Here is a 72,089-nt window from a genome sequence, read left to right as displayed (position 1 = left end):
TTCTTATCCGGAGTACTTCGTTGAGTGGAAACAAACAAAGATGGTCCGGGGGAAGCAATTAAGATTGACATTTTGCTTACACGTAAGTGCGGAATCTAGCTCTCTGTAACGAGGTCACGAAATTCATCGAAGATGTGAAGAGAGTCACGGGGACCCGAGTTGATGACTTAAAAGAAGCAAAACTCAAGGAACAATGAATTGAGCGAACAAATACCGAAGTAACCCAATGCTAGCGGCAAATTTTCGCTCGACATAAGACCCGGATGCGCGCTAATGAGCGTCCGAGGACTGCTTCGCACGGCTTGCTTCACGTTAGTTAAAACTGACGAAGCCTGTGGAGTTGCATTACCTTTATTTTTTTCTTGGTGTTTTACAATGCTCGCTCCGGTAGCATCATTAGTGGAGAGGTTCACAAAACAGATATTCACACAAGATATAACAGCCTAGTTGCTACGGCTCACGCGCTCTAATGACCTGCGCGCTATACATACACAACGATAGGTATGTTGAAAAACTGGTCGTGAAGTGAACGAGGATAGCGTCAGGTAACGGGCTGTGATAGTCGTAACGAGAGCCGCTGATATCGCCAGCATTTCTACCATACCAACAGCGGCGCGCTCGGGTATGCTACTGGCGAAAATCTTGTACAGATGGCGCTCGCATCCTCGGCAGGTCAAATTGGGATTTAGACTGCCTAATGCGTTTTGGACATGCGCGTGCTTCCGGGCAATAGCAAACAAATAATAAAATGATACAAAAAGGTCTTAGGGCCTTCACATTTTAATATCAGACGACTTATATTGTCCCTGGTAAAACGTTCCCAGCAATGCATTTCTGTTTAAATGTGAAGTCGACTTTAAGGGGATCGGTGTAAGCTGGCTTTACCACGTTCTCTGTTGCAGTGAAACCGACTCATAGAAAAATGCGATGTGCAACGGGTTCCGATAATGCTATCGCGTTCAACTCATAAAGACGAAGCTTAAGCGTCCTCCAATTTTTTATTCATCATTGTTTTAGCATGTACTTTGAAGGAAACTAACAAGAAGCACTCGATTAGTTTACACTGACAAAGCATTGCTTTTTTTTTTCGGAGCACCACCGTCACCCATTGCGCGATAAGTTGATAACTAGAAGAAAGCGCGAAGGTAAAACTTGCCATTTCACTAAATTCATGCTGTAACGCCAGCGCCTTTCATTTATTCTGCAACGTGATTTGGCCTACTTGTGCAATTGTTCCTCAATAACGAATTAAAAAGAAAAATAAGTTCAATTTATAGCTGATTTAGAAAGCGATGCAGTCTCCCATTATCCGTAAAACGTTACGTTAGATTCAGGAGATGCCATAAAAAATCCACTACGGCTCGGTGTACTGTTGTGGCTATTCTTCCACTTTTGCGTTTTATATTGCAGTCATGGACGACTTCAATGCAAAAGTGGGGAGGGATGCAGGATATATAGGGTACAATCAATAGGCATCTACGGCATCGATTTGAGGAATATTACAGAGAAAATGTTTGTAGAATATGCGGAATTACAGGGAAAATGTTTGTAGAATATGCGGAAAAAATTTACTACGAATAATGAATACCTTTTCAGCAAGCGCAGCAACAGTAAGTGGACCTGGAAACGCAATAATAAAGAAACAAGAAACGAAATAGATTTGATACCCTCCGCCGATCTCAGCATAGTCCAGGATGTAGAAGTAATAGAGTCAGCACTTGAATCTCTTTGCAATCTTTCTTGCACTAATGGGGCACTAAAGACCTACAGAAAATTAAATTACTGTAATAATGTACGCCATCAAACTCATAATTTTTACGGTTCACAAGAAAGCTTTATAGCTGGCGACGAAATACAATGGAACATTCCCTCTATCGTACTTCATTGGAAAACCTCAGTATTGGTTTAGATAAAAACGAATGCCTGGAATGCAAGGAGGAACGAGGAATAGACGGAAAGACAGGGAGGTTAGTCAGTTTTCAGACCAGCGGAATGCAAGTTGTTTACTTGCACTAAGGAGCATGCTGTGCCAAAGCGTCCGATCTTTCGCAGTTGAATGTAAAAACTGTCGTGAATTGATACTGACACGTGTACTTGCTTATCTTTCTTATCTTTACCGTCGACGAGTCATGTATAAAAGCCGACGCACCAGACCCGTTGATCAGATTTCCGATGATAGCCGACTGTGTTGGCCGCTATCGTTGTGTTCCGAGTGTCACTTGCTTTTGTGGGCTCAGGTTCGCCCAATAAGAGTAGGTTTCGTGATACGGAGTTTCGCTACATTGTTCTTGGCCGTCACTACAACGTGACAATATTTTTTGACAATACACAATAACCTTTGACGATACACAATACACCAAACAGATGGTGCTAAAATACTGCTCTGGAAACTTAGAGGTGACAGTTTAACGTACGGTTTTTTTCTAGTGCGGCCGCGCCGCGCGGCCCGTCCGGGCCGCTGCATCTTCAAGCCCATCTGCGTCGGGGACACAGTGCGCCATGCGCTGTGTTTTCGCGGCGTAGTTCGCGTTGTTGCGAGACGCAGCACGAAGGTCAATTCGCTCGCTGGTGCCGCCGCGCTTCCTCACTCCAGCGTTCTGACAGCGAATTTCCGCGGTAATCGAGTGAGATGTGATCATGTTTGCCTGTGCACGGGTGACACCATGCTTGTTCATTTAGACAGTATGCCTATGTTTACAAGTTGATACGGGCGAAAAAACTACTAACCTTACTTCGTATAGCTCTCCACTAATTTGATATCGCAATCGATGCTTCACCTTTCGGGCGAAACTGCGAATTTTTTAAGCACTCAGCGCTCTACCGACACTCAGCCAGGGTTAACGTGAACGTATGAGTACTCCAGTAGTGTGATGGACCATGCTTAAAGTAACCTTGCTTTTGGGTTCGTATACGAAAGCAAAGCGACAATATATAAACTTAGATTGATAAAACGCTATTCTAAGGCCCAATTTGTGTATTTTTTGGTAGGGCAGATTGAGCTTGCTACGAAGCGGCTGCGCTGGAAAAGCGATAATAGGATGTCGCATATATCTAAAATACTACCGTATTCACGTCACACTGCCATAGGAAATGCTCCAAAAAAATTGACGTGATTTGTATTTCGTGCACTTTAGAATAATCTTATTCCGATAAGCTATTATACGAAAGCTCCAAGCTTATTTGCGCTGTCGGTGGCGCCACCGCCGTTTTCATACCATCTCGCTGACAGCACCTGCACTGTTACTGCAAGGGAGTTCGAGGGTCTATAAGGAGGCGGAGTGCGCTTGGTGGCGAAAACAGTGAAACCAAGCGTACGAGTGTCAACTCTTCCGTGTTTCCTCTTCTCCTCGGTGGCGCAGTGGACACCCCGATCAATCGCCTTGGTGGGGAAGCAAGGACAACGACAACACGTGTATAATGAAGGGGTTTATCTATAGCTAACTGTGCTACTCTTAGATATGCCACACATGCATTATTAAAGTGAAGCTTTCTATGTCTCACTGATTCGTCCGTGAGCGCCGAAAACGCACTGCAGGAAAGCCAACTTACACAATGGAACTAACTGCGCATCTGCGCACACATTAGGACAACGGAGCACTGGCATGCGTATCGTAGAACACTACAGCTTACATTTGCAGTTGTAGCGATAAGAACAATGGGAACTGCAACGCCACGCTACCCAGACGAACTGTATATATCTGCATTGGTTTACGCGCGTCACGCAATGCATGTCCGGCCGTCACCATGGGCAGGCCGCGGGTGCAGCGCACGGCAGAAGAGGGTGCCGTACGTGAACGTAAGCGCGAGCGCGATCATGCCCGTAAGGCCGATCCCATGTATTGGCAATGGCAGAGCCTCTGACCATCTACCACAGTGATCACAAGGCAATACTGTGCAAGTGTGAGTGTATGCGTGTAATCAACGCATACGTGATCTAAAGTAAAGGTATGAGCCACTTGCGTATGACTAGCGTATGAGCAAAAGTGTTCATAGCCGCGGCACACTGCACGGCTTCATCGGGATCCTGACGTCAGGATGCTGGAAGATGTGGTTAAACGAGCGTCCGTCCCATAGCGAGTCCAAAGGGCAACTGCTGATAACAGCGCTAACACGATCTCTACGTCACGAGACAAAGGGGCACAACGATTGGTGGGGACGTGCTGCCGCCGAGTATCGCGACACTTGTGAAAGAGGCATCGGAGGTGGCGAGGGCTATAACAATGGGCCGTCCATCACCCCTTTCAACACCGGTGCTAAGGCACAACTGGTGGGGAACCACCACGCACATGGAGCCAAAGCAAATACTGATGATGATGGGTTATTTCTACACGCGAACACGATCGTGGGGAACCTAGCCCTTAACAGCTTCGCGGTAAAAAAACGCAGCGTCTAGTCGAGTGGTTACAAAAAATCACCTGACCTCCGAGCGGGCACCTGGCTATATAGGAGGATATAAAAAAATTACTGGAGTGGAAGCCGCCGGCGGCCACCGGGTGGTGGGTAAGGAAACTGGCAGCGTAGCATATCGTGTGCTTTCGCCGCGGTTCGTTTTCCTGCAAATGATCCCCATTACTAAACTGAAATTTGGGGGTGGGTCAACTTCAAATTTGGGGGTCGCTAACTGAAATTTGGGGGTGGCCCAACTTGACAAAAAAATTGGGGGTGGCCAACTAGATATTTGGGGGTGGGCCAAATTATATTTCGGGGTGGGCCAAGAAAAAGTTGCGGGTGGCGAGCATGGTTCATCAAACACGCAGGATTGGACTATGCTCGTTGCAATCAAGCTGCACGCATACGAAGGTACTGGAGGCCTTTGTATAGGAAAGACAACCGCGCACTGCAGTCGCTGCACAGAATCTGGCGGCAGCCCAGCTTTCTACCGTCACAATATGGCGGAGCTGGCTTCACTTGAAGAGGGTCCCTTCCACTCCAGCAATTTTTACTGCGATAGCTCTATTACTCCAGGTACAAACCCAGAAAACGCTTGGTTCCGTAAATCTGACCTTCAAGCTCAGCCAAGGTCAAACTGGGACTTAGCCTGCCACTACCGGTGGCTGCTCTGTACGCAGCGTGGGCGCCCATATCTGGAAAGCGATCTGCGATGTGTACTAAGTGCGCCGAGTGCTGGTAGTTTTGTATGCGATGTACTTTCGACGCTTAGTTCGCGTTGAAGCGAGACGCAGCGTGAAGGTCAATTCGCTCACTGCTGCTGCTGCGCCGAGCAGCGTCTGTGTGTTCTCTTGGGGTGCAATTGTAGATGCGGAAATTGCTGACGGCAGCGAGCAGCGTCTGTGTCCCTTCCCAAAGCAAGGAAAACCATGCTATCGCTCAACCAACTTGGTTTAACCGCGTTCAGCCATGGCAATTTTTTATATCCTCCTAGGCGTCGGGTAAAAATGAGAACGCGCGGCGCGCTCACACAGAAAAAGAATTCAGAGCCCTTCCCCTGTCGAGAAAATTGGGGTAAACGAAGCTTGTGCCAAGACGACGCTGTCTCAGGCGTTGCGCTTCATTTGGCCTAAACTCAGGGTTGGCGGCTCTTCGCTGACGTGTCGCCTGGGCTACGGAAGCCCTGATGCTAGAATTGGCCCGTCGACGACGAGCTCTTTCCCGAGTGAGTTCGCGGCACCGTTGTTCCAACGCAGCCTGCTCCTCGGCGGAACGCACCGTGCGATGGCCTTTCCATGCATCCGGACGCTGAAACTGATCTGAGGCGAGGGAAGCCCACCGGAGGGCATGCCAACCCCCTTTCCGTCCCTTACCCTCCCCGCGATGCACCAAACGGCCCTGACTGGTCGCGCGTAAAGATGGTAAACCACCGGAGCTTAAATGTGCAGCCCCGGTATGAGCCACACTGGATTTCTTTCTTTCTTCCTTTATTTCTTTCCTTTTGTCTTTTCTTCTTGTCCCAGTCTCATACCCACATAACCAATGCGGGTATGCACCACACGTGAATATATTATCGCAAATTGTGACGGAACTAACGAGCACGTGATGTTATTAATGCCATGGCCTATCACTAATGTTACTCATGCATTCGTACCTTTGATGCCAATTTTGGAATATACCAAGTGAACGAGACGCGAGTTGTCGACAGGTTTTCGGTAGGGTTTAGCGTGACACCACCCCCGACACTTCTGAGGCAATACAAGCTTCGCTTGAAAACAGGTGTTGCGTCGCTGAGGTCCCGCGGCGGCGGTTGCGGCGACAGTCGACTGGGAAGCGAGAGAGACGCCGATGGAGAACGCTCGCCCGGAGCCTAGCTGATTGCGCGGTAGGCCTCGGAAGTACGCTACGGCCGAGGATGCGGGAGCAAGGCGTTCAACCGCGTGTGCTGCTTTCCACTGCTGAGAGGATCCAACATAAAAAATCTGACCCCTCAGATAGTATAGCATTACCCAGTGTGCAGCAGGTATTCGCCTTCACGTGTTACAGGAGTGTGAAATGCTGCCGCATGCGGAAGCGTGCTGGGACGCGCGCTATCACGGAGAGCGAACGCACTCAATCTCCCACGCGCAAGCAACGAAGTGGGAAGCCAGCGCCGGAGGGAGCGGGGGGGGGGGGGGGGGGCACTTCTACTGTGCCAACAACCACGCTCGTCGCTCGACCGCATGGTCTCTTATCTCTCCCACGCGCAAGCAAGGAAGCGGCAAGCCAGCGCCGGAGGGAGCGGGGGGAGGGGGGGCGCACTTTTCCTCTGCCAACAACCGCGCTCGTCGCTCGCCGCACCGTCTCTTATCTCCACACGGCTCTGACCTTTATGCACTGTGCGTTCGCCGCTCAGTTTCTGTTGAAGCGATAGACCGCACGTACCTTCGCCCGCTGCTGCGGCGTATATATGCGCTTGCTGCCAGCGTTTTCACAGTCGTTGTCTGCAGTCATTCAGTGTTATCTATTCATGTTTGTTTGTGCGCGCTCACACCACGCTTGTTCATTCAGTTAGGAATAGTCGGGTCACATTTTCCAACGCACGCTATACATGTAATGCTGCCCGGATCGGCAGTGCAGCGCTACAGGTGTGTCCCTTCGCACGCGCGCTGCCCAAGGGAAGCGCTTCTCATCAACACCACCGTTTCACACGCGCCTTCTCGTGGTCATCGAGTCTCTCTTCATGTCGGTCTACTTAGGCCGCAGCACACCTGCTTACTCAATCAGCTCATGTTTACTACAATTCATATTGCTACCAAAGCCGCTCACCTTACTTCGTATGACATTGCTGTGTTGCTATCGCATTCATTGCTTCGCCCCTAGGGCGAAACTGTGACATTTTAACACGAAAGTGTTTTATGCCGGGGTCCACCAAGACTTCACTGACGTATTTCCGTCACAGAAATACGTCATACGGAAATACGGAATGACGTTCTTACAATGCACACGAACATAATACAAAGAAAGAATCCAGAAGAAAAAGTTCCACAAACATGCAAAATTTGGAAATCGAACCCACGACCTCTCGGTCCGCGACGATAGATCGCCGAGCGTTTAACCCATTGCGCCACAAACGCATTTGCAGCGAGCTACACAGACGCGCCTTATATATCTAACACTCCTCCGTGTACCCGCGCTCTTGCTCGGGGCGGTGCCGCCGCCTACGAGCAGAAAAGAGAAGTACTGCATTATGACACTAACGCGCACCGACAGTGAACGCTTCGGTGGTCTCAGCACTACGACGCCTCGATGCCAGCATTCGAAGGGACGCTGGCATCAAGAAGCACTACCAACGCCACCTAGGTGGCGTTCACCGTACTCAGCACAGCGGAGCGTGGCCTCCGCAATTAGCTCTGAAAATGTTTCTGAAGTTGATCGCGGAGGCTGCAATTACGACGCGCTGTACGCGCTGATTTGACTCGGTGACGATTCAGTTACGTGCTTTGTCTTGCGCGTTGTATTAGTGTGTCAGTTACGTGCTTCGTCTTTCGCGTTGCGCTAGCGTGTGCAGCGTAGTGCAGCTTCCATATGCACGACGGTTTTTTATCTCCGACTAAAGTAGCCAGATCCCGGCGATCCTGTAATGAAAATGGATAAATTTTTATTTATAGTTTTTATAGCAAAGGTGGTTAGAAGGTTGTCACGTAGCGTAACACTGGGGTTAGAAGGAAGGGGGAGGGGGCGAGCGTGGGTTGGATTGAGGGCAAGTTGGGCGATGAATACGCAAGTGAATGGAATTCTAGCGGATTTCAAGCAAGCAAACACCTTTGTGGACAATTAGGCTAAACAATATTAAAACATTAGCTTAAAAGGTCCGACGAACGTCTGAAGACATACATGATTACTTGTCTTTGGTACGTCGTTCATAAAGACCAAGAACGTGTTCATAAAGAGAACTTCAGGTTAGCCAGAGAAAGTGCAGAGGAGTATTAGGTTATCCTGCGCTTGCAAGGCGTAAAACTTTGGCTCCATACTGACCCATGCGTATGAAATTTGCACGCAGATGTGTGGCAAAGTTCATGTCAAGCAGACGCAATTTACTATTTTTGTTTGCTTATCTGTTCTGTTTATATGAAGTACTATGTATTGCATGTGTGGTACGTTATGTTATATTGCACTGTATACGTTCATACAACCGTTGTACGCGTGCCTACGGGTAAATAAATTTCCTTGTCAGCATATAGACTATGTTGGCGGTGCCCTTGATGAAACTGCGGCCTGACGAAAAATGGCCGACGCCGCGAAGAGTAAAAACGGTGGCTTTGAAAATAAAATTTGGCCGATTTAGGTGTGGGTGGGAATCGGACCCGGGCCTCCGTGGAGCGAGACGAGCACGCTTCCCTGGAGCCACGGCTGCTTTTCTCGCGATAGTGTTAAGGGCCCCATGTCGCAAGGCATTAGTGAACAAAACTGAATTTCTCAAAGTAAAATCAGTCAGAAAAATCGTAAATCGGAAAGAATTAACCACAACCTACAGACGGGATAGCGTCGGATTGCGGTTTGAATATACACGTAAACATAATTCTCTTACGCCGAAACTCAAACACAAACCCCTTTTCCAGCATTTCTACAATTCATACAACGGCGCGCCGCGGTTTCTTCCTTGCGAAAACACCGTCAAGATGGCGCTCGCATCCTCGGATGCCGCGCGCAGAAGCGAAGTTGGACAAAAACGCTGCAGTTGCCGGGAAGCCTGATAATCAGCCAGGGATATTTGTTCCACTCTCAAAAGGCGAAGCTTAAGCGTCCTACAAATTCTATTGTTTGTTGTTAAGTCAAGGCTGCTCCACGGTCGTGGCTTACTAAAGGTGTGCCTAGTGCGTGCCTGATAGCACACGTCACGTGGTGGCAGAGACGCGCTCGTGCCACTGCTGGCGCGTTCGTCGTCTTTTTCCAATGCTGGCAGGTTTTCGCCTTCACGTTTTACAAACGTGTAACACTTGCTTCATGCTTACATGTTGTTATGTAACTGCCAATGTTGTCTCATTGTACGAAAAAAAAAACGATTCCAGCTTCTGTATAAGTATCAACCTTTTGTAATAAATTCTCTTTTTTTTCAGGGACGTGCTTTGCGCTAGCCAAGGGAAAGCAAAGTGAGGCTCCCCTAAATCGGCTCGGCCGGAGTAACGGCAGCGTTCTCGATTCCATGGGAATTGCACTTTCGACGTGCTCGGGCAGGCTCCTTCACTTCACAGTGAAGCTTTTCTTTGCGACCCTCGCTGGGTTTTGTGACCGTGGGCGCTGCGGCCTGGCTGTTCTCTAACTGAATAGTCCCACCACCCCTAGCGGAGGAAGCGCCGCGCGCGCCGCTGGGATTCTTGCAACACCACCAGATGGCATTCGCCTCCGAGCATCCGCGGCAGCAGCGGCGCCGGCCGTGTGGCGGAAGAAAAAAAATAAACAAAAAAACTCACCTTAGCGCATGCGCGGAAGCGGTGGCATTGCATTAGCCTCTCTACAATGCCTGAATAAAGCCTTCCGTGTCACTTTGCGGGAAAATTCAATAAACACAAGCATGTGTTTCCACTCTTTATACACTCACACAAATCTATATGGGTTTGAACTTGTTGGATCTGCTGAATTTTCTTATACAACGAAGGTCTTAATAGAATTTCTACAATGTTTTTTTTTAATTGGCAGCGGCAACCAGTGGCAGCATCGTGTGGCCGTGTGCCCGGTATCAAATGGAAGCTGGGCAACATGCTGCAACGCAGCCTCTATCACAGCCGTTCGTCAGCGAATGAAGACACGTTGCTGAGTATAGGAACAAGGCTGGAAACTGAAAGGGAAAATGAGACATCCACTCAATCGTAGCAATTGCTACAAAGGAAACCCATACGGGTTCCTCGAAAGAAAAGCCTCGCAGTTGAAGAAAATTTCGTCCTGGTCCGGGACTCGAGCCCTGGACCACCGCCTTCCCGGGGCGGCCGCTCTACCATCTGAGCTAATCAGGCGGCCAGCAGATGGCAGCAGGAAGTCGAATTTATCAACTCGAAGCAAAGACAAGTGTTTGACGTAATAGCTCAGCGGAAAGCAGCTAGGTGTAGAGAAGTAATAAAAGGGAAAATGATACATCCACCCAATCGTAGCAATCGCTACAATGGAAACCCATACGGATTTCTCGAAAGAATTTTTCCCTTTCATTATTTCTCTCCACCTAGCGGGTTTCCACTGAACTATTACGTCAAGGCGGAAACCACAGAAGTAGGAACCTCAGATATAGTTCACAAGGCTGGGAGTGGTTCACTAGACGAGTTGGTATTCCAGGACGTTACCATAACGTTAGTGCAAGTGATAACAAGCGCGCGAATGTACCTCAGTATTCATTCATCCTTCATTACACTCCATTCATTCTGATTTACGCTGGGGTCGAGAAAATGTTGCATATAGCGAATCGTTCGAATAGGCTCCGGTATAACGAAGGAATTTCACTGTGCATCACGAAGGTGTTTGCGCAGCCTCGGGCAGGTTCCGGTCAGTCGGAAAGCACACCCGTGTGACCTCCGAATGGTGTGAGAACTACTCCGGATGGCGTCGCAGTCGACGCCATCCGCAGTTCAAGGATGGCGTTCGAGTTGCTCTTAATTGCGTACATACTCAAAGTACTTAAACACGTCAGCTATTAGAGATGATCTTATTTGTGAATCAATGAGCCGTTAATTCGAAGGATTGCAATAAGAAGTGTGCTGAGGGTCATGCAAGGTATAGTTGAGGACGTGTGGTGAGGGAGATGCGCAGATGTGAGAGAAGGATGCGATATGATAGCAGATGACACGGGAGTGGAACTACGCCTCCAGCTGCAGTGCGCCAGAACGTGCATAAGGAATCGGTTTATATACGAAACTGTGCTACCCCTAGCGCGACGCCGATCAGCGGTTCTGTTCTGTACAGCACAACGCAATGAAACAGTAAACATTACGTATAGAGTAAATGCACGATTTCACATATATAATTATTTTATACAAGTGGAGCTTCCTTTAGCTTCCTATACCTGGGTTTTATTGCGCCTTTTCGGCCAGTTTTTCGTTGACTAATGTAGGCTGATCGCGGGCACACGGCAGTATTATACTGAGCCCATCGCATATATGGAGCTGTGAACACTAAGCCATTACCATTTGAAGGACTTATTCGGGATGCATTAATGGGGGTTGCTACGGGATGAGAGGCAGGATTAGGGGTCAGAGGGGAGCCGAGGTTTAAAAAGGGATGTCGAGATAGTGTTGCGACATGAAGCCGAAATTCAATAGGATTTTAGCTGATGGCATGTATTTCGGCCCCACTAAACCCCGCTCCTCCCTTCCTTCTCCCAGTCGGATCTAAGGAGCTCGGAACTATCCATTATAATTGTACAAGACAACGTCAGCGACTGCGTTTTCTTTCCTGTGGAAATTCATTCCCGACTCGCCAAACGACCATATTTTACAACAAAGGTGTTAGCCTTCAGTTCGTCGGAATTTAACTTGGCGTGCTCACACACATCCGCCCCCCCCCCCCCCGAAAAAAATAAACGGATAAGGGATATGTCTTGGAGTTACCACGTCACAGAATTATGTTTTCTCGTACATTCGAATTTCATTCCGATGATATCACGTCGGTGGGTTGTGTGTAAGTCAGTACTTCACAAATTTTCGGACGCATTTTACGTTTAGAAGTTCAATTACTTCAATAACGCACTTGCGGAAGGCGGAAGACCTACAAGAATGTGGATATATGCTGCGGCAGCGGTACGTCCACCTAGCAGCCGCGGCCACTCAGACAGACCTCAAAGGTCTGTCTGAGTGGCCGGAAAAGGGCTTTGTCTTTCGGTTTCCGCGTAACAAATTTACGTTTTATCATATATTCGAATCAAAATCCGAAGCTACCACGTCTTCAGCTTGTGTGTAAGTCGTACTTAACGCCTTTTTGGTCGCAATTTAATTTTAAACAATAATTTAGTTGAATAAAACACCTGCGCTTGGCGGGCGGCCAAGAAGAATGAGGATGTATGCTACACTTCCGTACACGTGCGTACGCGCGTAACGTACGTCGCTTGTGGTCATGGTGCTTGTGTAGCGTCTTCCAACGTAAAGTTTGGGTGGTGGTACTTGTCTAAAGCCCGCACCAGCTTCACAGTACATCCACTTTCACAGCGTCGAATCAAGGCGGATTTTTTTTAAATTCCAAATTCTTCGTTTCCTAAATGTACACCCATGAGCAAAAGTATACGGACCACAGGGTCGCCGAAAAAAGTGAATTTCTTCGTATTTATTTACCAAGCATAAACTGGAATTGGTGAGTACCCTGAAAAGTTAGCAATGCCAAGTTTGGAGTGCAGTTCTCAATTTCAAGTTGCGTTCATAGGCCGAGGAAAAAAGTCTGCTTTTTCGCGCAACCCATGGTCCGTATACTTTTGCTCACGGGTGTACGTGTTGAGATTGTGACTTGTCTTGTGCTGTACTTCCGTAAACTGCCCGAAACGCATCAGCTTTTCATATACTTCTTTCAGCCTGCCCTGTTATTGGTGGTAGAAAGCTATGATTCTGGACTTTTAATTTTAATATGAACTGCTGATCATCTTAGAATTCGCGGGCTCAGTACACTTTAACCAAGCTAACCACATGCTCGGCTATGCTAGATATAACTTACCAGGATGAGTTCGGTGACATTTCGAAGTTCTCACAACGTTACTTGCGAGGCACGCATTGCTCTCATGCCATAGTAAAACCATCGTTCTCATTGCGTGGTCATCATAGAGTCAGCCTCATGTATTCGATGTCATACCGTCTTCGTGGTCATTCCATTGTCGTCATTCCAATTTAGACATCCCACTCTCATCCTGCGGTCGTCCGTTGTCGTTAGACCATCGTGCTAACTTCATGTACCGTCATCCCATTGCTGTCATACTATACATTCGTCGATCCATGGACATCATTCCTCGCTCGTCATTCACTTATAATCATGCGGTCTTCATTGAGCCGTTGTCATGTCATCGTCGTCATTTCGGTGTCGTCAGATCGACGCGTTCATGCATTCGTTGTCATACAATCGCGGTCGTTCCATCCTCGCCATTACAGCTTCCTCGTCCGGTCATCGTAATTGCTTAGTTGTCGCAACATCGTCGTAATCTCACTGTCATCAAGTTATTGTGGTATCAATGTCATCATTATATCATCACCATCATTTAAAAATCGACATCTTATTGTCGTCATACCGTCGTCATTATACCGCCTTTGTCGTTCCATCGATATCGTTTCTTCGTAATTCCCTGTCTCTGCATCGACATCACACAGTCTCAGTGGTGCCACCGTGCTCATCGGTGACATTAGCAAGGCAGTGCCCTAGCCTAGTCGGATGACATCAGAGTAGGTGGCATTTATCAGAAGGAAAGGAAGTCTGAAAAAGCCGTCTTAATGCTTCGCTGAGCAGAAGCCTGATCCATTGAGCTACTGAGTATTCATCATCATCATCACAATAATAATAATCATTCGCCCATATTTATGTCCACTGCAGGACGAAGGCCTCTCCCTGTGATCTCCAATTACCCCTGTCTTGTGCTAGCTGATTCCAACTTGCGCCTGCAAATTTCCTAACTTCATCATCCTATCTGGTTTTCTGCCGACCGCGACTGCGCTTCCCTTCTCTTGGTATCCATTCTGTAACCCTAATGCTCCATCGGTTATCCATCCTACGTATTACATGGCCTGCCCACCTCAATTTTTTCAGTTTAATGTCAACCAGAATATCGGTTATGCCGTTCGCTCTCTGATCCACACCGCTCTCTTCCTGTCTCTTAACGTTAGGCCTAACATTTTCCGTTCCATCGCTCTTTGTGCGGTCCTTAACTTGTTTTCGAGCTTCTTTGTTAACCTCCCAATTTCTGCGTCATTTGTTAGCACCGGCAGAATGCAATGATTGTACACTTTTCTTTTCAACTTCAGTGGTAAGCTCCCAGTAAGGATTTGGCGATGCCTGTGGTGTGCACCCCAACCCAATTTTATTCTTCTGACAATTTATTTAACATGATCAGCATCCCCTCTGAGTAATTGACCTAGATAAACTTACTGCTTTACAGACTCTAGAGGCTGACTGGAGATCCTCAATTCTTGTTCTCTTGCCGGGCTATTTACCATTCTCTTTGTCTTCTGCATGTTAATCTTCAACCCCACTCTTACACTTTCTCGGTTAAGGCCCTCAATCATTAGTTGTAATTCGTCCCCATTGTTGCTGAATAGGACATTGTCATCTTCAAACCTAAAGTTGCTGATATTTCTTCGTTGATCTTCACTCCTAAGCCTTGCCAGTCTAATAGCTTGAATACTTCTAACCATGCAGTGAATAGCATTGGAGAGATTGTGTCTCCTTGCCTGACCCCTTTCTTGATAGGTATCTTTCTACTTTTCCAAGGTTGCTGTGCAATCCTTGTAGATATTTGCCAAGGTATTCACGTATGCCTCCTGCACTCCTTCATAACGCAATGTCTCTATGACTGCTGGTATCTCTACTGAATCAAATGATTTTCCATAATGTATGAAAGTCGTATAGAGATGTTGATCGTAGTCCACAGATTTCTCTATTAAATGATTCATGACATGGATATGATCTACCGTAGAATACTCCTTCCTGAAGCCAGCCTGTTCTCTTGGTTGGCTGAAGTCAAGCGTTGCCTTGATTCTATTGGAAATTTTCTTGGTGAATATTTTATACAATATTGAAAGCAAGCTAACGGGTCTATGGTTCTTCAATTCTTTAACGTCTCCCTTCTTATGGATGAGCGTAATGTTGGCGATCTTCCACCTTTCTGGTACACTTGAATTCGTGAGGCATTACATATAAAGGGCGGCAAGCTTTTCAAGCATGATATCTCCTCCATCTTTGATTAAATCGACTGTTATTCCATCTTCTCCAACAGCTTTTCCCCTGGTCATGTCTTTCAAGGCCCTTCTAACTTTATCGCTAGTTATAGAAGGAGCCTCTGTATCCTGTTCATCTCAACTTCGAACGAAAGTAGCTTGGCTGCGGAAAATTAGCACATGGTAAATAAACGTGATTTCGGAAATACGGTGTTTCTGAGATGCTAATTACATTACCCTCGATAGTCTATGTGAGATACGTTCTGCCGTAATTTTCTATCCAGCCTCTAACGCCAACGCAGTGGCCCAAGTGGTCAGCCAGCTCTTAATAAATTTTGTATTGCTTAGCAGAATACTTTGCTCGTCTTATGGATTACTCGCACCTTTTGAAGTTTAACGCTTCTAATGTTGAAAAAGCATGAGTATTCACTGTGTCAGTTGATCCTCCGCATGAACGACGCTCGCCTTAACGGAACGGTCGGGTGTGATTGCAAGGGTAGTGAATATTAGTAAAGTGCACTAATGGATTGAAAAAAGCAATGTTGTAAAAGATTGGAAGGGGGCGGGGGGGGTGGGGCAGTTTATGAAACACAGCGCAAAAAAGAGGGCGGATGAAGGAAAGCGTGCGCATATATGCTGACACAAATACTGCATTTTGTTTGTCTTTAAAAAATTTCTTTGCGAATTGCAGTGCCCATTGTCGCGTCTCTCCTGTGTGTTATGTTTGGTTAGATGCAGGATTAAAAGACATGATGTGTCGTGGTATCATTTGACATTCTGGTTAACAGCGAGATTGCATCTTTGTTATATCCGGTCGCAGTATGGTGTGTCACTACATTGTTTAATTGATAATCGCATAAAGTTCTCTTAGAAGGGTTCTGTCAGAATGTTTTGTTTTGCGTGCGTTTGTGTACACCGAATGAACAAAACGCGGGTCGCACAGAGGGTTCTAGCTAGAGCACTGCACGGGCTCGGGCTTACCCGAAAGCCCGGGCCGGGCTCGGGCACGGCGTGTGCTTTTTGACCCGGGCCCGGGCCGGGCTCGGGTTTTCTATGAGTTATTCTCGGGCTTCTCAACTCTGAAAAACATGTATTTTTCGGTCTCGGGCCGGGTTCGGGCCGGTTTCGAGCCGGGCTCGGGCCGGGCTCGGGCTTAAGGTAAAGGGGTGGCGGGTCGGGCCGGGCGGGTAACGTAGATTATTTCCGGGCCCGGGCCGGGCCCGGGTCTCGCCATAAAAGTTTTGATCGGGCTCAGGCGGGCCGCCCAATGTAAAAACGGGCCCGGGCCGGGCCCGGGCCGCAGAAATCGGCCCGTGCAGTGCTCTAGTTCTAGCAACATATGAAGCACAAGTATTTTGCAGAGGCACGCGAGGAAGTTATAAAAAACAGACAAGGAACTTCGATCCAGCAGAGAGTGGCGCCACTGTGATGTCAGCAACGGCTCCGCGTCGTTTACGTTGCCCAGCCTATTATTTTTGCATGTGCTTGTGCATGGCCGGGACAAAAGCACTGCGGCCGGGCGAGTGCCAATAAGTGTTCAAACCCAGTCCGACCACTTCTTCACAAAGAAGAGGAAAAGATAGTTAAGGCACCCACGCGTATGGGCAGGACTCTAACCATTGTGGCCTATCACGGAGGGATAATGGCCGTTTTGTAATGAGAACAGATTGGGATAGTTTTACGTTATAACGCCCATGAACAGCGCAACCAGGAGACCAACTTCTTTCGACACTCGCCACGTGCAAGTATGTCTGCAGTCCTTTATTTACGTTAAATTTGGAACCTGTATTGTAAAGGAAATGACGGAAGACTCAACATTTAAATAATTGCTGACTTATATTATGCTTGGACATAATATCTTGTAAACATTTATCGAAAATCTGCACGTTATTCAAAGCAAGTGCAGAGAGTTTTCAGGATATTGTTTGCCAATTTCACCGGTTTACAGTTACCTTTATAGGCTGGTTTTGTATCAACCGTACAGAGGAGCCTACCAAGCATTGCGAAAAGTTTGAGCCATTACGATTAAGTACCAGGGTGAAGATGCATTCCGTGGGTATTTTCACGAGTATTTACTTAGTGTACAAGAAGGCAACTAGATTTTCTTATCTCACCGTAATAGAAAGAAACCACAGGTGAAGGCTTTAGAGGGTACGAGGTAAACAATGCAATCTGCCGTCTAAAGCAATGCAGTAGTCTCTGGCTGCTTTTGTCGTTTTGTTTCTATGCAAAGTATTCTTCTCCTAGTCACGCCAGGTTTTGTGGTGCATCCCGTGGTGTGTATGTCGCGGTGTGCTTCGCGGGCCGATTCTGGAGATGGTGATTTCTAAAATACGTGCCACCTGGCATGTGCATCCGGATCTACTGGGTGTGTGTTGCGCAAAACAAGATAAAAACGTTGGAGCACAGTATGATCGCGTATCGAGCAAAAAATATGGAAGGCGGTTATGCATCATGCAACTCGATGCAAAGCAAAGGCTATAGGCTTAACTGTAGCAGCAAAAGAATGGAAGTACAGATCAGAGGGCAAATGTTCAGAAAATTGTGCTTAACAGGTGGTTTCCTGATGCACATGGCTCGTCATTAAATACAGCTGATCCAGATAAAAAATATATTTCATGATGAAAGTAGCCGCTACGCGTTCGTACTTTCTTCATGCGCATATGAGCCCGTGTAGCGTCACGCTCCATTCGAAATCGCCAACACCGACCGATAAACCCACATCGCCAACCTCTTGGGACGAAAACGAGGCACTAGTTCTTTTATGAACCTTCAATTACTGCACACAATGACGACAATGACTGGATGGAGTTAGACTGTGGGGTTCCTGCCGGGAACTCATTGTGTATCCCTACTTCAACTTGCAGTCGTTTGTGTCAGAACCATTGTTTTAGGTGCAGCCCATTCTTCTACCGCATCATTAGAAACTTGGTAACAAAGGACCCTTTGTGTACGCGTGCAGCTGCCCGCGCGAACTGGGATCAAAGAGTGATAGTTATTTCCTCCTCTCTGAGATGCCCTCATCGAAAAGTTCTGGCGCCACTCACTTTTATCTGTGTACAAACCAGCACAATCTTGCCTTTCTACTGTTGTTTTGTGAAGTACACGAGAGAGAGAGAAGAAAACTTTTATTCAATAAGATAGTTGTCTTCGCCGCGTCTAAATGGTTTTTGTGCCAGAACTAATGAGGTAAACACTTCTGCTGCCCTTTTCCTTCGCTACCCTCCAGGGAATTGTATAAAGAAAATACACTTCGGCATATTCTTTAATCCTTTCTTTTCCAGTCGCTATCTTCGCAAACTGCACAAAATGTTTTCACATTTATTTACATTGTGAATACGTAGAGGTGGTGATATCGTTAAAATAACAATTGCGTAGGTTTAAGTAGATGGTTGTGGAGAAAGCACTCAAACATCTATATAATTGCTATCTCAAGAGCATGCATATGTGTGGTGAAAAGTTTTTAACAATATAAATGAAAAATAAAAATAATGAAAATGTACACCCATGAGAAAAGGTATACGGACCAGGGGTTGCGCGATAAAGCCGATTTTTTCCTCTGCCTGTGAACGCAACTTGACATTGAGGACTGCAGTCCAAACTTGGCATTGCGAACTTTTCAATGCACTCGTCAATTGCAGTTTATGCTTGTCAATTACGAAGAAATTCGATTTTTTCATCGACCCTGTGGTCCATACACTTTTGCTCACGAGTGTACATGTACACATCGCCTCAAGACCTAGGCATCCACTGAATCCTTTAAGGACACTAAAGAGAAACACTAAATCACTTTAAACCGATAAAACTTGTTGTGACAACAAAATTGTCATTAATTTTGCGACGATAGGCAAATTATTAGAACAGAAAATGAAGGTCAGGTGCCAGTTTCTAAATTTCGTGCCGAATCCACAACGCCGGTACTTCCGTGTGACGTCCAAAATTTAAAAGTTTCTTCTCCTTTCCCTCTCCCCCCCCCGCCTCATTAGGGCCGCTTTAACTAGATAAACGTTCCCACAACTTTCCAGGTTTAGTCTTTGGCTCTTTACCAACCCAATGCACTTAATTTTTAACCTATAAAGAATTCACTAGGCCCTACTAGCCGCCGTCAAAATCTGTGACGTCACGGTGAGCTCATGCGGGAACCTTGAGGCGACGTCGCCACCAGCCCTGCTAGTTGCGCCTTCTTTCTGGCTTACCAAACGTTTTCACACAGTAAGAGTGGTGTTTTAGGCATTATAGGACGGTAATTTACCAACACATATGAACTTACTTTTCCATTTATGGTCCCTTTGAAGTTCATTGCGCCTTACGAAGCGAAACCTTCTTTGCGTATTCTGTCGGGTTTAGCATGGGTGCTACTGCTGCCGCTGGTTTCTGTCTGCTGCCGTGTCGCTCGATATTCAGGCCATCATAATTGTGAATGCATATACGAGGTTTATAAATGCGCCGAAAGACGTTAAGTACCAATGAGCTTAGGTAATCTATGTTCGCAAATCCTCAAAGTAACCATAAAAAACCGCCTATTCTGTTCTACGTAAAACTTAGACATGTATTGTGGGCTCATACATATCGCTTAAAGTACGCCGACTTCATAATAAAATTGCGCCTTATATGCAACGTGTTTTTTTTTTCACTTGATGTTTTTTTTATTAGCGACTCGTCATGTACCACTTGGTTTGTGTTTACTGGCCAATACTCCAGAATGTGTGCCGCGTTGTTGAAATTTGCGCTGTCACAAAGTAAATATATTTGAACTGACATACACCAGAGGTACAAAGTCTTTTGATTTGGCTAGATGTGCGTCGTCCCTCTATGCGCATATTCCAAAAGAACTTCTTCTTGGGCAAGTTGGTGCTGAGATTTTGGTATACTTGAACTGTGGCGCGAAATACATTTTGTGAAAGGGGACAGACAGGGGCTTCACTTGTCTCCTCTTTTCTGTCCCCTTTCACAAAATGTATTTCGCGCCACATTCAAGTGTACCAACATCTCTATGCGCATACTTCTGCCTTCACAATTTATTCCCTCGACAGGCATCATAAACCGCCTTCGTCTTCTTGAGATCGCTGAGCAGGCAGGCCGCTTGCGCATCGCATCGGCCTGACTTGATTACATTTCAAGAGAGCTGTGAATGGTGTGTATCATTACCATAAAATTAGCATAACAATAACTATGTGATCGTCTGATGATAAATACAAAGATCTTATGAAGTTGCACGCCACATAGAATGGAGTGAGAAATGCAGACATGGCCGATCGTTATTTATGGTTTACTACGCACTGCTTGACTAACGCACAGCTTTACATATAGTCGAGCATCTGCGTTAAGTTTGCATAGATTTTTTTCACTTTACCATGGTTTTTATTGAGACTGTCCTTTCTGGCTTCATAAAATGAACGACAATAACGTAATACCCCCTTACCCTTTCAGGCATCAAGAAGAAGACACATATGCCGACAGCAGCATTGAAGCAGGCAGCATTATTGCTACTACATGAGGCCCACAGTGACAGCTTACATGTTTACAGTTCAGCGGCTGCAGTATTTGCCCCAGCAAAATTTACTGCGATAAAATTCAGGACACGGCACTTGATATCCAGGATGCTGCACTTGACACTGCACAAACTCACCGGTTATAATTCCTAAGTTGCTCTATGTGCAGTACAGTAATTATTTATAAAGTTAATTATTGATTTTTAATTATCTGAATATGTGTTTTGATTTCTCGTGCAAGTATGTCCGCCTCCCTGAATAATTAGGCTCCAGAACGAGAGTTATGTATCTGCAATCGGCAACATTTAAATATTCCGTAAATCTTAAAAATTGTCATCCCGTATGTTCCGGAAAGCACCCCTGAAAATCAACTCGCTCATGAAACCATTTTTCTGAAGGTAGAGTATGGACGCGAATGGCGGTAACCTGGACCGGTTTAGTGGTCTTCTCAGGTCCCCATACTCCTGGATGTTGTACTCAGGTGCCAGCACTCCTGGCGTCCATTACTGAGGACGCGAACACTATCGCCTTCTTGGACTGCTTTTTGTTACTTTTCGTACGAAGTGGTCGATTGAAAAGTATCCCTTTACCCAAAATAATTTGATACTTCCTCACCAGATCACAAAAGAGCTGTTCAGCTTTGTCGGCCCCGGTCTCAAGCTGACGCAACCCTAGTCCAACGCATGCAGTTAGAAGCAGACAACAGCAACGCAATGTCGGTTGCCTTGGTAAATACCGCAAACGTAAATGCCATACGCATGGTCATTGGTTATCGCTGCATTAGCACAGTTAAGTTTGAAATTCTTTCTCTACCTGATTTCTTTATCAAGGAACCTGAGTGCTCAAGTACCCAGGTGCCAAAGCATACTGATTTTTTTGCGCCAGTTATCTTTTTCACAGTCCTGCGAAATTGTAGTAGCACCGTGCGATTACAGAAAGTGGGTCGCAGTGACAACAGACGTTTACAGAGGGTCACACAACAGATTTTTATTATGTCGGTAGCTGCGTTTCTATCATGACGTGTTTGGATTATATACAAATAGCGTTCTTCTTTTTCATTTTGCTTCTTGGAAAAGTCTTATCTGGGTGCATCATCATCATAGGCTCATGATGATGATGATCTGGGTGCATGGCTGCAACTTTTACTACAACGGAAGGAATGTGATGCTGCGAATGATACAAGGCAGGTAGTTTGAACGAACGCTCGCTCATTGGTGAAGTACGCAAAGCTCTACTCATTCCAAGTTCTCGGACACCAAAATAAGCAAACGATAATATGCATGGTGCATCAAAAGCCGTTTTATGTGTGAACTATATTTAACAGCAAGAAAACAGTTTGGTTTACAATAGAAATTGTCAAATTGAATGCACAGTTTTTCTATTGTGCCTTCAACGATATCCTTCCTTCTTGAAAAGAAAACCCGATTAACATTCAACGCAACAAAATGTTAACTTGTCCAGGCTGTAGAAAAAAAAATTTTCGTAATTTGCACTAGTGGCGCAAGGCTAAAGAAACAGCGGAGCTGATCACCACCTAGCACTACTAAGTCATCCCCAGCATTTTCTGGAATTGATTGATTATTGATTGACTATTGACTACCTATCGATTGGCTATTCATTGGCTATCGCAAGGTATTGGCCACGTATTTGAGCTAGGCTAAGCACTACCAAATCATCCCCAGCATTTTCAGGAATTTAATGATTGATTGCGATTATTGATTACCTATTGCTGGGCTATCACAAGGTATTGGCCACGTACTTGGTTAGGCTAAGCACTACCAAGTAATTCCCAGCATTTTCCGGAATTTATTGATTATTGATCGATTATCGATTAGCTATAGATTAGCTATCGATTGGCTATCGGAAGGTATTGGCCACGCATTTGGGCTAGGCTTAAACCACTTCGATAGTTCCCAGGGGCTTCGCTAGTTCCCAGGGCCATTGCGCTTGGACCCTTTCTACCCTACCGCCAGGATCGGCCCAGATTTTCTGCTCGCTCTGTACGGACTAACGGTTGGCTTAAACAGTTCCGCTGTTAAAAGAAAAGGGCACGATGAGACCAGCAGGCTAGGCCTATATTGATAGAAATATCTTGACGAGGCCCTCTTGTCAAAACTAAGCTGTAACCACTCCCGAAACAATAGTTTAGTGCTGACGTTCGTTTGCTAACAGACGCCCATACGGCACATCCTGCTATGCTGACATTTTGTAACTGTAATCGAGGCTGACACACGCAGTCTGTCTACTTAACCTCTGGTATTATCCTTGAGTTTAATCCGTTTATGATCCTCCACTGTTTCTTCGTTGGGCAGCCGCCTCAAGGGCAGAAACATTTTCCCCGACCACCCGGCTCACGTGTAATCCGGTGCTTAGTGATCGGATTAGCCCTGCTTCCGGTGATATGGAACACGGGAAAGTACAACGATAATAACGCTCGCCACGCTGTCAACCATGCGGGCCATCTGAAACGGGAGTGGCATAGAAATGACAGCAGACCGTACTATTTTGCAGCTCTGTGTTGTCACGTCATCTTTACTGGCTTATCTGCCCGAGTTATTGTAATCCTCCCGTTTGCTCAAAAGAAGCTATGAAGGGAGCATATCGCGTTTGAGTTGCTATAGCAGGTCGCCTTCCTAATAGGCGATTATTTTTTTTTTTCACTAAAGCCCAAGTCAAGAGCGGCTGCGCTGCTCGCTCAAAGACCCTCAAGATACCGGACACAGACGCAAGAACATCAAGGAACTTACTGGCCTCAAATTTTTGTGAAGTGACGAGATTTCCCTTGTTCGCTGTTTCCTACTTTAAAAGGGTACCAGCGCCTATTTTGTAAGTTGTAGAAACTTCTCGCAAGTGAAAAAGTAACGCTTAGCAAGAGGTTGTGAAACACTTGTAAGATCTATAATATTTATCTCTAAATGGCGGCGTCGACGTTACCGGGATATCATCACAAAGAGTAAATTGTCACGCCATGTGGAACTAAGAGCCGATATGATGACATTGCTCAGAAGAAAAAAACCAAGAGCGCTTCGCAGATTTCTTTTGGCTCAGTTCGCGTATGGAACGTGTTATTGTCTCTAGCTAAGTGTTCAAATCCACGCACGAGCAACAGCTCCCCCTGGGTAACAAAAACGGATCTCGAAGCCTGTACTTTTGCTGGTTGCATCAACCGGAAGCAGTAATAATACCAGGCAATATAACATTTGGCACATTGTGTAGCATGGGCGCATGGACATACGCCAGTTTCCTTTACGCCATAGACGCAGGAAAGAAATGAACGAATGTATTGCATTTCATTACCTGCTGCCCAACAGCTTTGCATAAGAAAGATTATAAAATGTGCGTTAGAGTTGCATATTTTTTTTCTTTCAGGGGTTTAGCAGGTTTGCATATATATATATATATATATATATGTGTGTGTGTGTGTGTGTGTGTGTGTGTGTGTGTGTGTGTGTGTGTGTGTGTGTGGTGTGTGTGTGTGTGTGTGTGTGTGTGTGTGTGTGTGTGTGTGTGTGTGTGTGTGTGTGTGTGTGTGTGTGTGTGTGTGTGTGTGTGTGTGTGTGTGTGTGTGTGTGTGTGTGTGTGTGTGTGTGTGTGTGGTGTGTGTGTGTGTGTGTGTGTGTGTGTGTGTGTGTGTGTGTGTGTGTGTGTGTGTGTGTGTGTGTGTGGTGTGTGTGTGTGTGGTGTGTGTGTGTGTGTGTGTGTGTGTGTGTGTGTGTGTGTGTGTGTGTGTGTGTGTGTGTGTGTGTGTGTGTGTGTGTGTGTGTGTGTGTGTGTGTGTGTGTGTGTGTGTGTGTGTGTGTGTGTGTGTGTGTGTGTGTGTGTGTGTGTGTGTGACGCGAGCGGAAGGTTGCGGACGTAGAACAACATGGTCGTCCGAACACTGCCTTTAATCTTCATCTTCCTCAACTTCCATGCACGGACCATCTGTGCGCCGTCACACGTTCCCCCTCCACCCAAGAGAGCGCGAGCAACAAACATCTGCGGAAGCAAGAGGACGCTGATAAACGAAGACAAAAAATGTGCAGTAAGTCCAATGTCTCAAGATGACTCTGTAAGCCTTGGCAACTTCACAGAAAAGTTTATCTGTCCGGTGACGTCTAGCATAGCTAGGTGGACGAGCCTGACTGTTGCGCTCCGGACGATATACGCATGCCCAAATGAGGAACGGTTTGGACGCATGGCAGCCGTAGGAACTCAGTTGTCGTTGCCACGGTGTCTCCTGATCGAACGTTCGGTGGACTGGGTCGTTGCGGTGATATCTCTGTTGGTCCTGTATGCCAGGAAAGTGCCCGTGTTCGTTACGTCGTTGTGCACAGCGTGGTCGCAGGTATCCTTGAGGTGCGAGCAATCCTGATAGGTGGTGCTGAAGGTGCGCTCGGCGACGTTTCTTGCTTGCAAAAAGTCGTCTTCGTTGAGTGCGCCTTATGTTTAGGTGGCTTGCGCACTGACATTTTCATTTGTTGTTGCAAATTTGCTTTCGGCGACGCTCGCCGTCGTCGTTGGTGTCGAAGTCGTTGTCGAGGTAGCTGAAGTTGACCTTGAAGTGACTGATTCCGATCATTCTGGTGTGGCAGCGACAGCTGATGGTGTAGCATTGCTTCTGTAATAACGCTGGTATCTGGTTGGCATGCTCGTGCCGTCAGTGGCAGGTAAAAGACACACTGCTTGCTTTCGTGTGGCTTGTCTGATGGCGAGGTCCATGTGTGAAGTTCTTCACAAGCCATTTCTAAGGCTGTCATCCATGTGCCATCGTTCTGCGCGGAAACTTCTGCTAGTTGGCAATGTGTGGTATCTGGTGGCCCCGATGCTTCTGCAATGTCAGCGTTTTGTTGAAGATTAGTGTGTGCAAAAGAGCTTGAGATATGCAAATCAGCCTGAACTCCAAGTGGAAGCTGTTCATCCGCTCTTGATGAAGGTAGATGCTCTTTGTCGCCAAATGAGCATATGGTGTTGGTGTTTACATTTTGGTGTTCTAGCGGAAAGTACGTTGGATTAATTTTATAGGTTCCACTGATTGTGTCCATGCAGCCTGCAATCTCAGGTGGTCGATCACTGGACGATGCCGTAGTGAATATGCCTCCACCACGTGCTTGAAGTGATAGGTCTGTCTGTGGAAAATTTGAGGTTTCATTCGTGAACAAAGCGACTGTGTGAAGCACGGGCTGCCGAATGAGCTTCATAGAAGAGTCGCGTGACTTGAAACGAGGCGGCGGGCCACGCGTGCAAGACGCGGTGAATGCAGCCGATGCTTTAGCGATTGCACGAGTACGATAGCGGAATGAAGACGCACATATTGGTGGCTCCTGCACGGAAGTGAAGTCAGGTGGAGTGTTTGGTCTTGTAGGAATGCGACGTGAATATCCCTCAGCGAAAGGAGGCTTTACTTTGTCCATTGTGCGTGCTGATATGCCAGGCGTGCGATTCTGTTTCGTCTTTTCAGGAGGGTTACTACATGACAAACTTGTTGATGATCTAGTCATGCGTGGCTTTGGTTGGCACTGATGATGATTGCTAAGTGGAGAATGCGGGTGATTACGGCGACCCAGTTGTGATTTCTCCAACTGTTGCATAATGAGGGGGTCTGCAATGTATACGTGAAATCTACTGATCATCTCTTCTTTGATTTTGTCCCACGATTCGTCGTTTTCGAAGATATGCGTGAGGTAGAAGCGAAATGGCTCACCAGTGACGTAGTCTTTGAAGTTGGAGACCATATCCCGTTCCGACCATGATGCAGCGGATGCGTGCAGCTCGAAAAGGTGGAACCAATCTTCCACGGGCCCATCATCCACTGATCCGGTGTACTTGGGGACGTCCAAGGCTTCCGATGGTGCAGTCATGATGCTGGTCTGTGTAGGTGGTGGATCTCTGCGCATGGGGTTCACGACGGGGTGTTCAATTCTTGCATGATGATGTGAGCTCGACGGGGTGGCTGCCAGGTCTTTATCCTGTCGACTTGTGTGACGCGAGCAGGAGGTTGCGGACGTAGAACAGCATGGTCGTCCGAACACTGCCTTTAATCTTCATCTTCCTCAACTTCCATGCACGGACCATATGTGCACCATCATATATATATATATATATATATATATATATATATATATATATATCCTAGCAAAATAAGTCGCCATTGTACTACCACTATGTCTCTAAGCCAGGCGGAGTTCATAAATATCCGTCCCAATATTACAACGAGAAGCGAACTAACATATTGTCTCCTGGCCCTCGCGAACATTTGGGGGATATTCATTCTCGACATTTTTTTGATGCCTGACTTCGACAATTTGGCTGTGAGTGGAGCAGAGTAACAGTGGAATCCCTTATCCTCAATAGCTATGTTAATCCTCCAAAAAGTCAAGCACTGATAGCCTTGTCAGACAACAAAGTGTGCTTTCTTAGCAGGTTTTAGTCATCATCCGCGTATTTATGTCCACTGCAGGTTCTAGTAATTATGAATAAATGACCTACGCTGTCTAGGCAATACTTTGGATGTTTAGTTCGATGCGTGTAAATGTTGTTTTCAATTTTTTTTTTACTTTTACAAGCCCAGAAACATATTGTTTATAATATCGGCCAATATTTGTGCAAACTGTATTGCAAAATAGAGACTGAGATGACATAACTGAATTAGAAACATATGTGTATAGTAACTATGGAGACGTGAGGTGCCAAACGCGCATAGCTATCATGCTGTGGTGGTTTCATAAACTCCCAGGGAAATCGAACGGGAACTTTGACGTTCCCGTAAAGAAAAGCCCCACTAAATTTTGTGCACTTAAATGCTGCTTTTGCTCATGGCTCTTTTTTCATGCAATCTTCCACACTACTATCACGTTAGGATGAAATAAAAACTCAATAACTTCGTTCGAGCTAGCAATAGATATATAAATAAATAACAGAAATACGAGGACCGTTTATCACAGGATCTCGTATTTAAATACAAGAGAACGGAGAAATCGCTTTTCTCAGGAACCACTGCACCAATATTGATCAAGTTTGCTGCATTAAAAAATATAACAAAAAAATTACTAATTTCAGGCCGTATAATCTAATTTTATTTGAAAAGTTGCATGAGAAAAATTCTGGAATATTGCAAAATTTCAGGAAAATGGAGTTTGAAGTTTCCATTTCTGTAACTCAGCCATAAAAAAACGATATCACAGTTGTGTCAGCTGCACGTCATAATACACCTAAAGCGAAATAAATGAGTTAAATGTTCAACGGTCTGAAATATGAGACTTTCACGGCATTCGTAAACATTGTAACAATTTCCGGTATGCTGTAAACTCGTAGAAGTTGGTCCGCTTTAGATGCTCTAGCATATGCCATTTGCGTTTTTTTATGTTTATGTTGCAGAGTTACGACTTTGTAAATTTTGTACGTCGTTACCGCGGACCCACTTCCACCCCACGCTCTCCTAGCGCGCTGCTTGCTCACGTGACTTCCAACATTGAGAGCGCATCAAGCCCCCATCCTTCTCAGTTCATCATCGCATGCTTTTCCTCACATTAACAGCATGCGGGACTTTACACGTAACATCACTTCGATGGCAACGCCAAAAATTCGCAACCAGTGCACTAACGACTGCAGCTTTTAGCTATTGACATACGCTTCTTGCTTACACGGCACGGGAATATTTTGCGACAGAATTCGACGAGAAACCCCCAAAAGGAAGGCGTCCTTGGGATTGCTCAGCAACATTTAACGCATATCTTGTTCTCGCCAGCGTATCTACACTTTAAGAAAGTAGCATTTCACTGGCTTCCCACAAAAAATTATATTTTCCATCTTTTTGGAAGAAAAATTTCAGTTCGGCTCACCTTGCTTGCAGACGTGGCTTCCAAATGTAGCTCTCGATACCGTTCTGTGGGTTCTGTGTGGGTCTGCGCATGCTCGGCTATAGCCAAAGCGATCAAGCCGAGTCAATACTACCTAGATAGTACAAGGCCTGTTCACTCCGATCCATGACGTCATGCTACCTGGCCCGACAGCCATATAATCTAATTACGATGCTCCCGAGCAGGCCGCGGTGATTTCGACGTCCCCGCTTTCGTCACGCCAGGCTTAGCAATGAAAATTTCGGGCCACGTAGCATGACGTCATGGACCGGAGTGAACAGGCCTTGCGCTATCTAGGTGGTTTTGGCCGAGTAGCCCGACGTATCTACCGTCTCATCTCTCGACCTTTTTCTTGGGTGTAGTACTTTTGCGCTGTAGCACTCATTTAGCACCCCCCCCCAAAAGTAGCAGATTTGTCGACGCATTCGTATGCTCAAGCTCAGTAATCGCGCTGCGGAACGCAGACTCGTGAAGCGTTGCATGTCTCTCGCAATTTCGCGTCGAATATCTACGGGTTCCCATCACCGGCACGCCGCGTATTCTTGTAGCGATAATTAGATACATGCAAAAATGTTTGCTCTATACGTACACCTGTGATCAAAAAACTCAACCGCTTGTCACAATACTAAAAGCAGTGTAGCAATTCTCCCCAAAATGTATATTGTTGATCACAGGCTTGCCGAAAAAGAAGAATAAACGTATTCGCGATTCAGAAGTGCAAATTGAAATTGACGAGTGCACTGGAAAGCGGACGAGGGCACTGGAAAGCTTGCAATGACATGTTTCGACTCAAATCTTCCATTTCAATTAGAATTGACGAGAAAACGAAATCGGCTTTATCTCGGAAACCTTGGTCCATATATTTTGCTCACGATAGTGCTTATGCCCCACTTCGCAGCATTAAATGCTATTGCGAGTAAAATGAAGTGTGCTCGAAGCTAAGGGTGCAATTCACACAATTTCTATGGTATGATGCAGGACTCATTCTTCCTTAATGAACAGCCAGATAAATTGTACGCGATCACTTACGAGAGAAAACGCACCAAGGGGATGATTCGCCGCCATCATTTCGCCATCATGATAAATTATCAGAAAGTGAAAATAGGTCGTTCCCCACCTGCAACAATTGCTTTTTCATTCATATTCATTTTCCATTAAGTAATTATTCCTTTAATTCCCTTAGTAAGTATACACTTATTTTTCTCCTATGTTTCCTTGGCGTCTTTGTTTGTTGGCTTCTTATGATATGATTAATACAAATCGGATCCCTCGGTTAGTTAGTTCTAGGGTTAGTTCTAGTAGTAAAACATAAATAGTCCAGGAAGTGGATGGGGAAATGACGCCTCGGTAGTTCAATTGGTAAGAGCATCGTACACGTAATGCGAAGACGTGGGATTGTCCTCCGCCTGCGGCAAGTTGTGTTTGCATTCATTTTGATTTTCCATTATATTTATCATTTCTGTAGGTCACTTAGTAAGAACAAGTAATTTACTCCAGTGTTGTCCGTGGCGTCCTTGCTGGCTTCTTATGATTAATAAAAATCGGGCCTCTCGGTACCCTGTCTTCTCGTTTATTGTTGTTCTAAGTTGCTGACATTTTCTCTTCCCCAGCCTGATCTTTCGCGAATGAAAATGTAGAACTTTTTTCAACAGGACTTTCCATTCGGCGCCATTTGGCTGCTGAGCTTTCCATCCCCCTCCCTATCTTTATTTCCTTCATTGCCACAGGAAGTTGTCCGCGAGAATAAAGCAAACATCGAGCCCATTGGTTAGTTTAATAGACCTCTCACGAGCAGCACAACAGACAGCTTTAATGTTATGGTATTGTTGCTACTATAATTGCTATTAGAAAGTAGGTGGCGCGATGATGGAGACTTGAAGGCAACACACGTCATTTGAATAAGGAACGACTCAGCCTGTAGTTCCACGCTACGTGTAATGTTTATTTCTATCGCCCAGGAAAACGGGAAGTCGGAAGCTCGCAGCGCAGGAAAAGCATAATTTAAATATTTTCGCTCTTCAAAGGTCTTTTTGCCACCGACTTATGTTTAATTTTATATTGTTACTGCCGGCTCAGAGCTGCGATCAACCAGGGTCCTTGTAGTTTGATCAACCATTGATCGTTGTACTTTGATTTGGAGTGCGATAAAGAAGTCTCGCGGCAGCGATGATACCAGCAATCAAAGATCTATAAAACAGCATCAAGTACGATAGATGCGTTGAGCTTAAGATGCAGAAACGTATGCTGCGAAATAGTCTTCTCGCCGGTGTCGCTCAAAAGTTGTCACTTCTTAATGTGCATTACTAGTTCTTTCGTAATATCCCAACATCTGACGCATTCTGAAAGATGCCTTCACTCTATGCGGTCACCCGTCGTAGCTCCCTTTGGACTTTCAGTGACGCAAGTCGCATAGGCAGTTACTCGAGGTCGAGGGCTGACAGCGGTTGACACCGTTGCACATCGGGCTCTTTCGACATATGTGCCGCCACTACTGGGCCCGCATTGCATGAACTATAGCTCAAAACACTTCAGCTGAGAACCGATGGCGTGTAGTGCTTACTGACATCTGCCATTATCGATCAGTCACAAAGTGCTGACCCCATAGGCTTTCGACTGACACTGAAAAGCTGACTTGCCTCTCTTGCGCGATCACGCGATCACTGAAGGTTTTGGCGCGTCTGCAAAGCTTTGAGGGAAGTTTTGCTGTGAAGATGTTCATTCATGCTTCTCCGATTGTTGTACGCGTCTGTGGGTACGCACATTTGTGTCACACAATTCTGTAGAGAAAAGCTTTTCTGCGTTTATTTTTATTCAAGGAAGATACAGTAAATTATGATATATTTATATGGCTCGAAAGACTAGCGCTCAAAACGCGTAAAGAGATAAAGAGGTCAAGAAGGAAAGGCAATGTAGCAAGCGTTGGCTGCGTGCACTTGGCTAGCCCACACGTGCGGAGTAAAAAACGGGTGAATAAAGAAGAAAACATGATGATAGAGTCAAGTATGGGCACACCGGTAAAATGTTCACTCGCGTGTAGTCACAAGCGCTCGTATAACTATTGTCTTCAGGAAGCGAACTAACACTCAGGTGGCGGTGCATGTGCTGGAGTTCTTTTTGTTCGAGAGACAGCACTGGGAAGTTACCCAGGCTGGAGCCCGGTTGGGAACTCTCAACTGACGAGTGGTAGAGAAGGAGGGACTATAGGAGAAGTAGACAGTCGAAAGAAATGTACACTGTTGGCATGCACGGACACTCACATTGGCTTTCATTGGTCAGTTGCAAGCTGCTTTATACCCTGGTCCATTTCAAGAAACGCTGCAGCACTTTTCAGAAATCCGTGCATGGGTAAATTTCTGATTTTCGTGTGATGAGCAGCCACTAAAAAATGCTGTAGAGTTAATTCGTTCTCCCATGCCTGACAATTATTTGCTGTATCCTGCATTACCATTACCAATGAATAGGCAATGGTGGAGTCTTGGCCTTGTGGGCTCGAATATTTACAAGTGCTTAGCATAGAAAACTCAGAAACTTGACTTTCTGTGCTAAGAACTAGACAATGAAGATGCATTCTAAAGGAAGTGCATATATGCGTGTGGTATCTATACCAAAGAAGGTATTAATAAGTTATCCACTTTCCACCACTGCATGTGCTTAAGAACTGCCTCCATAAAAGCTCTGCCGTATTCGGCTATGTTTCCGTCAAGCTTTTGGCGCAGTGCCGGCGAAAAATCTATCCAATGCGAGAAATAAAGTTTTTGTTCTTTTATGGTGATGTATCTCTTTGAACGAGTAATTTGCATTTCCTTTTGTTTCTTGTCTAATTAACGACAGGGAGCACTACTCTTTCACTTTTCCGACAAGACAACAAATAGCTTTGGTATCTTATGTGGCTGAAAACATGGCCACATAACTGCATTCCTGCGGAGAGTTTTATGTTTTGTCTAAATTCTGAGCTCAATGCAGTGAGAAAGGGACACTTGTGCTCTGCAGAACCAATATAAACTCGTTTTGTTGAGCCGCATCTCATAATTGAATCTTTACGTTCACACAAGCAACTTGTCAATATCGCCCCTGACAACCAGGCATAACCTCGAACAGATTTTTAAACTTCAGAGCTTTCTCACACTGGTGTGCACTCCCCCAGTACCTTTTTCTTCCTTCGCATGTATACAATTCCAGCAGTGTGTCCTTTCATAGACAACATAGCCCCACGCTGCTTAAATTCTAGAGGCAGAAAGGTGTCTCTTCAACGTTGTAAAACAAAGTACACTATAGTTTAGGCACAATAGACAAAAAACTCAGCCGCTTGCCGCAATTCTAAAAGCAGTGTACCAATTCTCCCCAAAAGACCACATTTACGCAATGTGAACAAATTTAATTTGTTATATTCATGAACTTTGTTACAGATATTAGTCTTGCTTTTCTAGAGATGCCCAACACAAAGCTGTGACTGCTGATGATGTGCTGAACACCTTGCGACAGTGGCTGTGGATCTACGTACATATTTTAATGTGACAACAGTATTTAGTTGAAGAATAGTGTCTGTTCCCTGTTCATCCCCTGTTCATCCCCTGTTCAGAGTCGGCTCTTCCGACTCTGAGACTGGTGGTGTCAGTGGATGTCCATCGGAGGCCACAGCGAGTGCCCCCGTCATAAGTCGTCTACGTCCACTGCAGTGCACGAGCCGATTTTGAGAGGGCATGGTAAGGACAGGGCGCGATATCGAGACGATGATGCCGTGGGACGCGAAAGCCTGCGGTTGTAGCAGCAATAAAGTTTAGAGCTAGATGCATTACTGATCTCTGTTGGTCTTTTTTTTTGCAGCGAAGCTGTTAAGGGCTAGTTCGCCCAGGGTCATGTCCGCGTGTAGAAAAAAAACTATCATCATCAGCATTGGCTCCAGCGTCGTCTTCTTCCACAACTTGCTCGTTGGCGCCCCGTTATCGTTGGCACGCGTGCAGTTGGATGCCGTGCCGAGCACGAGGCATTGTGGAGTTGGATATGGGAGTATGAGCCACCGAGAGCAGGAGCGGTAGAGATCTCACAGAATCCTGACGCTGCGTGCAGTGTGCCGTGGATACAAATGATGTGGCTCTTACGCTAGTCTATGACGATGGGGTGGACTTGGCGCAGCAAACGCACTACTTGGCCATTGCGCCGGGCGAAAACAAGACGCCGGTGTCCTTGCTCTTTGACGAACATGCCGAAGATGCTCAATATAATCAATAATGATAATCTTTATTTTCTGGGCATGAAAAGTGCATTCGTACAAAAAAATGTTCCTAAAGCTAAAGGTTAGACTATATAAATTCACCAATTATTGTTAGTTTTCTTTCACTAAGGTTACAACATCTCACAAAAACTACTATGTACCTTGCGTTAAGTTTTCTATGCTTAAATGCGCATTATGAGGCATCAAACTCGAAGCAATAAAAATGATACATCGGGCTGTCTGGGGTTAACCGCAGAGAGCTTCATTACTCCCATGCAAAACTGGGACTTGTCACGTTTCTGCCAACGCCTGGCGAGCCCTTGACTAGAGAGGTGTGGCGTGAGCACCGAAACTTACCGATAGGCACGCGCGACCTAGTCTCTAATGGCACATAGAATGAGGTCGAGTTCTCGGCTACCCGACAGCTTTCGCTGGAAAAGTTGTTGCCCAGGGTTGTTGAGCGGGTTGGCGAAATTAGCTTGAAATCGATTGAGGGAATCCAGCGGTAATTCTCATTGCGATGCTTTTTCGGGAATGTGCCCACGACACGATTCCTGGAAGATGTTTACTTGGCGACCAGGCGTAATGGATCCGGTGTATCTGGTATTCACTTTCAAATAACCGGGTATCGTCTTGTGTTTATGTCCCTTCTTGCAACTGAGCTCAGTCATCGAGACAATGCAGAAATGCTGCAAGTGCTGTTAACCCCGTTTCAAACGCTTTGTTCTTTGATTTTTTACGTGCGAATCATGACGTGAGCCCAAATTGTGACAACATGGCGACAAGCGGTAAATAATTGACAGAAAGAAAACAATTATACTAGCAAACAAACGTAGGTTTTTGAAGCGTTTCCGCCATCTTTATTAAATGTTGCTGTTCGCCTGAAGCAAAAGTGTTTCTTCTCATTTATCATGGAATGGTAACGAGAGCACCGACTTGCAGTGCGTTTCCTTTGCATTCAGTGTTATTGTACTGAGCAGTTGATTTCCCGCATAATCTTCAAAAAAAGCTAGCGAACTCGACTTTTAAGTGCTCGCTGGTCTCACGTGTAGCTTCATGGTGACCGCGTATCGAGCGCTTCGCGACTGACCATTCGAAAATGTTTTGTTTTAATGTGAAGCATTATACGGCTGCTCAGACCGGGGTCCGGAGGTGCTGTTTCGCTGATCCTCAAAAGGACCGCTTTAGCGTGCCCAGAGTCGCTACTAATAGATAAGAAGTACGTCATGGGCAATGCAATCGGTAACGCACAAGTTGTAAGGCGCTTCGGTTAATTTTCTAGAACGAATTAAAGCTTTCATTACAGCGGAAAAGGGTGTTTGTGAGAGTGTGCGGTCCAGGACTCAAAGGCATGTGACTCAAAGGCATGTTATCAGGGTTCCTAGTGCGCCAAAGTTCATTTAGTGGCAATTAGAGGTCGCAGGATCCACAGGAGAGGGGGGGGGGGGGTGGCTGTGCCCTCTTATCGTCAAGTTTGCACTGGTTCTAAAATGTTCGACAGGCTGAAAGGACAACGACTGTTAACAATATTTATATACATTGCATGATGAACCTATGGCATGTACACAATTATTGAGCACTTGCTCTTGCATGTTCGTACTACGCTTTTAAACATGTGCGCCTATCTTCTTTTTCTTTGTCCAACATTCATCCGCTTTTCCGGTCTTTGTACAGTTCACTTGCGGGGACGAATTTTAGGCTGCTCGAGGTATTGTTTAAATCAGTATCGTTCTGTTGTATGCTATCGTCCTCGCTATCTGGGTAGAGTGTATAATGTAGTGTATGTGTGAATGGCGTCTATTAAAATATAACCGTAAAAATCACCTCATAAAACGACAACTGACTGATGTAAATTAATTATGTCGCATTTAAGAGAGAGCGTTAAACTCTTGCATTCGTAAAAACCGGTTCCTTTTAAAACCTCGGATAATTTACGAAAATTGCCGACACTTCGTAGGTTTAAAAAAAATGAAGCACAATGTTTGCAATTTCATAATTCTGCACCAAAGCCAGAATAGAATCTGTTCGAGCATATAAAGCATTAAAAATGGATGTACAAATTTAGAAGATACGTGACAATGGTAAATTTTTACGAGGATATTGCGTAAGTCCCCCTCACAAATTAATAGTATATGGGACAGCGTTGTATATTACACCAAATTTCTCAGTTTTAGATGTCATAATAGATACTATTTACAGAATTGTGACATCGTAATATCATCATCATCATCATCAGCCTATATTTTATGTCCACTGCAGGACGAAGGCGATCTCCAATTACCCCTGTCTTGCGCTAGCGTATTCCAACCTGCGCCCGCAAAATTCCTAACTTCATCACCCCATCTGGTTTTCTGCCGACGGGGTGGTGAAAATCCTAATATAATGCCTTACAAACCTGAACATTTGGTAAACTGGTGCCACACGTTTTGCTAACTTGCGATATTGAAGACAATATCTTTGTTTGGCGAGATGCCGCTACATTTTTTTATCCGGTATTTCTGTTTATAACGTCCGCTTGTAGCCTAATTAGTCGGCCGATCCCGAAGATTGTGCAGTCTTAAAATATGACGAAGTTGATAATGATGTCTAATGATAATAACGATGATGCCGGTGACAATTATAATATTATTATTATTGTTATTATTGTCACAATTATGATAACTGACAAAAAGTTGGATAGCGACATGACATTTGTTGATGTCGATCAAAAGTCGTTCAAGTGTGTCTGTAGCAATAAATTATGCAGGTAATACACTGTATTCTCGGCCTCAACTCTCCCACGAGTACATTGTTGTTTATCGACTTCACTAGTGAGGTCGAATTGCGTGCAGAATTTTTTTTTAACTCGCTGAGCAAACGCGGTTCCCGGGAAAGAACGAGACGCGTCTGATGTTTCGGGCTTTCCGTGTTCCTGGGCGACCATTTCCCCTCACTTAGCCTTGCTCTCATCTCTTCTTCAGAAATGTATTCAAAAAAAGAGAAATAGGTGGCTTTAGATAAGTTCTTTAAACCAGGACTTAAAATAAACAATCATTGAAATCAGAGAAAGTTCTTAGTCACAGAGTCCACCACCTCATCTAGATGAGGGAGATTTTTATTAACCGTGCCAAAAACAGATAGGACCAACGTGTTATTATTGTCGTCTATTGTTTTGTCGCCGTTACAAATATTGTAGGAAAAAAACGCCCCAAATTGCCTAGAACCACTTTGTATCTATAGCTGAGGCAGTGTGACTGAGTCTAACACAGAGAAGCGTTTACAAATCTGCCGATTGCTGTAAACTAGAGGTAGGCGAATATCCCCTTTTTGCAATATAAATTCAATAGGAATAGTAAGCATGGAACATCGAATATAATATCCAAAACTCAAATACACGCGCATATATATACAGCAGGAATATTCATTTCTACACAACTGGGTTCCACGCCTGCAGAAATTAACGGAAATAAGACAGCTAAATATACGGGAGAAAATATCCAATTTGAGCACAAGATAAAAATACTTCAGGAATAGCTTCTGAACATTGTTAGATTCTAGTTGCAAGCAAGGTTTGCAACAATAAATGGCTGCTGTGGGACTAGCTTTTCAGAAACGCTGACTAAATGGTTGCCGAAAAAACAATCAAAAGTTGCGGCAAAAGAGAAAAGAAGGCTTCTCGTAGACTTGTGTGCTGTAAACACGAGTTAAAGAGGTCATTTGAAGGAAAAGATCTCTGGTTGCAGCGTAAAAGATAAGACTGCTACTTGAATAGTCCGTAAGACGCTAAATGACCAACTATACACGCAAAAATTACAGGGTGAAACGTACGCTTCCTCCGCGAAACTGAAAACGAAGCTTGCATTACCCATCTAGTTCTTGCTTTGATCGAAAACTTTTGTCGCCTGTCTCATTTCTGATAATTAGCGATACTTCGTTTAGCAAACGGAGAACAGTAACGAGACTTTAACAGCCGGGTGTTGCGAAATATATAGTAAGTTTGAATTATCCAGAAACACCGAATAGTTCCTTTTCGAAAACGAATGCCACTTGTTAGGATGTAATATTTGGTTCATTAGCAAAACGTTGAATATACACCCACTCCTAGTGTAAACACAAGTGCTCTTAAACCCTCTTCCTTCATGTATGACACCTATCTCACGATCTCCAAAGTTAGTGTCCTTGTAATTAAATAAACTGAGGAACGTTTTCTCAGACTTTGTATATTTATTTTTCGCATTTAGCCTAATTGCCCAAGCCCGGACGAACTTTTTGCAGCACCAAGCCCACCCACAGAAACATAAGTTTCCTCTGCGGGTTACCCCTTTATTTGAATTTTCTCAATTTTGCAAATTAGTACAACTTTTGTTTAACAAAATGTCGCAGTTTCGCCCGAAAGGTGAAGCATCAATTGCGATAGCAAATTAGTCGAGAGCTATACGGAGCAGGGATAGTAGTTTTATCCGCTGCATAAACTTGGACACATTCGCTTACTAACTAAATGAACAAGCGGGATGTCAGCGCACACAAGCAAACATGAATAGATCACACTCGATGACTGCAGACAACCACTGTCAAGACGCTGGCGTGAACAAGCGCGGCCGCCGCAACGAGCGAAGGTTCGTGCGGTCTATCGCTTCAATGGAAACTTAGCGGCGAAAGCACAGAGCATACAAAAGTCAGAGCCGTCTGGAGATCGCTTTCAAGATACGGTGCGCACGACAGCCCGCGCCGGCGCAAAGTATGTAGTTGTTCGAAGTGTAGAAGTCGCCCCCCCCCCTCCCTCACGCGCTGCCTTCCCGCTTTCCTCCTTTCGCGTGAGAGATTGCGTCACCAGTTCCCCTTGCGCCCGGTTGCGAGATACGCAGTTGGTATCACAGCAGAGTGTCGCCCCCCCTCCCTCCCTCCCATACCCCCACGGCCCTTCGCGCGAGAGATGAAGTCGCGTTTGCTCTCCGCCGTGCGTTCGCTCTCCGTGAACGCCCCCCCCCTCCCGCTTTCACTCGCACATACGGCGAGCGGCGACGATTTTATCGCCCTTGCACTTTATACGGAACCTCACGGTGGCGATGACGACGCCGACGGCAGAAATCTGCTTGAAGAGTCCATATAATTGATATCGCAATAAAATAGGCCACCTTGAAAAATCCGTACAGTCAGTATACTTTACCTTCTTTTAAACGCAACAAGCCTCGTCAAATTTGGTGCAGTGTACGCAGCCGCAAGATTATTTTTTCGTTCACATGATTTAGACGGGAACCCTGACCGGAAGCTTTGCTTTCACGGGATGCTCATCACTTGAAATAATGCATGCTAAGCGTATTGGCCAGGGAATTAAACTTCACCGGCATGCATCGAGAAATGTATCTCTCGCCAGGAAACATGTAGATATCTATTTCAATGCGCGAATGAGAACAGAATTTCTTTATGACATGGGCGAATTCTTTCTGTTGTCTGCAAACCTTCTTCGGGTTTACTTCGCAGCTTTGCATATATGTAAACAAGGTTTTCGAAAATTTCCTCCAACTTAGCGACTTCCGCTCAAATACTTTAATGCTCCGGATCCAGAAACTCTGATGCTAGATTGGCAGAGAAAAATATCATTGGCTCATCTGCCTTTCATTGCTGATTGCAAACACGGTATTTATTAACTTTCCCTGTGCTTTGAACACTTAACACCAAAGGACACCCGATATAAGCACATTACTTTTGACCATGCATTTTCCATGGATAGATATGTGAAGGTATTCTGTTCCATGAACCACTAATGATTGAACCTCTTCGTCACATCCAATTACCATTTTCGTGTAAAATGCATTTCCTGAGCCTTGATATGTGTTTCAGTGTTTCTATTCGCCACCCATAACTTGACGTGTACGTACATGGTTCGAAGTATATTAAAAAAATAACATAAGTAGAAGTTGTGCTCCACTTCAAACTTTTCATTGAGCCTGCTGATAAAGTGTTAATAAATTTGAACGTCAGTCAGTCAGAAGTCAGTCTTGGACAGTTAAAGGAAACATTTGCTAGCACAACTGACGGAAATACACTGTCTTGATGCAAGCATAGTCTCATTTTTTTATGACTTGTTACGAAAACACAACTGCCAGCGCCCATTTTCCTGAAATTGTAAAGAGTAGGCTGGTGCTTAACCAACTAAGTCCTGGGAGACTCACGTCGAAAGTAAAACTCTTTGCGAGATGAAAGACGTTATTTTTTCAAACCGTTCACGTGTGAAGATGGCCTCCATCACATAGCAGAATGTGCGCCATTTTCTCGTCTCCTTAACAATATTGTCTGCAACCATCCTGGTCATCGCGTGTGCCGTTCCGCAGTCAGCGAACCTCATGATAAGTAGACACAATCAAAGGAAATTTGAAATTGCCCTCGGTTAAAGTTGAGCGGTAGAAATGACGCAGTTTAAAAGGTGCTGTGTCGGAGAAAGCAAATAAAGACAATGGTCCAAAGTGGGGCGGCCACATTTCAGACTTAGCTGAGGCAGACCTTCCCTTAGTTTCTCGAAGATCAATAAAGCCGTAACTCACAGCAAGGCTACATAAGTATTTTAGAAGAAAGCACGTATACGTTCAAAGAAATTGTAATACTGCGTTTTACTGGACAGGAATTTTTCAACAGCCTCTAAAGAAACATGAAAACAGCCTTCATCGCTATTGTCCTATTTCTGAAGTGGAGTTATAGGCGTTTTTGTGTTGTTTATGCCCCAGTTTGCCGCTAGCGAAAGTTATATCCTGGATCTATAAAATTACCACTAGATGGAAGTACATGCTTCTTTAGCCAAACAACAGATTTGCGAGTGTTTCTCCCACATATAAAAAAAGAAAACAGTCAAAAATTCTAATACCTGCACAGTACGTCTTTTTTTTTTGCAATTAGCAACTTTTGCTTATGAGACGTATAGGCTTCGGAGAGAAACTAGCTAATACTTCGTGAGTTTATAAAGCCTCTTGCTGTTAGGAAACTCGTCACAAGCAAGGAAGCCCATATTTCGTGTAAGCTTTCCAGTAAAGAGTTCACCGATAAATGTGAGTATAATTTGTATTCGTGAACATCTTGTTGACCATGTCTTGCATTTGCATTGTGTAGTATTTAGATTGTGTTCATTGATTTTCAGCGTCATTTTAATGTTGTGCGACCTCCTGCACAGATAAAAACAATGGCTCGCCAAATATATGACAATCTGTGTAGTCCTACCGCCTCAGGACAGGTCTCTGCGATCGTGTAACCTCAAACTGCGTAGTAAACATATTTATTCTGTTGAGAGAGAAGAGAATTGTACTGAACATTCGTGAAATGATTGAATACACAGTTTGTCTATAAAGCTTGTGAAATTGTCAGAGTAAATTTATTAGCGAATAAAATAGCGTTAATACTTCAATGTACTTTGGTTTTATAGTATGAACACTCTCGCCGACTGTTCTTAAGCGCGAACGAATAGTCGCGCTTTAGTACGCGCCTAATACATAAGTCGTTTAGACGGTGGCGATATGATGTGTCGCTATATTGAATCGACAGTCATCGTGAGATGATTTGTGCCGATATTTTCTTTTCAAATACGAAGAGTAGGTATCGATCACGAATCGAATACTCAGACGCAGACGCATATATTTACAGCAGGTGTATTTAGTTTTCGGTGTTATTAGATACTGCACCTGTACTGAGTAGTGCAAAGAAAGCAGATAACTATCAGTGATAAACGATCAGTTTTAAAGTCCAGATCGCCAATGGTCATTAAAAAAGTGCGTCAATAGCGTCTCAACAACACTACAGCCTATAAACAAACATACTTTCCAAGAACGAATATCTGCTTTATGACTAGCTTTCTAAAAATGCTAAAGAAATGGTTCGAGAAACGAGATAACAAGTTGTGCAAAAAAAAGCAGCAATAAAAGATGAAACTGCTGCATGGGACTGCCAAGACATAACACGACAGACTACAAGAAAAAAAACACAGGTTGTGTTGTAGCCTTCGCCAGCGAAACCTAAAACAATGCTTGCTTCACGCAGTTTGTTTCAGCGTTGCTTCGCAATCTTTTGTTGTCAAACTTCTGACACTTAGCGATGCTTTCTTTAGCAGATGGTGGAGAGAAATCAGCTTAAACAGTTGGTTCCTACAAAACATACGCCAGCTTTTAGTATTTTAAGGTACTGAATAGTTGATTTTGGAATACGAATCGAATACTATGCACTAACCTTTCGTATTCGCATTCAAAACTTCAAATACGAATATGAATTACCAGCTTTATTATTGAGTGAAACCTTATTTGGAAGTTATATGTTTATCTTAATAACTAGGTACGTAGTAGCAAATTCAAAAAGCTTATGTCTGCAATTTTATATAGGTTTTCTCAATTACCTGGACTACAGTACAGAATGAATTACATATTCCCATAGTTCTTTTAACAGAAGTTACCCTACGTGAGAAATTGAAGCAGTGGTACAACATTGAACACAAGTTACCGTGCAGCTTACGGTATCAATAGTGTGTAGGTGTGCCGACTTGATAACATAATTTCTTTTGCTTGCGAAGACAAACTTGCAGGGGTTGTAAAAGAGAACACTAGGCTCGTCCAGTGCTAGACAACCTCCGCATTGTACTTGCGGAACAAAATAGGAAAGCCCAGGAAGCCGAAATTGTAGATTTTTAAGTACACGCAAGCGTTAAACGAGAACTGCTTTTCAGGAAGTTTCAGAACTACCTCAATGTAAAGCTTAGCCACGTGGCCGAGCAATTTATAACTACGAAATACAGAGTCAATGATATTTCAGAAGCTATACGTTTAGAAGAACCTCCTTTTAGAACTTCTTACGCCGTCCATCACTAGCTGTCAATCTGTATATTTATTTTGTAGGTTATGATTCTTATGCAAAAGGCACCAGGGGGGAATCATGCTCTCGAAATTTCGCATTTCGAGTGTTTCTCACTTTAGTCCATACAGCTATTTAGTCCCATACATGAAGAAAGATGCAATAACAAAGGAAACCTCATAGCGTTCTGTAATGCAGTGACCATTACATGCTTGAAAGTTCTTTCTAGGGAAATTTCTGAATACTCATAATGCAAATGAACGTGCACCGCCCAGTTAAAAAAAAAACATCTGCTGAACATCACCCTCATTTGCTGTTCGTAAAATACCCACCCGCATTTGCTCTCTTCCCAGTACGCAGCCTCTGCCACCGAAACTCCTTATGCATTCGAAATGTGTCCAGTCCTTGCTTGTCACAACGGCCAGGTAAAGGCATCGCCCTGATAAAGAAAAAAAGTAGCATTGCGCATTCATACGTTATTCCTTTGTGCGGACCTCTTTTATTGTACGGTGTCGTGCCAATGTTCTGACACTCTCAACTGCGCCTAAAGTGTTCATTTCTTTCTTTTCCTACGTTCATTTACCACAAGTGTCACGGCACAGCTACCAGGTTTCATTATTAGTTTTTCCTTTTCACTGATCGTACACGTGAAGCAAACCACCCCTTACATGGCACTGAATAACATGTTAGACGTGACCTTTTCTGTGAAGCACTGGTGAGAAGACACGCAGTACATAACATTTGGGAGGAGTCGCGTACGCGATTGTCAGTGCATTGGTGCAATTGTGCTAATTGTTTTTTTTTCTTCTTTTTATCTCTAAGCACGTGTTTCGCTCGGAGTCAGGGTATTCATTACTGGTCACACGCGCTCCTCATTTTCATGCATGCAGTCGGATTTGCACAAAGCATACAAAGAAAGAAAGAAAGAAAGAAAGAAAGAAAGAAAGAAAGATGCCCAATGCCCTGATGCACGTGGAGGTCCTTTCCGGGGGCGATAGGACGCTTGGTGTTGACGGTGACATTTCGTTAGGACGGCTAAGACAAAAACGAAAACGTTTAATTCACCAAGCCCTCGGCACTTCAATGTGTGGATGACGCCCTGCTGTGTTGCTACGGCTATTTTTTGCTTGAGTTCAAGGGCAATGCAAAAAAAAAAAGATTTTCTTATTACCAAGAGACAGCCTCAGTGTCATATGGCAATTATTACTGCAATTTACTAGTCGTTATTCAGTTTTCTCGCGATTGAATAAAAAGCATTAATGATATACAACGTATCAAAGATGCAAGTGGACACTGATGGGAGCCCTAGTCGTAGGCTGTAAAATAAAATTGATCGCCTAAGATTTTTTTGACGGGAACCTAAAATAAAGCTACACGGGCAGCGTTTTTCCCATTCCGTCTACATCGCAATTCGGTCGCTGCCGCTGGGAATCGAACCTCCATCCTCGTTCTCCGCAGTACAACGCTGTAGCCAACGAACTACTTTAGCGGGTAATCTCATAAAAGAAATTATTTGAATTCTTGACAGAGCTAATTTCAATGGCAGAACATGGTAAGCTCGTGGTAAAGGAGCGTAAACAAACACACACCGAAACACCGACACAACAAGCGCTTACTGATACTTGTTTACTCGTAAAAGGAATCAATATGCAGGAAAAGGGCAAAGCAGGAAGAGAGGAGGCGAACCAGCACACACACAAAAAAGTGCGAGACGTTTTCTCCCTTCACCTTTTTTTCTGCTTCATTCTTTGCCTGTATATTTATTCCTCGTACTAGTAAACAAGTATCAGTAAGCGCTCGTTGCGTCTAGCTGTTATGTGGTGGCTTGACTGCGCTCATATAGCCTGAATATATGCTAACACGCCCATGCCTTTATTAAATTGCAGTTTATGTTCATATAGCCGATGTTACATGCGTGAAATTACGGGGCTCAATAACGAGACGCGACCGAACATAAAACACATATATTTCGAAAACATACCATTCACCACGGAGGATTTAGTAATAATTAGGACAATCGCTAATCGATGGAATAAACAAGTAAACCTCCATACTTACTTTGTTGATTACAAATATTAGGGGGCGTGATGTAACGAAAATATTAGCCAGGCAGGCCGCAACGTGGACTGCGGAGTACTTGAAAACGGCGTTTAAATAGTTGAAAAGACAATAAAAGAACGGGTGCACTACAGTCCTATTTGTCTTCTTTTAGCCCTGTTCCCAAGTACGTTCGGAATAGGCCAACAAGCTCCGCTTTTTATCCTTCTATATATAGGTAGCAAAGACAGACTAATTGTGTAGGTATCTCGTAGAAGCTATGTCTTCAGAAAAAACACGTGCAAAATTTCTGGAGAAATGCACTTGTGCCGGGCCGTAAGTTGGTGGCGTAATTAAATTAGGAAATATGATGGCACGAGATGGCGTTAGCTGGAACTAAGAAGGGTTCGTCCTCCAGTGGACATAAAAATAGGCGGATAGTGATGATAATTTCGCTGGTGTTTATTAAGTAGATTGCAATTCACCCGAGAGCGACTATCAGCTACAAAGAATACAAAAATTCTAGTGTAATACATGCCAAAACCATATTATGCTTATCAAGCATGCCGTAGAGCGGTGCACCAGAATAATTTCGGCCACCAGGTTTCTTCGGCGTGCACCTAAATCTAAGTACACGACCGTTATTGCATATCGTCTCCATAACCCTAAAAACTCCTACGGGTTCCCTATGAAGTCTCCTAGTGGAAAATCTGTCCTGTTCCGGTGATGAAACCTGGTACCAAAAAAAAAAAACGTTTAGCTTGTACACTTGATTAAGGAAAGCCTTAATGCCGAATATTTAAGAGATAAGCCCCGGGAATTGTGTCCTGTAATTAAGGGTTGTTTCGTTTTCTCGGAAAACCATGTTAAAACAAACATACACTGTTTATGAGCGACCCTGTAAACCGCATATAAACTCTTTGGAACCATTTAAGCAAATGCGGATTTTTCAATCAATAACAGTGTTTATTTTTTCTATGTCTTTCGCGCTAATAATGTTCCGCCAAGACCAGGATAGTTCTGTTGAGAACGTCTGTAAACAATTGCTGGCCAAAACTGCAAATTCTTAGGGTGGTATAGGTCATAAAGATAGGACCTGATAGAAAACGTTCTGTATACTTTCCTGCATCCAGTGCAAATAACGTTTTTTTAGGAAACAAAAGAGAGGTGCTGGAAGCCATTCGACTATTGAAAGACTGACTTCATTAGTTTAACTAAGAAATTATTTATAATAATGAGAACGAAAACTTAACATGTCAGAATGAGAAAAACACATTAGGATGTCCCCGTTTTCGCATCGAGGACGGTTAGTCCATTATGATGGCTGCGTGTGCACAGCCCCGGCTTCAATATTCTGAATACTGCTGCTGTTTCAAAAAAAGAAAATGCATCCAGTGCTGAGGTCCGCAGACAGCGGGCGTCTCTGCTGTAGAGATAACGGCGGCTGCCTTGTTTTACATTTGCCGTTGCGGCACTGCCGAGGTTTCGCAATTTTGGCACAGAACCGCCTTTTTCGTGTCATCTGCTGCAGCAGTATACGATAGCGCATTAGGGGCCGGCTGATGACTGGTTCTGGCACGATGTGGAACGAGTGGGGAGCTGCGGTTGTATATATATATATGTGTTTTTATGCCCTCGGTCATACATACCCCCGCCCCCCTCACACACACACATTTTACAAATACGACTGCACACTCTGCCACACGCCAAACACCCTGTACCACATGGTGTGCAAATGCGACCGTACCTCCGACATCCCCCCTATCCTCCACCCAACAACGGAGCAATGATCGAGGGACCCAATTCTCACCGACTTCAATCCTGATGGCCAGCGTCGGCTGGTGAACAGGCAAGACAGGCAGCCATGTCGCATGGCTTACTTACTAGACCGAGGAGGCGTCCCGGAAGGAAGCCGACCAAACAATTTCGTCTGCTTTCAATGAAGTTCAATCATTATCAGTGGTAGGAAGTATAAATTAAATGGAAGTAACATGGGCTGACAGGGTGCCAAGCATTTAAGCGTCACGCCCTGTCGCATTGTGAAAATGACAAAATAAAAAGATTGGTATAAAAACATGCAGCCGCCATTTCGGGTTACTAATTACGAGAGTAGAGGTCCGTACAATGAAAGTAATTCTTCCGCTGGATTCCATTCCTTTCATATCACCTGTCGTTCATGGCCCGTAAATCCCAGCTTTCTTCGCCACCGGGATATTCCTGGTAGAAGCTTGAGCGTGCGCGATCTGTCTGCAGTGTGCATCCCAAGTGAAGTCCCCTGCGCCGCGTCTACAACGGGCCTGTCTTACGCCGTTTCTGTTCGTTGTTGCTCTGAGTGGCTGTCCAAGGTTTGTCGCGAACGACGAAGGCGCGGCGGCGCCACTCTTTCTAGATAGAACGGCGTCTCTTCCCGTCGTTTACAGTCTCCAGCATTACGTAGACGCGTGCACGTTTGCACTCGCCAACTGACGCTACTGGCGAAGGCGCCTGAACGGCGCCCGAAGGGAGCTGAACAGTAATTAAACCATTGGTGACCGCGCAACAGTGAAATTTAGTTACAGCCAGGCGATAATAAATCAACTACGCCCATAAGCCCAATGCTAGTCACAATGACCTGAAAACCAAATATTTTTTTTTACGTTGTACACTAGCCGGCAAGATTTTTCACGCTTCCAGAAAGATCAACGCGCGTCCCTTGCGATCGGCCCTTTGGGTCACTCTTGTCGAGATTACCCGCACCGATTAGAAATTTTCAAGCTCCATAGATCCTGATACCCTCATATTTGTGGGCAAGGCCGGCAGACAGCCTCTATAAGCTATTCAAAACATAAAAAACGTTTTCAAGCCACACATTTGCGATAATAACCGACCTTTTACAGCACAGCGAAAGCTTGCGATGCGCGCCTTTGAGCCCATAAAACCCCTGTCGCCCCCTGGCGACCGCTGTAGAAACTCGAGAGGTTCGGCGACGCGTTTGCGGCGCTCGTTTGACCACCTCTCCTATTCTACCACCGTGGTCACCCCCGTCTGAAAAAAAATGTATACACGATTGGCCAGCCACTGCTACAGGCTTAAAATGCTTTTTTAGTTCTTTACCCTTGTCCTATGATTATGGCGTGGCGAACTGCTAAACGATCTTTTTTTCCAGACCTAATATTATTGTTCGCTAGGAGTACTTTACCTTCCTACATCGTCAACTTACGCAGGAGGCCCGGTTTAACGTCACCTCCGTTGCAGAGGGGGGCTTTAGTTGGAATTATATGCGCGGCGTGCGGCAATTAGGGTAAGTTCCTCTTCATTTTTTTTCTTTTTTCTACGTCTTGTGCACAACACACATCAGCTGCAAGCCTTTCTTGTTCATTGGGTGCAGCACGCAGAACCTTATCGTACTCACACACTTATACCTGCACCAAGTCAAGGGTGCCACTTGACGTTTTCGTTCACGTTGGCATCCAGCAATGCAGATGAGACCCTATCCTTGCACAACATGTCACGAAGCAAACTCCTCCACCTAAATATAACAAGAAACGGAAAAAAAGGATAATCGTCGACGGCTCGTTTGTAAGTGGGTCAGAATTTCTGTATATATCGCTTTACAGCATCAACCACTATGCGCACTTCCCCAACCTCTTCAGTGTCGTCGTTGTTGTCCACTGCATCAGTGCTGCAAGACTTCTGAGGACATGGCCACTTGTCGGAAATCACTACTGGCGGTGCCTTCGCATATCTCGCGCAATCGTGCGCAAAGTCTCTGAATGTCTGAAATGAGTTTCAAGCGTTAAAATACTCAGCAATAATTTGACACATGGATAGACCGAAGTTAACCGTCTCCTACGTTTTGTGAACCTGAGATGCGAGGCGTGCCGCCACGCACAAGTAGCCTGAAGGGACCCTCGAACAAGAACCGGTAAGGGAGGAGGTTTTCATTGCCAGTAAAAAACACGTTCTGCTTCCGGCGACTGTAATTAATGATCGAACATAGAGTAAAGCCGAAGCGGCGCTTTCCTTTTATTTTTATTTTCCTGACTTATCAAAAGGATATTGGCCAGATGAAATACTACTAGCTACAGTTTGTCAAATGAGAAAAGTAGGCAAATACAAGAACTTGCAGAACCTCACGCATCAGAAATACGCGATACATTGTTTTATCCATAAAAAGTACAGAAAAAAAATTGATCGAAAAAAGAAGCGGCACATCAATGTTTATTGTTTGCGGGCAGTAGAAAAGCATGAATCTTGTCTTCGTACACAAAACAAAGCAGTCTTCAGGAAAACACTCGAACTTACATTTCGAAGACGAGACGAATTACTGACCGAAGAGCCTGGCAAGGAAGGTGGTTGAAGTTGACAGGGCAATGGCACCACTGGTGGCAGACGATTGCTCGTCGACAAATTCCGCATTCTTGACGACCAGTTTCCTCGCGCGAGGGGGAAAAGAGACTGTCGGAAGACATCGGGTCGAGGGATAGCAGGAGATTTACCGCCTGTGAACCATCGCCACCACCTCTGAGAAAGTTGTGGCCCCGGCGGCCGCCAAGCAGTATGTCTTCTCCAACTCGTTTCGGACAGACGTGCACTTCATGTACGAAGCAGCCCACGCATTGGGAGTCTTGGAAAGAAAGCGGAGCATGTGAGGGTAGCGGAGATCAAAGACGTTAGCACTAGAGCCCATTTGTACAGGGACCTTACCGGCATTGCGTTCCTTAAATTATCATGGCTCTCTGGAAATGCCAAGAAAGGTGGGAAAAGGAGGAGCGAAGAATAGGCGGTGGAGTGTAGGCGTGCTAGCCCTTTGGTTCGAAGAAATGTGATAGGGTCCAGGTTCTGTGCCACCTATGCAATTGTACCCTATTTTTCATCGCAGTTAGTCAGAATGCAGGAGGCTCGAGGCACTGTCGACCATTGTAATTTCTGGACGGATTGTAGTTCTACAAGAACAAATGTACCGTTAACCTTTTTCGCAAGACAAGAAAGAAGTTATGCCATGTGCTTCGAATTGAAGAACCACAACGTTTAAAGGGGCCCTGAAACACGTTTCGAAAACATTAAAAAAAACGTTGTTCATCTATTATCGAGGCTCTTGGTGAACATGTGAGTGAAATATTGTTGCGCTGCATGCAGCAGAAAATTTACAATCTCGTGTCAAAAGCAGGAAACGAAAAATCGCTTGCTATCGCATCCACAGTGTCGTTATTGAGTGTCATCGCAAGCAATTGGACCAACAACAGCTATTGACTGATTTCACGACGACGAGAGCATTCTCAGAGATACTATGGTTTCTCATTTGAGTTATATAAATAAAAATAATAAATGTCTGCAACCTCAGAAACACTAAATGCCATTTCTTCTTTCCACTCGCGGTCTAAAGACGGCAGTTGCACGTTGCTGCGTCTGCTGTGCGTGGCCTCAGAGATAAAAGGCGTAGCGAGGTTATCGCGGCTGCTACGGGGTGCCGCCACGAGCCTTCTCGCATTCAGTCTCAGCGCGGGGCTGTGGTTCTAGCCACCATAGCGGGGCCAGCGGGGCATAGCGTCCCTTGCTTCCCTTGTGGTTTTCTCTGTGTAGCTTCCAGCGCGCTAGTAGAAGTGAAAGAAGACAGAAAGCTGCTGATCGGTCCCATAACTACGTCTAACTTCACTAGTGCTTGAAGGGTTAGAATTTTTATTTTCCGGCAGGCGATTTGTGATGCGACGTAATTAAATAGCGATTTCATTCCACGATTTGGTATAAAAAAGTGGTTTAGGGCCCCTTTAATGGGCCAATTAATCACACTATACACAACATGGAATAACAATACATGTAATAACGTGTTTCTGCTGTAAATCGAAATTATTTGATATCTGTACAAAATGTTTATAAACATAAAGTATAAAAATATTAAAAGCATAGGACAATTAAATATTTCTTAGACTCTTTCAAAGTCTCAGCGTCATCCAATTGCACAGGTCTCACTTTCCACTTTTTGAGTATTGTTCATGATGAAACAAAGCCATACGATTGACTGGAAGCTCAATTCCGATCTGCAGGTCAACTTTTTTATGTGATGTAAAATTTAATTGAAATAAAACATAGCCTGGTGCCCCTTGTGACTGACTTTAGCAAGACACATTGATATAGTGCATAGCAAACACATACTCAAGTTATGCTGTCTATTTTGACAATATATGGACATTAGTAGGGAGAGAGAGAAAGAGCGGTTATCTCTATAGCAGGACGGTTTTCAGGCGTGGAAGTATAAATTAGAAATAATTAGAATTAGCATAACTGCAATATGCCAATTTGCTGAAGTACTGCGAACGATGTTTCCTTGTTAAACCTTAGTGTAGCCACTCAAAGGATATAAGTCATAGCCACCCGAATTGATGAGGTACAACGGTCCATATTTATATTGGAAAGTGCGCATTGATTTCGGAAGCTGTTAAATGTTCTCGCTCAAGCTACAATTTTCTTGTTTCTAGTTCTGCTTACTGTGCGGAAACCATTAAAAAAAGTATTTTGTGAACAACTCAACGCCAGGAGTAAAGGTGAAGCCTTCGACTACAGTCATTCACTTTAAGCCTCCATCTTCCTCTGTACTTCTGTCCAGGTATAGCATCAATGTTATGTGGCGCATTTTGCATGTAGCTGCCTGTCTAGCATCGTTTGTTAGCGGCAGCATTCGAAATTTCCAGGGTATTTATGTCTATCTACTACATCAATCCTGGGGGTGTCAGCCAGCGGCACCACTCACGACTTTCCCAGAAGGTAAATGGAAAAACGGCGCCGCGGTAGCTCATTTGGTAAGAGCATTGAACGCGTAATGTGAGGACGTGGGTTCGTATCCCACCTTCTGCCAGCTGTATTTTCATCCACTTTCATTTTCATTTATTTATAATTTCTTTAACTGAATTATCAACCACACGTAATTTCCCCTCTTTGTTGACTTCTTATGATAAGACTAATAAAAACAATTAGCGTAGCTTCCACTAGTGGCGCAAGGCTAAAGAAACAGCGGAGCTGATGGCGCCTAGGAGGTCCTGGCCCGACGGATTATGCTTTTCCGGAATTTATTGAATACTTATAGATTATTAATTACCTATTGTTTGGCTATCGATTGGCTATCGCAAGGCATTGACCACGTATTTGGGCTAGGCTGAGCACTACCAAGTCATTCCGAGCATTTTCCGTAATTCATTTATTATTGATCGATTATCGATTAGCTATTGATTGGCTATCAATCGGCTACAGCAAATTGAAGCTAGGCGCCGCTATGCGCAGTGACATCATCGCTAGCGCGGCGGCGGAGGAGCTAGGCGAAGCGATCGCAGCTGCGCGCAGTGACGTCATCGCTAGGCTTGTTCTTGGGAACGCTACGCGGGCAAACGAAAGGTTAAACAGATCCGCTATTACAGTCGAGCCCCTCGGTTTCCTTCTTGCTCGTTCATATATATATATATATATATATATATCTCGAAATTGTGTCATACGGAGAATTCGTTCCAAGTGGATATGCCCTGCAATCACGGCTTCAATTTGTAAATTGCAACTGGGCCATCGGTAATTAGTTAAGAACTTAATTAGTGAATTTGCGTTAAATTAATTCGTTTTTGCATTTCAAATTCTTGTGCAAATCTGTCCGCTCTTCGAGAACACCAGATCAGAACTAGAATTGTGCTATCTCCCCAGGAAACCTTTAAGATTTTTGAAGTGTTCGCTGATGAAACACCCTGTATGTAATATTATATATATAATATATTATATATATATATAATATATATATTGTTAATGGTCCGCGACTAGATGTGTGTTGGCGTTTGTGTGGGTGTGTGTGTGTGTGTGTGTGTGTGTGCGATTACCCTGCCGTAACCGAAAGAAGTGCACGTTCAAGCGCGCCGACGTGATTTCCCGGCACAAGCGGTGCGCGCACTCGCACACTGCCCGTCCCACGCTCTGCACTAAGCTATCTTGAAAGAAGATGACATTCCAGGCGTTCTAATCTCCTTTACTCGAGCTCATGAAGGGAAGGCTCACTTTTGCGACCACTCATCAGGCCCCGTTCGGCATTGGGTCTTTGCTTGCTTTACAGTCGCGTTTCCTGTTCAAAGCTTTCCAGGTAAGTCGTTTACGCGAAGCCACTTTTCAAGTCGGTTTCGAGCAAAGCAGATTTGCCCAAGATGCCAACGATCCTCGCCGCGGATCACTTGAAAAGGAGGCTGTTTCCGGCATGGACAAGTTAAAGGCTGAATCATCCGATTGAATGGCTTTTCGCGTCAGCGAAAGTTATCCTCTATGCAAAGCCGCGACTTGTACGCTTGCGTCTTTGCGGCTGTGCCATGGCCTTCCTCGGCAGGCTTCGGGTTTTGGCTTCAACGCAAAAATGGGCGGCGTAAACCTGGAGCTTCCACAAGTGACGTCTAAAAACACTTATGTTGCCACGGAGATGAACCCCGTCGTCAGCTTTTAAGAACCTGGAGAAATAATCCTTCGTAAATTTGCGATGTTTACAAGAGCACCAACCTTGAGGCATTTTTCAACTGACTATTAAACAGTTCTTTCTCTTTGGCGCTTCAAGATTATTACGTATGAAATGCTTCTTAACCCAATCTGAAGTACACCTTAACCATGGTCATACCAAGGTCATCGGAGCGTAAGCATAGTGTATGGGTGCATGGCAACATGTTAACACGGGCGATATATGTCACCGAAGATTAACGTTCAAGGCAAACATACAAAAAGAAAACATATTTGTTATAAAGTACATAAAGCTTAAACCCTCCAATTTTTCAAGTTGACGTGCAACAAACAGGTGTGAATTTTCGCCAAACCAAGTCTACCTTTGTTGTTTCTTTTACATCTGCAACAGCCTTCTTCATCATATAGCAAAATAATTACAGCCCCGTCTCTCAACGATCTCTGTGTTGTGCTGCCTCTCATCTGCCCTCCGAAAGATAATGAGAAAAACAATTAGGGAGCCAAACTGAATCTTTAATAGTTGACATTCTATTTATCGACTTTTCAATCTTATCACAGCTAGTCGGGAGTGCGTCTAAGCCTTCCTCAAAATCACAACTGACATGTAACAATCTTCCGCCCAGAAGGTGGCTCTACACTAATCTGCGTTTAGCCCATAAGCTATGGCGCACAATATTCTCGAGCACACTCCTTGTCGGGGCGGCAAAGTCATTTCTCTACTGCCTCACTTATCCCACCACGCGTACACAAAGGATTGAAGATGGCATGAGATTATGGGCTCTCATATTTCGTCGGGACATAAGAGCGACGTCCAGAGCAATGTGTTAAATGAGTTTCGAATTCGGCCTCCTTAGAGAATTGCCTGTAGCAGAAAAGTGCCGTTGCATTCAGTTGCAGTTGCACTAAAACTGAATTGCTCCTTGTCTTTTAAATAATTTATTTGGACCAGGACTATTCAGGCTGATTCAAGTTACTTCACTTCAACGCCTCGTGGAAAAACTTCGCTTGCGTAAGCTGCATGTCCCGACCACATAACCTGCGCCGTGAAGAAAGCAGCGCGAAACACGCAACACGAAGGGGAGGAGAACTGCACGACAGGTCTGCAATGATGTTCTTCACTCCTTCGTGTCGTGCGTCCATTCACGAGTTTTTTTTAACGATACAAGTGCACTAACTCACCCTGTTGTCCGTCCTTCGGAAAGCTTAGCAAATAGCGTTTTTTCTCAAGCTGCCACAAATTTCCAACTTCTGAGTTGGTTCCAAAAGCAACCTTAGGTCTGCAGATGACATTGTCCTATTCAGCAACAATGGGGACAAATTACAACAAATGATTGAGGACCTTATCCGAGAAAGTGCATAAGAGTGAGGTTGAAGATTAATATGCAGAAGACAAATATAATGTTCAATAGCCTGGCAAGGAAAAAGAATTCAGGATCGCCAATCAGCCTATAGAGTATGTAAAGGAGTATGTTTATTTAGGTCAATTACTCATGGCCGACCGTGATCATGAGAAGGAAATTTTCAGAAGAATAAAATTGTTTTGGAGTGCATACGGCAGGTATCGTAAAATCCTGACTGGGAGCCTACCACTGTCGTTGAAAAGAAAACTGCTAAATTCATTGCATCCTACTCGTGCTAACATATGGGGCATAAACTTGGAGCTTAACAAAGAAGCTCGAGAACAAGTCAAGGACCGCACAAAGAGCGATGGAAGGAAAAATGTTGGACTTAACGTTAAGAGACAGGAAGAGAGCGGTGTGGATCAGAGAACAAACGGGGATAGCCGATATTCTAGTTGACATTAGGAGAAAAAATGGAGCTGGGCAGGCATGTAATGCGTAGGATGGATAACCGGTGGACCATTAGGGTTACAGAATGGATACCAAGAGAAGGGAAGCGCAGTCGCGGATGGCAGAAAACTGGGGAGGTGATATGAAGTTAGGAAATCTGCAGGCGCAAGTTGGAATCCGCGAGCGCAAGACAGGGGTAATTGGAGATCGAAGGAAAAAGGCCTTCTTCCTGCAGTGGACATAAATATAGGCTGATGATGATGATAATGACAGTTATGCACAAAGGTTTAAGAAACACGTGGTGGGATGAAATAAATCCAACATATTCTCACAGCAGTAAATGTCAAAAGAAAGAAAGAATACCAGCAATAAAAGTAACCAACACTTAAAACACTATTAATATAAAAAGGTCACTTAACACAGCGTTAAAAGTAGCTCTGACAATACTAATTAACTCATCCATGTATCTCTACTAGCCTCCACAAACTATAATTTTCATGGACGCATTTTGTGTGATTTCTGATAGATTAGAAATATTGAAATCCCAGCATTCCCTAATTCAGCCTTTCGCTAATTGATTGGATGCGTGGGCAACTAAGGTAGTGGTATAAATATTCAAATGTAAGTGGTGCTCAGTAACACCATAATCAGTTTAATCGTACGACTATCTTTTGTAGAATTGTGCAGAACCTGTTTCCAAGCTTCGCGTTCTAGGCTTTGTTGCTTCAAACTGACAGTTCACTCTATTCAGCAAACACACAAACCCCCCAAAAAATTATTCGCAAGATACTGGGAATGTGGTTATCAACGCCAGTGAAACTCTATCAGCGACTTCTTGGATAGTTCAGAAGAGCTAGAGGTCTGCTTGCTGGCTTACGGCTCCTCTCTAAGCAGCAGCAGCTCTCTCAACTTACCTACTGCGTTCAAGCGGATGCAGGTTGGGTCGAAATACCATGTCGTTAGCCCTGCAAATTTTTAGCTGGCCTCAAACGTGGAGCCATTTATACGGAAGGTGAGAAACGGAAGTCACGGATTGCTGCATAAAAACACCGCGAAAATTTGTTGTGCACTCGAGTGATATATACGCAAGGCGAAATTTATTTTATAATCAATAACAATATGTCCTAACCCCGCAGGGGCGTCTGCGTCAGCAGGCGTTTGGTGAGTTGCGCCACCACGTACCCGAGCACACGAGGGTTGGACCCTCCCGCGTCTAACCGTACGCGGCTTAGCCGTGTCCGGGGAAAAGAGGATCCTGGGGGTTGAGCCAATTCCGGGTGTTTGGACCTTTACGGCCCCCCGGCGGAGGCAACACACCCCTTTGGCCTCGGCTTCACGTAGACGGCACCCCCGGACTGGCCCACCCGGGGGAAATCGGTAGTTGTCTTTTCCTATCCTTCTCTTCAATCTTCGTCTTTCTCTCTCACTTTCAATCTTTCCTGTCTTCTTCTCTCTTCTATTTACTTCCGACTTTCCAGGCAGCGAGGGTTAACCTTGTGTGGTGCAACCAACCTTGGCTGCACATATTTGGTTATAGTAGTGGCGTACAGCTGGCGTTTTGCAGGACCTGTCTTTTCCAGGTCCTGCAGCGTCCCCTCGTTGGGCTCCATGGTGGGTGGCTGGCGTCGCTGCCGAAAAATTCTATACCTATGGCCGAACAATTCCTGCTACTCCCTGATCGCCGTCTGAAAAGAGGGCGCACCGAAGATGTGTTCCAGTTTTTTGGACGCCAAACACAGAATTTCCCCAGATTTCATGTCATTCACTCTGAAACCTCAAACAAATCGGTACGAACAATGTCACCATTCCTCGTCTCAAAGTCTTTGACTAATATTTTTGGACCAGGCTTTAAAGCATCCAGGATGGCAAGCGGGGATCTCCTCTTGGAGCTCCGTGATGTGAAACAATATGAGAAACTGCCCAATCTAGTATCATTTGGGGACACCCAAGTGACAGTAACCCCACATCGTACTATGAACACCACCCGTGGCGTTATCTCAGATGATGATTTAATGGAGCTAACCGAGGCTGAACTCTTGGAGGGCTTCAGTGAGCAAAATGTGATAAACGTTAAAAGAATTAAGATGAGGCGCGACGGCAAATAAATCAAGACCAAGCACCTAGTACTTACTTTTGGTTCAAGTGTCCTGCCCGAGTCCATCGAGGCCGGGTACCTCAGACTACGTGTTAGGCCATACGTGCCAAATCCTCTTAGGTGCTTCAAGTGCCAGCGATTCGGGCACAGTTCACAGAACTGCCGAGGCCGGCAAGCTTGTGCTAAGTGCAGTGCCAATGAACATTCCTCCGAAACTTGCAATAACACTCCACATTGTGTCAACTGTGATGGTGAGCACGCCGCATACTCACGGTCGTGCCCGTCATGGAAGAAAGAGAAAGAAATTGTGACTATTAAAGTCAAAGAAAATATCACATTCAAGGAGGCACGTAGGCGGGTATCATACCTGCCCAAGAACACCTTTGCCGATGTGGCGCGTCAGGGGGCAGCGACACAACGGCTTCCGGCGCCTGCCCGGCCCGCAAGCAGCGAGCCCGCAGTGACGCCATCCGCCCCCTCGGCGGCTGCAGCTAGCGCTGCTCCGCCAACTCACAAGAAGGGGCCATCGACCTCTGGGCTGGTGGCCTCCAGGGCCTCGTCCCTCGAGGCGAGGCCTTCCCGTCAAACCAACCGCTCGCAAGAGCGCGTGTCCAGCGCCTCGCAAGAGGCGATGGACACAACAACTGGCCAGACGGCGCCGTCAGCGCCTAAGGAGCCGCGAGAATCTCGCGATCGCTCCAAAAAAGAAAAAGCCCGCATCACAGGGCCCGACAAGGGCTCTGTAGCTTAAGTTAGTCTCCTTTACACACAGCACAAAAAACACTTTCAACATGAATGCACAAATTATACAGTGGAACGTCAGAGGACTCCTACACAACCTCGATGACGTCAAAGAAATCTTACACAAGTTTAATCCGAAGGTGCTGTGTGTTCAGGAGACACACCTTAAATCTACACAATGCAACTTTCTCCGGCAATACGCCATCTTTCGCAAAGACCGCGATGACACCTCCGTGTCATCCGGCGGTGTTGCTATTGTAGTTGACAGAGGTGTTGCCTGTCGAGAACTGAAACTTCGTACGCCCCTAGAGGCAGTTGCTGTCCGAGGGGTATTGTTTGACAGGCTAGTCACTGTTAGCTCTATATACATCCCCCCTAATTATCATCTTAATAAAACTGAATTTCAGAACTACATAGATGAACTTCCGGCACCATACATAGTTGTCGGAGATTTAAATGCACACAACACATTGTGGGGAGACTCTCGTTGCGATGCGAGAGGACGCCTAATTGAAAACTTTCTCTTTTCTTCAGGAGCATGTTTACTTAATAAGAAAGAGCCAACTTACTACAGCATGGCGCACAACACATACTCCTCCATAGATTTAAGTATCGTGTCGAGTGCACTGATTCCGTACCTGGAGTGGTCAGTTGTGAAGAACCCTTTTGGCAGCGACCACTTCCCAATCATGTTAAAACTGACAAAACAAGATCTATGTTCCCCACACATTCCCCGATGGAAGGTTGACTCGGCGAACTGGGAGCGTTTCCACGAACAAACTTATTTAAGCAGGGATGATATTGCCTCTTTAAATATAGACGATGCTGTAGCATATATAACGGGCTTTATAATTGAGACTGCCACAACATGCATCCGTCAAACTAACGGACTGGCTAATAAACGTCGTATCCCGTGGTGGAACGAAGAATGCAAGGAAGCACGGAAAAATCAAAACAAAGCTTGGGGACGACTTCGCGACTCTCCAACCGCCGAAAACTTGATTAATTTCAAACAAATAAAGTCCCAGGGTAGAAGAACGCGTCGACGTGCTAAAAGGGAGAGTTGGGAGAAGTACATCTCCGGTATAAATTCTTACACTGATGAGACAAAAGTGTGGAATCGAGTAAATAAAATAAAAGGCCGTGAGGTACACCCACTCCCCTTAGTCAGTACCCAAGGTGAGAGCCTGGAAGACCAGGCAGACTGTCTGGGCGAATACTTCGAACATGTATCCAGTGCGTCCCATTACACACAAGCATTTCTGAGGTTCAAAGAACGCGAAGAGCGACAGCCCCTTAAACGTAAAGAATCATCGAGTGAGGCCTACAACTATCCATTTACTTTAACTGAACTTAAGGCATCCCTCGCTTGCTGCAATAACTCTGCGCCAGGCGGTGATCGTGTCATATATGAAATGATTAAGCACCTGAATCCTGAAGCGCTGAAAACACTCCTGTATCTTTTCAATGTCATGTGGGCGCATGGATATATCCCGTCCTCGTGGAAGGAAGCTATAGTCATTCCCATGCTTAAACAAGGCAAAGACCCGTCCCTAGCCAGCAGCTACAGGCCAATAGCGCTAACAAGCTGTCTGTGCAAACTATTTGAAAAAATGATCAACAGGCGCTTAATCTGTTTCCTTGAAAATAACAAATTACTAGACCCCTTCCAATGTGGTTTCAGGGAAGGTATGTCCACAACAGACCACCTTGTTCGCATTGAGTCTTATATTAGAGACGCTTTTATACATAAGCAGTTCTGTCTTTCAGTGTTCCTCGACCTAGAAAAAGCTTACGACATGACATGGCGCTACGGCATTCTCCGAGATCTCTCTGCGATGGGTGTCCGTGGCAACATGCTAAACACAATCGAAAGTTACCTGTCTAACCGCACATTCCGCGTAAGAGTAGGTAACGCTTTGTCTAAGTCATTTACCCAAGAGACCGGTGTGCCACAGGGAGGCGTGCTTAGTTGCACACTATTTATTGTAAAAATGAATTCCCTTCACACAGTCATTCCACGCACAATGTTTTATTCCATTTATGTCGACGATGTGCAAATAGCCTTCAAATCATGCAATATTGCCATCTGAGAACGGCAAGTGCAGCTTGTAATAAACAAATTGTCCAAATGGGCAGATGAAAATGGTTTTAAAGTAAATGCCCAGAAGAGCACTTGCGTACTTTTCACAAACAAGAGAGGCGTCACGCCAGTCCCAACTATTGAAATCAAAGGAGATGCGCTCTCTGTAAGCAGCGAGCACAAGTTTCTTGGAGTAACCTTAGATTCAAAACTCAGGTTTATTCCTCATATTAAGCGTCTGAGGGCAAAGTGCCTGAAGACAATGAACCTCCTAAAGCTTCTATCGCGCACAACATGGGGCAGTGATCGAAAGTGTCTCTTAAACCTCTATAACAGTCTTGTCCTCTCACGCCTTGATTACGGGTCTATAATTTATAATTCAGCAACGCCAAGTGCATTAAAAATCCTAGACCCCGTTCACCACTTAGGCATCCATCTCGCGACTGGTGCTTTCAGGACAAGTCCAATCCAGAGCCTCTACGTAGAGTCGAATCAGTGGTCACTTCATCTGCAGCGGTCATACAGCAGTTTTACATATTTCCTGAAAGTACAAGCAAACATTGAACATCCTTCTTATTCAACTATAAATGACGTGACCGCTGCCACACTCTTCCATAATCGACCTGCCGCGAGAAAGCCATTCTCTTTGCGTGTGAGGAACCTCAGTGAGGAAATGGGTGTTCCGCTTCTTGAACTATGTCCTATGGCTCCAGCGAAACTGTTGCCACCGTGGCAGTGGCAGCTCATAGAGTGTGACACATCGTTCGTAGAGGTCACTAAACACGCGCCAGAGGCACATATTAGAATGCATTTCTTAGAACTCCAATCCAAATACTCGTGTACAGAGTTTTACACAGACGCTTCCAAGTCACATGCCGGGGTATCTTATGCAGCCATCGGACCATCGTTTTCGAAATCCGGTGTACTGCACCCGGAGACAAGTATCTTTACGGCTGAGGCCTATGCAATATTATCAGCTGTTCAGTTTATAATGAAATCAAAACTCACAAAGACTATCATATTTACAGACTCGCAAAGTGTTGTGAAAGCATTGCAATCACTCTGTAAACACAAAAACCCTGTACTTAATGAGCTCTATTCTATTTTGTGTAAAGCGTACATATCTAACCAGCATGTGATTATATGCTGGGTGCCGGGTCATAGAGGCATTGAGGGTAATGTTCGAGCAGATCAAATGGCCACATCTGTTACATCTCAGGCTATTAACCCTACAACTGCTGTTGCTGCAACAGATTTGAAGCCTTTCCTGCGAAAGAAACTGCGAAGCCACTGGCAACGCTTGTGGGACGCTGAAATAAATAATAAGCTTCACTTCATTAAACCACAGTTAAGTTTTTGGCCTCCCGTAACGAAAACACGACGAACTGATGTCCTATTCTGTCGTCTCAGAATAGGACATACATATGGCACCCATAATTTTTTGCTTACTGGTAGTGAACCACCAATCTGTGGTAGATGTGGTGAGAGGCTGACTGTCCTCCATGTCCTCGTGGAGTGCCGGGAAGCCGAAACAGAAAGAAAGAAATATTTTTCGCGAGCGTACCGATATCATGTCCCGCTTCACCCCATTATGTTTCTTGGCGAAGAACCGATTTTTAATGCCAAAGCAGTCGTCAATTTTTTGAACGATGTGGTCCTGCATGTTATTAGCCCAACTAGTTCGTAGCGCATCCTCTCTTCAGAGGATGCCGCTGTGATAGTTTTTTATAGCACATGCCTCCAGGCCCTTGTGGTTCAAGGGCTCTGTCTAGGCAGTAGTGCTTCTTGCCAATTACTGCATTTTAAATATTTTAAATATCGTGTCATTCTTTCTCAATGCATCCTTCATTGCATAGTACACCTCATTAGTCATTGCCATGATTTTAGTACATGTATATTTTACGCACTTTACAGCGATTATTTTTAGGCCCCTTTACAGCCCCGTCACATCTACTTCTCAGAATTCATCACTTCACTGCGAACTAACAAACACTGGCATGGCGCTCTTTGGCCATACCTGGCCCTTGCGCCACTAAACCACACACATTCATTCATTCAATATGTCCTAAAGCCAAAGCTTTCGATTATAGTTTTTCTTTCGTTAACATTATATACCGAGAACGCCACCGAACGCCACGGCACGGAAATGGCCGTGGAATTCCCCTGAACAGCTTCAATGTAAACAGAATCTTGCTAAGAAAACGCCATGACAACGTCTCAAGTAACGTGGTGGCCAGGCGGGAACCACCGGGAGAGACGACGCCATCGTCGCCAATCAACTTATAAGACTGGTCGAAACAACGTTCTTATCGGGAGCCGGTGTTATCGCAGAACTATAAACAATACAAGAACTCCAGCTAAAGCCCCTGCCGCTTCCGCTTGACGTTTAGGCACTCATTACGGTTAATGACACAGAAGCATCACGTTACTCCACCCACGTTTCCCTCGCTGTTTTCAGAGAGATCGTCTACGTTGTCTATATTGGGAAACCGAGTGGCTACCAAACCTGAAGCAGAGATTGCTAAAGAGATAGAAATAAAAAACATTGGATATTGAATATTCCCCAGACTAAAGTGGCTAATTTTTCATACAAACTATTGTCTTCCAAGAACCCTGGGGCATGTAATCTTTAAGATATAATGCTTAAATAATTATAGTTTATATGGGGTGCCTTTAAATGGCCAAGTCATTGGGAAGGCCAGTATTCCGACGCGCTCGTGTTGTTTGCTATTCATATGAAGGGCCAAGAACACCTTAAGGGGAGATGCTACTCGAACAACGAGAGTTTTCTTTTTAAGAAAAATCACCGCTCAAGCACTCCGCACAGATGGTTAACCAGCGAACCGGATGTTGCGGTTTCGCTTCACAGCTAGATCTCATCTGCCGCGGTTGCGTAGTTAGTATGGTATTGGGCTGCTAAGCACATTGTCGCGCGATCAAATCCCGGCCATGGCGGCCGCATTTCGATGGGGGCAAAATGTAAAAATACCTATGTACTTAGATTTAGATGCACGTTGCAGAACCCCAGGTGGTCCAAATTATTCCGGAGTCCCCCACTACGGCGTGTTAAGGTTAAGCAGCCGTAGATGTGTCTTCATTGTTCAGGTAAAGTCTGACGGCGGCTGCACCTAAGTCGACAAGTGCGTGACATTCTCGATAACTTTGCAGTCACTTGGTAGCTGTCTAATATGTTGTACGAGCGGCACCTGCAAAAAAAAAAAACACCGCCCAAGCCCTCCGTACAGACGGTTAACCAGTGAAGCTGAAACGTGCGGCCCCGGTGTATGGAAGTGGGTTAATCCTGACGCTATATTGAAGCGTTTCTCAATTATTGGCTACATGTTTGTGTTTCTGGTAGAACGCAAGCGCCAATGGCGGGCGGATGCTGCTAACCATGACTCCGAGCTACTCGAGATATCGAACGCATGCGAAAACAGCGAGCCGAGGAGGCGGCGTTGCGGGAAGAGCAGGTACGGCGCAGAGAACGACGTCACTATAGCGGCGCTGCCAATGGCACGCGCGCTTGGGTGCGACGTAGAGAACGACGTAACTGACGGCGCAGCCAATGGAGACGGTTATCGAAACATGTGGCGAACGGTTTTTCGTTTCGCCTAGCCATATGCAGCTTTCGCTGGGAAAAACGGTAGCACGTCAGTATAATGGGGTATTGAGGTGTTCCCGGACAACTAAGCTTGTAGTTGAAAATCTAATTTCCTGGAGAGGAATACAATACGCAAATGAAGCCACGCGCTGTAATATTCCCTCTGGGAGACCTGTCAGCGACTGTCAGTGATTGTCAGCGCAACGCTGACGTTGTGTCGTTTGATCGCAACGACAGTCTACCGTCAAACGATACCTTCGATTGACACACATACACTTGTTGATCCGAATGTGCGCCACGATCTATATATATATATATATATATATATATATATATATATATATGAACGAGAAGAAAGGGTACCGAGTGGCCCAATTTTTATTAATCATATCATAAGAAGCCAACAAGCAATGACACCAAGGACAACATAGGGGAAATTTCTTCTACTTACTAATTGAGTTAAACAAATGATAAATTAACGGAAATGAAAACGGCTGAAAAAACAACTGTCCGCAGGTGGGGAACGAACCCATGTCTTCGCATTACGCGTGTGATGCTCTCACCATTGAGCTACCACGGAGCCGTTTTCCCATCCACTTCCTGGGGTATTTACGTTTCACAACTATAACTAACTCTGGGAGTGTTAGCCAGCGCCACCACCCACAAACCTACGGGCGGATGTGGAACAGCCTTTCTGCCGCAGGCGTCACGAGCACGTGATCTTTTTGGGTGATGGCAACTGGTCAATAAACCCACATATGCTACCTGAAGGCATTAATGTTCAGCATCAAAAAGATCACGTGCTCGTCACGCCTGCGGCAGAAAGGATGTTCCACATCCGCCTATGTTGTCCTTGGTGTCATTGTTTGTTGGCTTCTTCTGGGTTCACTGCCCAGAAGAAACGAGACTAAATCTCGTTTCTTCTGGGCAGCGGCAAAACCACCTTCCAGACATCTTTGCCTCGCGCGAGCCCTGCTCAGCCCAAGCTAAGTCATTCTATTTCCCAAAAGTTGCCGTACGGCGGCTTTGCCTCAAGTAGTCTTTATCTACGGCGGAGCACCCTTTACAGGGCTGTAGTGCAGTTGGGGTAATTTTAAATATCGTGGGGCGAATTACGCCCGTAGTGTAATCTTTGCCTATGTTGCTACTAATTCGTGCTTTTTGTCTCAATGTGCTGCCTTGGAAAGCTAAACGCCATCAATCAATCAGTGTGTGTTTATCGGTCACAGAAGGTGACGTCTTATAACCAGTAAAGCAAAGGAATATTTCCATGGAATGCACTAAAATGAAGTCCCAATGACTATGTAAAAAAATTTTCAGGCGAGCCCATTTTACTGTGAGTCTCCGAAGAGCATTCAGGTAATGTTCTGACACACCCGATTCCCGAAGGCGCCTCTATTTAAAATCAGTAGTCTCGAATTAGGCAAAGAATGCTAATCGCATTATAGCACTAACGTTCCACAGCACGAGTAGCCTACAATACACAGCGTCTACACCTTCGTGTGCCATATTACATAAAGTTTCGCTTAACGCGGCCTCTTTACCGCAACCAGTTTTGTACCGCTGGCACTGAAGCATTGTAGTTCAGCATATCCGACTTCGAACTGACTACGGTGCAATAGCACAGATGTCTTCCATTCGTAAAATTTAATTTTCATTCTGAGACCTGTGCAATTGCATAGACGTCTTTCAGTTGTAAGATGTAATCTCAATTGCGAGACAGCGCGTTCTCACTTTTCTCCGCTAGACATGCAATTCCGTTTCTTGATCCGAGAGTGTGAGCCACGTTTTGGTGGCGATGTAGCAGACTGCAACAGAAGGCTAAGGTTGGCGAAAAAAGGCTAAATATGCTAATCGCAATAATATTGCCTAAACCTCCTGTCTGGTGTAGGTATAACAGACAGAAGACTTTCGTGGCTTGAATTTGGCACCCACTTCTACGCCGGAGCTTCATAATGTCGATAGTTTGCATTTGTTTTCGTATATCAAGTGAAGTCTGCTTGCCGAAAGCTAAACAAGTTACACAGGCATTAGAAAGAAAAAGAAAATACACGAAAGCTCAACCAACGGATGACGCCCGAAATTGCGCCTTACTAGACCTCTCCGGTTGCGTGTTCATACACTGCGCGCTGACGTAAATAAATTCCTGCTATTATATTTATGGAGGAATGGAGAAAAATGGAGGAAGTGCTCAAGAAAGTAACATTCCGTTCTCGTGCAGCCTGTTCAAGTTGGTTTATCTCAGCAACAACTTAACCAAAAAATGACTGAACAGATTACAAAAAGAAAGCCTGTGAGCAGCCCGTGGAAGTTTGTGCTCAAACTATAAGAAAATTTCAGGAATTCCTCTACCTCTGAACTTCTGGCGAGGCTGGAAGAGTAGGTGTTACCGCCTTACCTTTTTTATTTATTACGCAGAAACTTCACGTTTCATTCTTAGTCATCTTTATTTAATTAAATACATTTTTCCTGCGGTACTTATTAATGCTTAAATGAGGCCATGTAGACCATTCTCAAGTAGAAATTGTTCCCTTTTGCTTCTCTACAAAACCGTAACCGTAAACTACTCACGCTACTCAAGGAGGTTTAAGAAAAAAAATGCAAGTTACAGCCAAGATAACAATAAGAACGTCAACATCAACAAAAATTCTTGGCAGGTTCGCTTTCGGAAGCCTCGAGAACTGTCAAAAAAGTCACGTTTCCTGGGGACTTATTGCAGCGTAGTTCATCTGCTGGCGCTATCACATACATGTGTGACAAAAGCAACATGGAGTCGAATCATGGAATGGGTAACGGGAAATGCACTTGCTCCTGCGGGTTGGTATAAAAAAGGGCCCGGCACCCACGAGACCAATTTCCTTGCGGCATATTTTACGAGGACGTTCCGTTATTGCACAGACCTCGGTTTCTTTAAATCTTTTGTGCCGTAGGAGAATGAACGTCCCAGCGGGAGCAGATTGCATCCGTTGCATTCGTGTCTACGAACACGGTGTGTTATAAACAACCAGAAAACACAAAAGCGTAAGCGATAGCGCGTGCATTCAGTAGGAGAAAGTAATTTATTGTGGAAACGCAGAGAGGTTGGCCTGAGGTAATATTCTACTCGGCTGCTACTATGCATTCAGTGGTGAATAAGTCACCCGAGGAGAACCGAGGCTTCCTCCGTATTGCATTTGACTGCAAATATAATTTTCGAAACCAATCTTCCGCGTGTCGCGAATAAAGTTCCTGGAAGGTCTCCGTTGAAAAAAAAAAGGAAATGCTCTGCTGGTCGTAAACTGTAAACTACTAAAAGCAAATATATAAATACTAGGAGGGAGAAAATATTCGAAGTTTCGAATACCAATCAAGTAGTACACACAAAGTATTCGTATTCATCCTCGAAAATGAACTAATCGGTATTTTCAAACATTGAAACTAACGAAAATTTCGCAACAATCGTAAAACACGGGTCATTTTTCTGGTCCTGCGAAAGAAAGTATCGCAAATGATGAGAAGTAAAACAACGAGAAACGTTGTCGAAGCAATGCAGAAACAGAATGGTTAATGCAAAGCTTGGTTTTGGTTTCACGGTGAAAGCCTACGTTACAATTTGTGATTTTTGCTTGTAGTGTGTAATTAAAGCGAAGCTTTGTACCTCTACCAGCCAAGGGTTCTGTCGTGTCCGTCGTTGTAATCAAAAAACGATCCCGACGAACCGCTAACAATTGCAGGTATAGCAGTATAGCTTACTTGAATTCAGGCATTCAGCGTACAACTAAGCACTCGTTTTTGCAAGAAAAACCACAAAAACAAGCTTCAAAGTGATGAGCCAACTTGATGGATGATAAGGGTGGCGGGCAAACAACGGAAACAGGCTCGGCGCGGTCCGTAAGATTAGATTGCAGCTGTTGCAAAGCTTATGCAGCTGCTTGAAAGAGTGTTGACGTCAATTGAAACCCTTCCAGCCTAGTAACTGCTTCGGTTCATTTTCTAGACTACCCCACTATTGGGTAGTCTAGTAGTGTATATCACACCGATCATAAAGCAGTAGTGAACATTGTTGTGAAGTAAATAATAATAAAGGCCGTGGTTAAAGTTACGTTGTAGTGTGTGAAATATCAAGTGCGCCGCAGTCACCGTGAGGGTGGCGTAAAAAGCTTCGCTTTCCAACCACCTTCACAGGGTAGATTGGCGGGCAATTTTTTAATGTTTTTTTAGTCTAGTTATGTAGCAGTTCTATCATTTCTGCTATAACCAGGGAAGCCTTTCTTGCAACGGGCCCTTTCACATGTGTTTATGGCACACAAGTCTTTCAGCAGCGTTCTTTCTTCCACAACTGCTGATAAGTTTTCAACATTTACTTAGTGTGCTTGGAAAGCTAGTCATACAGCAGCCATTTATTCTTGGGAAAGCTTGTTTCAACCAGGCACTAATGATGTTGAGACGCTATTCAAGCTGTAGTTTTAAGGACGTTTATGGTTCTTGTGTTTAAAACTTATCCTGATTGCCCTGATAGTCGTCTGTCTTTTTTTCACCAATCAATAGAAGCGGAGTGGCTAATTAAACCGTAATAATTATTCCTGCTCTTAATATATGCGTCTGCGTTCGAATATTCAACTTTTGATTCGATATTCGATACTTACTATTCTTATTCGATTCGTATTCCAAGAAGTTGATATTGGCCCACCTCTAAAAAATTGTTAGTTTTTTTTGTGAGCGCCTGGCCCAAGCAGCAACAAAGGTGTGCACATTCATAAAAAAGTGATCATAGGAAAGCTGCTCCTGTAATAGCAGGACCCGCCCGATTTATGTATACGTACTTATGCCTTCCTAATACCTCGATCCCAGTGAGTGACTGCATTACATGACATTACAATGTTAACAAGGGCCTGGTGCTAATGGAAACAGCTATTTCTTACCGTTCCCGTTCGGCACCCATTTCAAAAAACCAATAGATGTCGGGAAATTGATCTTGGCCGTGCGTTTGTTTCTTTTCTTTCTTTTTTTTTGGCCGCAGCTGCAGGCTTAGGAACCGGCCTAAAATAGAACTAGAATCCGCCGTGGCCACGTTCACTGTTAGCCGAATCCGTTAGCCCTAGCAATCTCCAAACAGGGCAGTGTACAAAGCACAACATAGAATTGATAAGGAAGTCCTACGCAGTCCTATGTAGATAAGGAATTCTGCGCAGTCCATTAACCTTTCACGTGGCGCTCTGAGCGGTCCCTGTTGCTGCACAAAAGTAATGGCAGAGGTCTACGTTGAGTCTTTGATCTCAAGAAGGAAGAATAGCTCGTCCTTTCGTTGTGGCTACCGAAAAAACGTTTCATCTCCTCTAGCGGGTTGTGTGGCGTTTTCATCCGCTTCGCCTCAATTTCGAACACCAGATGCCTTCGTTGTCTGCTACAGAAGTGAAAGTGCAGCCTTTTGATGCGGAGTACATTTCCACGTCGGCGCTGTCTTGTGCCACAAAGAACGATGCGGTGGCGTTGCTTTCATTCTACGTGAATGCACTTGTTTGGAAGGGACATGATGCGTACGATTCTAGTAGCATGCGGATACAAAACACTATCCAAGCTGTTTGGAAGCAGCCTTTCAAGATGCTACCTTTGTTCAACTGAGAAACGTTGCAGCGGGCTCACTTCAATGACCATGTCTCAAAGCGTAAAATTGGCCGCCTGATCTTAGTGTAAATCGCCAGTGCATTCCAGATAAAGTGGTTTTCCCAAATCCAGGATTTCGCCCGCACTAATCCTTCAAAAGAATAGTTTCCGGCTATCAACATGGATAGAAAATTTGTTGCTACGCAGCTTTCTAACGCTATGCCGAAGCGATTCGTTGGGCAGAGTGCCACCACTGACAAGGGTAAAACGTGCCACAAAACACCAGAAAGAAGCCACGTTGCGTTCCGCGCTCTTGCAGCGTTATTTTCTTGGTAATTATTGCTGTTGCCGCCATTAATTTCTGTCTTTTCTCAAGGGTAAGGCGATACAGAATTGGCAGGTGGTTCACTAAGAAAAGAAGCTAGGATGCCAGCCTAAGGCTGGTGCGGTTGATAATAAGGAGCGCTATACGGTTCTTAAAAGCACCAAGTCTTTATGTAACCTAATGCTTGGTGGGCATCAACATATTCTCATTCGCATCTGTACTATTCTGTCGTCCTGATCTTCATAATAACTCTAACAATCCACAATGCAGAGTAAGAAATCGTGCGTAATTTAGTATAATTTCTGCTTCCCTTATTGTATCTTGGTCTCTCTGTTTGGAACGATGAAGGAACTACGGCGGAGGGATGATGGCACAAACACCGCACGATAATAGCACAATGACGAACATATACATGGTGAAGTGAAGGCAGTGCAAAAAATTAATGACGGTCAAAATTAACACATCTATTTCCTTCTTACTCTTGGTATTTGTTCGTCTGCGCTACTTTCTTTTTGCCATGAATCTGGGCCAACTTTCCCGAGTGCCAACTTAGCTATAAATAAATGCCAGCATGAGGACCGCATCACGATAGAGACACAGCAATGACACGATGTCTCGTCGTCACGACGGCACGATGCCTCGGTGTAACAATGTTTTGACAAATATACGTCGTCAGCTGACGTCACAACGTCTGCATGACGACATGCAAAAGTGTCAAAGTGGCAACACAATGACGGCGCTACAACGGCGCGGATAATGTATTACGATGACACACTGGTGGCACCGAGATGCAGCGCGACGGCACAACCGCACTACAGCCGCCGAAACCTCAAAGAAACAGCCGGCTATACTGGAGTTGTACCAGTCGTTGTACAGGTCTTGGCATCGTCACTGAATAATTGAGCATAAACGGTGGTTGACCGATGGAGCACCGTCTAACCATTCGTAACATAGTCGAGATTTCAAGCGTACTCTAAAATTTGCGCATAGTATTGTTTTGTACAGATATCAGAGAGGGAGAATTACACTTAATGGCGAGTCTTGGCATATCTGTATTTATATGGTAGCACGCGCCTAAATCCTCTCCCGATATCTTGCAGAATAACGCAGTGTAATTTGTGTACCTGTGCTCGCACGCCTGCCCTTCGGCAACATGAGTGTGTACGACCTTGCTCAACTTCAAATCGCTCAATACTGGACACTGTTAAAGTATGACCCATTATTCAATTCGCCATCTTGTAAGCCCTGATTGGTTCACGGGCCTGCAAGGCCCCCTCATTGATGAGCTCAAAACGCAAAACAAGGCAGATTTTGACAACGTGACAAAATTGTAGCAAAATTGTACAGCACACAGTATAGGCCCCACCGTGATAAAGTAATCAATCGGAGCAAATTGCTTTATTCTTTTGCAGCCCTTTTGCTGTCATATAACCTGATGATAAATTTTACAATGATGGCTGCTCAGAAAGTCACAGAAGCTCGATATATTTTCCTTGACAGCCATTCCTGTAAACGACGGTTTAGCATCACCTAAAATTCGTGCTTGGGAGTGTTCAAGAAAAACTCAAATGCGTATTGCAGGAAACTACTCCAACGAACTCAAAGGGAAATTACTGATCAAATAAGTCAATCTGTAGTATTGGAGATCTTTGTTCTCATCATTATTGTTACCAACAGCAGCCAACTGATGTTCACTGCAAGACGATGTCCTCTCCTAGAAATCTCTTATGTCGGCTTGCATAAAATAGGGTCCATTGTAGGCCAAAAAAGTCAGTGACATTTACCCTAAGAGGAGGCTTGACAGGCAACAAAAAAAAAGAGACAGAAACAAGACCGGTGGCGACGTCGTCTTGCACCAAGTCACCAATTCCTTGCGCCAAGTCACCGCGACGTCCAGGACATTGACGGTGTCTGCTAGAGTGCACGTACTTTTTTACGCAAATCCTGTCGTTGTTTTACGAAGGAGTTAAAGACCGAACATAGATTGTCTTGATAACTTTTGGCTGATGCACATCTGTCGCAATGAGGAAAATTATCTTAAAATTTGGTACATCGCGTAAGAGTACGGCTTAGGGATCCCAGCGCGAAATCTACAACAAAAAAAGAAGGCTCGGCCTTTAGTTTCTTTTCCTCAAATAACACTCTCACATCAAAGTTAACTAAACTGGCGTCCTGAAGAAGCTATTTGACAATGTACGCTGATTTTATAGTTTCCCTTTAGCGTCCCTCTTGGACTCGATCGCCTGTTCATTCCAGGCCCGGAGGTCGCATTCCAGTAGGGGAGGGATGCAAGTACACTATTGTACCATGCATTGGGTGCAGATTAAGGGGGCCAGGTGGCCGAAAAAAATCGGGACCTCCCGCTGCGGCACGCCTCGCCATCATATCATGTCGGTGTGAAATAACACCCCAGCATTTCATTACTGTCTCTTTACCGTAAACTGTAGAGCGACGGTGGCGAAGCTGGCTGGCCCACGCTAGAAATAGCGCCACTCGTCACATCGATCTATTGTTGTCCGCTTTACGAGCTGTTTCTCATTATTCTTCTTTCTCTATAAAACGCACGTGTCATTACTGGGTATGAGCCCCAACAGTGAAGCTCGTATCTCTTGCGTGAGTTGTGCCTTGTGAACCTCTCTAATGACGTTGTATGAGCGAGCCTCGTTAAAAGCAAAGCGATACAGAAAATGTGTAACAGGTGCGCATGGTTGGTCAGTTTTAACTATCGTCGTGCTAGCCTCGCGAAGCGCCCTCTGACGCTCATTAACACCCATCTAGGGTATCA

This window comes from Dermacentor silvarum, chromosome 5, assembly GCF_013339745.2.
Source record: "Dermacentor silvarum isolate Dsil-2018 chromosome 5, BIME_Dsil_1.4, whole genome shotgun sequence".
NCBI lineage: Eukaryota > Metazoa > Arthropoda > Arachnida > Ixodida > Ixodidae > Dermacentor > Dermacentor silvarum.
Note: the sequence above shows the minus strand (reverse complement) of the source record.